The 53,412-nt window shown below is 48.2% G+C and overlaps 3 protein-coding genes and 2 long non-coding RNA genes across 8 annotated transcripts; 4 read left to right on the top strand and 1 right to left on the bottom strand.

Moving 5' to 3' along the window:
* Window positions 1–29,344: 29,344 nt before the first annotated feature.
* LOC149917318 (uncharacterized) lies at window positions 29,345–34,786 on the top strand. The gene is made up of 4 exons (XR_016468470.1): window positions 29,345–29,762; window positions 30,325–30,401; window positions 31,696–31,800; window positions 34,718–34,786. It is a non-coding gene; the product is annotated as an uncharacterized LOC149917318 (long non-coding RNA).
* Window positions 34,298–42,767, bottom strand: MREG (melanoregulin). The gene is made up of 5 exons (XM_031604570.2): window positions 42,269–42,767; window positions 39,117–39,276; window positions 36,506–36,596; window positions 35,594–35,757; window positions 34,298–35,451 (listed from the first exon to the last, which is right to left on the bottom strand). Exons 1-5 carry the CDS (start codon window positions 42,358–42,360, stop codon window positions 35,332–35,334), a joined length of 627 nt encoding a protein of 208 aa, XP_031460430.1. The 5' UTR covers window positions 42,361–42,767; the 3' UTR covers window positions 34,298–35,331.
* Window positions 35,716–36,586, top strand: LOC149917319 (uncharacterized). Its single transcript, XR_016468469.1, has 3 exons — window positions 35,716–35,804; window positions 35,974–36,050; window positions 36,334–36,586. It is a non-coding gene; the product is annotated as an uncharacterized LOC149917319 (long non-coding RNA).
* Window positions 42,768–43,975: 1,208 nt separating the features above from the next.
* On the top strand, window positions 43,976–46,570 carry LOC116236053 (putative methyltransferase DDB_G0268948). Of its 4 annotated transcripts, none has more exons than XM_031604565.2 (7): window positions 43,976–44,183; window positions 44,602–44,732; window positions 44,833–44,993; window positions 45,110–45,323; window positions 45,518–45,618; window positions 45,821–45,958; window positions 46,209–46,570. In XM_031604565.2, exons 2-7 carry the CDS (start codon window positions 44,622–44,624, stop codon window positions 46,297–46,299), a joined length of 816 nt encoding a protein of 271 aa, XP_031460425.1. In that variant the 5' UTR covers window positions 43,976–44,183; window positions 44,602–44,621; the 3' UTR covers window positions 46,300–46,570. The 4 variants fall into 4 exon arrangements, with proteins under 4 accessions (XP_031460425.1, XP_031460427.1, XP_031460426.1 ...); XM_031604567.2 differs by having other exon boundaries at window positions 43,977–44,133; XM_031604566.2 differs by having other exon boundaries at window positions 43,978–44,206.
* A 3,286-nt stretch (window positions 46,571–49,856) lies between these two features.
* Window positions 49,857–51,461, top strand: LOC116236055 (interferon lambda-3). Its single transcript, XM_031604571.2, has 5 exons — window positions 49,857–50,057; window positions 50,443–50,520; window positions 50,626–50,769; window positions 50,862–50,942; window positions 51,296–51,461. The coding sequence occupies exons 1-5, from the start codon at window positions 49,896–49,898 to the stop codon at window positions 51,389–51,391; spliced, it is 561 nt and encodes a 186-aa protein (XP_031460431.1). The 5' UTR covers window positions 49,857–49,895; the 3' UTR covers window positions 51,392–51,461.
* Window positions 51,462–53,412: the final 1,951 nt, after the last annotated feature.

A 53,412-nucleotide genomic window follows, 5' to 3' on the forward strand; every position in this document is an offset into this window, starting at 1 on the left:
AGGATTCATGGAAAACGCCTGTATTTAAAGAATTATTTGTGTATCCAGCATCTTCCCTAAGGATTTGGGTAAGCTACTTAGTGCCCTCACATGGATCAGCCTGCTGCTGGCCTCAGGACACCACTCAGTGCCACATCTCTCTGGGCCACCTACCCATAGAATCATGCTTGGGTTGGAAGGAACCTCAGAGAACCACTGCTCTGATATTTATGTGGACCTGCTGACAGTATGTTTTCAGAGCATCAGCTGATGCTATGGGATGAAGCGTTTAAGTGTGCTGGGCACTGGCTGTGTGCTATATCCAGGTGTATATCCACTTAGGGTCACTATTTAAAGTCAACAAGCCCAGTTGAGATTTCTCTTTCCTAGATGTTCCTTTGAGGACAGTGGTCCTTAAGAGGGAGTTTCCTCTCTTTGAGCCATACAGTTTCCCATCTCTTCTTGTTTGTGAGCCTATGGTGTTTCCAAAGCCTGCTCTTCAAACCAGTTCAGAGAAGACATCTATTCTGCAGTTGTTACAGCCCAAGCACTTGTATTTGTGGAGTGACAGTGAACATGTATGTAGGAGGTGGCATCTCTGCCCCTGCCTTTCCTGCCCCGACCACATAGATTTCTGAGAGCAGCCAATAGAGATGATGATAGTAGCTGTAGCCTGTGGCCGTGCAAATGTACATCCATGTTGTATCACACAGTCACTTCTTTTTCATGCAAATGGACTCCACCGAATTCTTGCAGTGTTAATTAAGCATCGTTCTGTTTGAACGGAAGCTCTTCGGGGTCAAAATCCTATTCCCGTGAAAGCGAATGAGAATTTTTCCTTTGGCTTTCGCAGAATCCAGACGTGGCGAGCCATAAATATACATCTGTCACATTTCTTTCTTCGTCAGGTTACTGCAGCCTTGTCCTGGGAATCAGCTTAGTGAATTCTCGTTTAACCCAACACATCCGCGAGGCACCTCAGTGAGACGGGAACATTTCCTGTGGCTATCGTATCCGCTTCAATATCCTTCAGAGCGAACATCACAGCCCTTAACTGTTCAAACAGGCTTTTCTTTCACGGCAGCAAACCCGCCTGGATAAGATGAGAGGGACACCATAAATATTACATAGGGTCTGAGGCATTTACTGTAAATTCAACGGGAACTTTTCCAGCTTCCCACTGGGAGAGATTTCTTGGGAATGGAGAGCTCTCTGGAGCCTGCAATAACTTCTTAAGCGATGGCAGGATTTTTGACATTCCGTGTTACACAACAGGAAGCAGAATCTTAATAGAAATACTGCACACAGTCGCCTTTAATAGGAAACAGCCTATGAAGCACTGGAGGAATATTTAAAATATCCTTTTATTTTTAAATGAATGCTTTTGAGAATGTTTTTAATGCGCTGAAGGCTCCGTGCTGCTAGATGCAAGGGAAAGCCTGTGGGGTGATGTGTGATAAGTGAACAAGAGCAACCTGCTGTGCCCTACATACTGGAACAGGTTGCCCAAGGAGGCTGTGGATGCCCCATCCCTGGAGGCATTCAAGGCCAGGCTGGATGTGGCTCTGGGCAGCCTGGTCTGCTGGTTGGCAACCCTGCATACAGCAGGGGGTTGGAACTGGATGAGCATTGTGGTCCTTTTTAACCCAGGCCATGCTATGATTCTATGATTCTCTAGGCAGAGTTGGGACTTGAGGCCCAGGAAAATGCTCTTTTTGATGAATGTCGGCCATCAGCCTTGTGCTTGCAGATGTGCACTTCTCATACAGCCACGGCTTTGAGCTGTATGTAAATCCAGGCGTTTTTGCCCCTCTATGAGGGGCTGCCTCCCCTCAGCCTCCTCTTCTCTGGGCTGAATAAAACCAGAGAGCCTCTGCCGCTCCTCAGATATGTTTTTCCCGACTTTCAACTGAGAGAAATTCCTTCCAACTGATGTTGCTTTTTTAATACAAACCACAGGGTAGATGGGCTGGAATCAAACCCAGCTTTAAGGTAATTTGTGGCTGCTTTTTGGGGTCTGAGTGAAGCACAGAGCTTGGACTTCTCCTTCCCCGCAAGCAAGCAGCTGGTGAGTAACGCTTGTGAGTAAACCTCATCAGATGTCTGTGCAAATCAACCTTTCCTCCGCCCCGTCTGAAAGCAGACAGCATGACCCACAGAAAGCAGAGAGCTCTGCAAAGCAGGGCAGCCCCAAGCAGCCCTTGGCACCACGCTCACCTCCGTGCACTGACCGGAATCCCCGCTCCTCGCCTCGCCCTTGTTCCACTTCCAGATTTAAATGGGGAATCGTGTTTCCAGCAAATGAAAGTCACCTCTGTGCCTGGCAAAGTACTGATTACGACTGGGGTTGCACTGGAAAGTGCACTCGTTTGCTGAAAAGGCAATTAAAAGGGGCCAGATGTGGACGGACAGAAATGTCGTCCTGGAAGGTTGCTCCTGTGGTCATCCCCAAAGTCTCTGGGACTCACTGCTTGGGCTTGCAGTCATTTCCAGGCAGAGCAGTTGGGGATAATAATTAAACTGAAACTGAAATATGGATGTGAGCTATTGAAAAAAAGCTTTATTTCCCCCTTTTTTTTTTTTTGGTGCTCTGTGTTCAGGTTCAGACAAACCTCACTCCCAAGATTGAAGGGACAGAGCTGCAGTGGAGGGAATCATAGAATCATAGCATGGCCTGGGTTGAAAAGGACCACAGTGCTCATCTATTTTCAACCCCCTGCTATGTGCAGGGTCACCAGCCTCCAGCCCAGGCTGCCCAGAGCCACATCCAGCCTGGCCTTGAATGCCTGCAGGGATGGGGCATCCACAGCCTCCTTGGGCAACCTGTTCCAGTGCCTCACCACCCTCTGTGTGAAAAACTTCTCCTAATATCCAACCTAAACCTCCCCTGTCTCAGTTTAAAACTATTCCCCCTTGTTCTATCACTATCTGTCCTTGTAAACAGCCGTTCCCCCTCCTATTTATATTCTCCCTTCAATGTATTAGACTGATTCCAGCTGAAAACATTGCTATGAAAATGATGCTATGCTATTTCCTACACGTCTAACCACATCTCTAGGATGCTCCTGGCCTTGGGGCCCGGCAGACACAGCTTTCATCCCCATTTCTGCTTCTGGCTTTGTGTATGGCTGTAAGAAGCCATTTCCCAGCTGTTTGCCTCAGTTTCCCCCATGTAATAAGTATTTCAGGCTTTGTTGCTTTGTGCCTATTTCTCACTCCTCACTTTGCATTGCAGACCCTCCAAGAGACCAAGCCAGCTGTAAAGCAGAGCACAGGAAATCCTATTCAACCTTAATAACACTTTGTGGCTTCTATTCTGAGGCATATTTAAAGGGTAGATTTTCATAAGGTGGGTAACAAGGTGAAAATGGTCTCCTATTACACTTTGTCAAGCCCAGCCCTCCCCACACAGTACCAGAAGGATCCCCCCCCTTTTAAATTTCAGCATTAAATTCAACTCGTTAAAAACTCTTGGTTAAGCTTCCTGCTTCAAGCCGTAATTTTAGACCCTCTGTGGGTATAAATAGACACAAACACACAATGCAGTTATGCTGACTGACACACATTGGGAATGGGGCCCAAACGTTTATTTCTTCTCTTCACCTCCACCGTCTGCCTTTGGAACACAGACAGGCTTGTACAGACCGAGACAAGCAGACGTTTGGGGAACTTAATCCCTTGCAAAACCTACAGGTTTCAAGGCTAATGTGGAAACTGATCTGCAGGTTTACTGCTTAAATCTAGATAGGAAATAAAACGCCCACAACAGAACTGTGTGCAGACCTTCAGCAGCATTAACAGAGTCTGCATATTAGTGTGGTGACCCACCAGAAACACTGCAAGTTTATCATTCCTTCTCCATGACTGTGTATACAGTGTTTGGAGGAGGAGAGCTTTTTTTTTTTTTTTTTTCCATTTTCTTTTCCTTTTTTAACTTTAAAAAGAAGAATAATTATAACCAGGCAGACTAAAGGGGAACTCATCTCCCCGTGGTCCATCTCGAATGACTCAGCTCTGCAGTGGGGATCTGAGAGCAGGGATGAGGACGTGAATGCATTTCTCAGCCATTTCTCCAGGGATGGCCCTGCTGCTCCTTGCTCCCAGCCCTCAGCCCTGCACCCCACACAGGGCTGAGCTGAGCTTCTTTTTCCCCTTGCCCCAATAAAAAAAGACTTTTAGACAAACTGCTCCCTGTGGAGAAACTTCCTTTTTCATGGATGTTCCTGCAGGAGGAAGGATGCCCCAAAAGCTGAACTGCCTGTGTTGGATGCAAACATCTGACAGTGCTTTAACAGTGGGGAAAACACCCAAACGCATCCATTTTCACTGGACTTGAGTACTTGAGCATGTTTTCTCACAGCAATAAGCTGTGATTAACTATAGGTGATTTCCACAACTGGTAAGGCTTTTCCTAAGGCTTGTCCTGAACTCACAGCATGAATTCTCAGCATAGTCATCCCCTTCCCAAGCCTTAAATCCCTCTCCAAGAAGTGTGTCCGAGGGAATCATCCCCACGAGGCAGCAGGAAAAAAAAAGGAGGGGGAATTTTCTCACATTCCTTTGAAATCTACGTTGGAACATTTCCATAGGAAAGAAAAGTGCTTACGCAGCGTTAGTGACTGTACATGTGCTTTGGATTGTGTGAAACCCTATCTGCTTTTTCTCAGCAGGGTCCTGATCCCCCACGAGGGAGGCAGACAGACCGACAGAGGCAGGCAGAGATGGTGATGTGCTGCAGAGCTCCTCCAACAGCCCTTTCCCAGGGCTCCCCTCAAGAGATGTCCCCACAGCCTGCATTTCAAGCGGGCAGGGGGAGGAGGTGATGCTCCTCCTCAGGCTCAGAGGACTTGTGAAAGCAAAGTGTTTGGGGTATAAAGTCTTTGTTGAGAAGATTGAAGTGGCTCCATGCTGCTCAGTCTGGTTTGGAACTTTGGATCTCCAGTCCTGCCCTGTCCTCCAGGAGCTAAATGCTCCTGGGTGCATGAATACCACTAAAACAATTGTTTATCATTACAGCCCAGCAGTGCTGCTGACAGCTGCTGCTTTTCAGGCTGGACCCTCACCCTAAGCTGATATCTCAAGCACCCCTGAACTCATTTTGGCTGAAAACTAGCCAGGGACTGGTAAAACAGCAACCTAGAGACAACTTCCAGTCTCTTAAATCAGCATTCTGAAGGCTAGACATGCTGACTTACTCGCCTTCCTTCTCCCAAGGTGTGTGTGTGTATACATACAGATGTAAAATGCACGCACAGATATGTGTTAGTACACACACCCGCCTCTATGAAATGTCAGCCAAAACATAACTCAGAGATTTCTCAGCCTGGTTCAAATGCTGCTAAGCTTCAGAAATTACAGCCCCCTCCAGGAGTGGGTAAGAGCTGACACAAAGCAGCAGTAACCCAAAATTTCCCAGCTGTTGTGTCTGGCCTTTTGAAAAGAGGAATTCCTTGCTCCAGAGCCTGAAACCTTACTCTTTCCACTCAGCATTGCCTGAGGGCGCTAGCATTAAAAGGATGTGTGAAAAAGGATTTATGGTGAGCAAGGTCCTTGTAGCAACATTATTTTTTCAGAGACTTGAGTAGGTGGATGCTAGGGAGAAGGGGAGTAACCATTACTACCTCTGTTTTTCTTCCCAAGGCTTGCAAAGAAACACCTTCTGCTCCAGAATCCACTGGCCCTATAATATTCACAGAGATGGCTCACAGCTCTTCCTGGGTTGGCTGCAGTCAGGCCTAAAAGGATGATGAAGGAGAACAGCATCATCACAGCAGAGCTCCATGGGATGACAAGGTGTTGGGCTTGGCCTGTTTCACCTGAGTTCCCAAAGGCTGGTGCCAACTGGGATGGGAAACACATATCACCAAAACTGGATCAAGAGTGGAAGCTATTCCTTCCTTACCTCCTTGTGCACAGGACCTAAGACAGGTAATGTCCTATGGGGAGCATCCCCAGCCAGGAGCACAGGAGGTGCTTAGCAGCATAAATTAGATACAAAACATTCCACTGAGCCCCACTCTGCCTTCCACACATCCTCAGTGAAGACTCTCTCTCAAGCTGTCTCCACAAACAGGACACGCTTGTAGGTTTTAGCATTGCACTTGATGAATACACATTTTTCCTTCATCATACTTGTAGCCCGATTGGAAATGCATGGTTTGAGGTGAAGCTTCAAGTAAAACACCAAAAAGCCCATGATACTGTTGCAAGGGTCGATTACATGTCATATCTCATCTGGGGGATATAGAAGCTGAGATCTTTTAAGACAGCATGAGTTTTCCTCTAGCTTATAACTCCACTGCAACTATTCCCAGGGCAGACCAAACCTGTGTAGTTTTTTGACCTAGAAGTATTCCCTTCATGGCTTGTGATATTGTCTGTAGCTCGGAAGGTTGTTTGCAATTTGCCTTTAGTTGCACAAAGGATGCTGCACAGATTTACACAAAAGCAAGTCTGCAGGAGCCTGGAGCTCCCCTCCTTTCAGTCTCTCCCACAGCCATCCACATCTTCCCTCCATCTGAGGAGGGAACATGCAGCTATTTTGATGTCATCCTCTATTGTTCACAGAGTGCTTTGATGGCAGAAATCAAACTATGTACTTGTAGTGCTTAACTGCTGGCAAATTCGAAATGCTGGTGCCTATTTTGGCTCTAAGAAACCAGTTAACAGTGCAACTTTAATCACTTGGCATAAGCTATTAGCAAGTCCATCAGGGTACCTGGAACCAAACCTTACGATCATCTCCATCACTTGCCATCATTTTCTTTTGACCATCAGTAATTCATATCTACAGCATGTGTACAATGCCCAGCACTCATTTCTTGTTTAACCACCCAGAGATTCATCATGAAGATAGGAAGAAAGATTGCCTAGTGTATCCTATACCAAGAGTCGTTTGGATTTTTCAGTTAATCATTATTTCTAGTAACTGGCAAGGCGGTGTAAGTGGAGACACAGCTGGCAATATTGTAATTATAGTTATATTCCATGCTGTTTAATTTAAATTAACTTCTTTTCTTTTCCAGCCTAAGTAACGTTGCCGTGTTATTTCTATGATGTAGCCCTGTGGTTTCTAAACTAAGACCCACAGAACCCCACAGGCTGGCTGTCCCAGAGCTTTAGCAGGCTGCATATTCATTCAAAGAGGCCCTTGCTAGCTGATGTGATGCTCTGGAACCCACTGCCACAGGGTTTGGCATGCTAGATGTGTACCCTGGTGTGATGGGTCTTGTTGCTGCACGGTAGTCCCACATACACAACAATTCAAAAATATTTTGGAGCTGCTTACCGACTTCATTCTTGCTCTCAGATGAGTAAGGCTTTGTCAGTAATGTACATAAAATTGACTCTAAGGCATGGCCCTGGAGAAATAAGTATTTAAATGGATTGGAAAGAGCTAAAACCTGCTCCCGTAGCAATCAAAGGTGATCTTGCCATTGTCTTATGACACTGGAAAAGATTCAGAGCATCCCATGATGGCTTCTCTGCATTGTGGGAGTTATAATTAGGGCTTCTATTGCTGTTCTTTGAGTCACAGCTTGCTCCAGGTGTGTAAAATTCAAGCACAAGTTCTCTCCAAACTTCTAATCCTTTGCCCATCACAATATGCTCGGGATGCCTTTTTAGGGGAAAGCAAGCCTAAGTTCTATGCCTACTGTTGAAAAAAGAAATCTGGCTGTGAAATTTTTCCTCTCTCTTTCCTCAAGCTGACAGTCATCACTGCTGCCATCCAGACCCACACAGAGGAAGGGACAAAAGATTGCCTTTGAGACCAGTTTGCCTGCCACATGGGAGCTTGTTAATCAGGCTGCAGATTAGCAATCTGGCATTTAAAAGCACTATCGTATCCTCCCTCCCCCCAGCTGGTAGTGGTAATGAAAGTCTGAAGCCCTGGCTTCAGTTCCTTTCTAATTTAAAGATTAGATACCAGCTGTACTGCAAACCTTTTCCTGTTTCCTCTGGCCAAATCTTGAGGAAAAACCCAGAGTCATGACCTAAAATGAATTCCCCCGCCCCTAACAAGTTGATGGCTTGTTCCTTTGCTTCAGGGAAACTGTTACACTGGTGATTTCCCAGGTTTTCTTGTAGGGCATCGTAATACTGATAATCAGAGGACCTGTCTTTAAGGATCTGTGCCATGGAAAGATTCATGATTTTCATAGGAAAAAAAATGCTATTTTAATTCAGGAGGGGTTCAGGCAGCTTGAGACATCACTGTTTCAGCCCTTAAAGTCACCTCTCCTTGCCTCCAGAGCTGCAAATGACACTTTTACAGCTAAAGCCCCAGCAGCAAGGGGCTCGTGGTTCAGGCCGAGTCATTTAACGCTTCTCAGGCTCTGTGCAAGCTGAGCCTTTTACTTCATTCAACACTTTAATGCCGCTGAAACCACCAGGTCTCTCTGCAATAGATTGCCTATCAAAACTATTTACTTTCCGGGATCTCTCTGTTCCCAAATATACACTCATTTAAAATTGCTGGAAGAAGTTTGGCTAGGTTTGCTCCGAGCTGGACCTTTGCTCTCTCACAAGGTTCATGAACCTTCACAACTCTCTAGGTGAACTCAGCCTGACTTTCCCATACAAAACCAAATCCCAGCCCAGGTCCGTCTCATTCGGTTTCGTGTTTCACTCCAGGCATTTTTTCACAGCTCTGGTTTTAAAGACCTGAGCACGGGACAGATACAGGGCTCCCATAAACACAGCAATGCTCGTGATGATCGTCGTGCCTCTCATTTGTTGTATCTGAGACGTATTTCCCTATAGCAAAATCTTAGAGTCCCTGGGATGTGAATTAGTAGCACGGCAGGAGTGTTTATGGTTCGTATGTTAAAATAATTCCTCCAAGATTTGATTTACTCCAAACCTCACACTCTTTCTGTTTGGTCTGAGGCATTGCAAGTTAGCAGAAGTACCCAAAAATGAAGAGGGAGGAAGCTCAGTTTGTTCTGCAATGACCACAAAAGGGCAAAGACTTTGGCTAGAAACGCACACTATAATGCATAGTGTCTGAAGTCTGCCAAAAAGTCTGAATTAGACGATTCTCTCATGCTATTTCCTTATAAGAGCCCAAAGAGGCGGTGCTTTATGTCAAGAAGCATGAGTCAATCCTCAGAGGAGGGCACTCAAATGGAAAACAGATCGAAGGAGGGCTCTGAAGGCCGTGCTGCTGCAGGTCCTGTCCCTTGAAGTGAAAAACAGAGGAAGGGAGGAAAAATGGGATCGGTAACAAATGATGTGATGGCAGAGTGTCAATCAGAGAGGAATTTCATCCTGGCCCTGTATTACAGCGGCGCTGGGAGTGCTTTGCAAGGTTGCGTCAGCACTTGGTTTAACTTCTATACATATTCACTATCTGCCCTTTGGGCTGAGGCTGATTTTTCTAGGAGTTAACCAGGCAACATTTCTCACGTATTCTCAGCTAGCGTGTAGCTTGCAAGTTGTTTAACCTCTCACCCCTGCAGCATCGGTCCCGGCTTATCCAACCTCAGCATGGCTCTCTTGGCGTGGCCAAGGATGTGAGCCTGAAATGCAGGCTCAGCAGCAAAGGTGAAGGTTTGCACAAAGCTATCCGTCCTCAGAAATCACCCGCATCCCATCCCCATCGCGTCCTCAGCCTGCAAGAACCAATGGGTCTCATGAGGGGGTTCCCAGCCCTTCTGACCTTGAGCATCATTTGGGCTAAGAGGAGTGGTGGGGCAGAGGTTCATGACTGCAAGCAGTGGAGTTGTCCTGGCTAATTAATTACTGCCTGCCTGAAAAGCTGGCATAAATGCATCTTCTTCATCCAATTCTACAGCGGAGTAAAACGTGATGGCTTAAAATCCCTGTCTTTGTAATGGGACATGAAAGCAGCCAGCATGCCTGGTGGGTGATGGCTCATAAAGCCATGATAACTTGATCAGACCATGCTGAGAGAACGAAGGGCAATAAATTGCTCGAATGAGATGCTGTTCTCCCAGGAGCTCTAACACTGCTCAACTACAAAACTATGGCAACACTTGCTGTGGTGTAAGGTCTCCTGCTTACAGCAGTCTCTGTGCCTAACATTTGGAGGGTGGTAAACGTGCCCCCAGTTCTGAAAACTGTTTCCTGGGACCCATATAGAGGGGAGGGAAGGATTTGTCATCAATTACAAACTTGTGATAATAACCAACAAAGCTCAAGACTAAATGTTCAGCTTTTTACAGAGCAGGCCCTGGGTGTATAGCAGGGAAAGTGATAATGCTTGCTAAAAATACATCATTATTTGGAACCTAAAGCCGACTGCAAAGAGATGCAGGAGGATCTCCTGGCACTCGGGGGATACTTAAGATGACAGCAGAAGATATTTGATTTTATCAAATGCGGAGTGAAGCACAAAGGAGAAAGCAGCCCAGGCACAAACACACAAAGTTATCACTGCTCTGGGAAGTTGGTTGGATCTGACTTGTGCAAACACCGGCTTAGTACTCAATAGAGAGCAAAAGGCAGGACTTACTGCAAGCAAACAGCACAGAAAACATTCTGATTGTAAATCCCTGCCGTAGGGGTTTTATGTGCAGACCCACTCATTCATCTTTCCTCATGAAGGATGCAGTAAAAAGGAAGACATGGAGGAGGAAAACACATAAAGGAATAAGCACCTTGAAGGGATGGGAGAGAGAAAAGAATATTTGATCACGGGGGAGAGATAGGAAGAGAAATAGAAATGTAATGCAGTACCAGAGGAGGGGGCTATCTTTCTGCTATCCAGAGGATTCAAGCTACTTTTGCACTGCATCACCTACACCAGTGTTCAGAACAACTCAGCTGTGTCCCAGAAGTCAGGTGCTGGAGGGCTGCAATGGAAGGACACCCAAATTATGAGCTAAGCCTGGGTGCTGAAGTTGCATGGAGGAAGGGATCCAGTGATTGCTGCAAAATAGCTGGTCTCGATCCCTGCCCAGGATGACTGCATGTTGAATTACTGCTCTTCCCAGATATCCAAGTCAGTGGTCAGAATCAATTAGGAACGATCACATCACCCCATGGAAAGCACATACACTGTCAGCCATTGAGTAAGAGCGCTGCCTGTTAGCTTATTGAGGATGTAACGGGGATAGCAATGGGTGAAGAGTTCGTGACAGATTATTTATGCATCAGACTTCCTCCCATTCCATCTGTTTGCAAATTGACCTTGACTTTCCCTGCTACACTCCTGATTTGGAACGACTTGGTGACTAATTGCAGCGGCACAGCTCGTTTGAGGCAGCCTCCTGCCATTGATGTCCCCTCGCTCTGACATCCCAGCCTGCTGCCCTACACACAAGTGATGAGGTCACACGTTCGGGCTCACAGGTCTGAAAGCAGTGAGCTCAAAGCACATTTCAGTCAGGGGAAAGAGAGGAGGGAAGCATTTGGCCCTGCTCAGAGGCAAGGGGGAGGAGAGGATGAGCTGGGCAGGAGCCCACATGTGTTCGAATGAGAGTGTCTGATGCTTCCCAGACGCTGCTCTGCAGCTCTCACTTCAGAATAAAAGCCCAGCTCTCCCCAAAATCCACATGCTTGGCATAGAAGAAACAAGCTGCTTCTCTGCATTAGCAAGTCCTGAGTGTGGGAACACTCTTGCCTAGTCTGGGCAGCAGGATCTGTGGCCCCGAGGAGCACTGAGCTCCTTCCTAGCGCTGGAGAGAAGCCAACTCAGAGATGCTCTTGGCAGCTTCTGCTGTTGCTCCAGGGGAAACAAGCAACCAAACGGGGCAACATCCGTGTTATCAGGAGTGTCACAACTTGGAGTCACTGTGGTGAAAGCCTGGTTGCATGCAAGGAGCTGTAATTATCCCTCCCAGCAAAGAGAAGAAGGCTGCCAGCAGCACGTAGGGAGCTCAGGGTCACTCTGACCCCACGTATGAGTCAGGCTGCCCAAAAAGGGCCTGTCTGCAGGCAAGCTTGTGACTGCCCTGGGCCACCCCAACAGCAAGTGGGGGCTGTGGCATTCCTGGAGAGGCAGATAGCTCCAAAGCAGTGCCTCTGAGGCACAGTTTGGGCTGACAGCACCTGTCCTGATGGCTAAATTGCAGTTGATGCAGCTGTGTTAAGTCTTGCTCTGCCCCACACTCCTCCACCACCAATTAAACAGCTCGTCTGGGGAGGAGAGCAGGTCTCTAGACTCGGATGCTGCCTGTTCCCAGGAACAGAATGAGGAAATCACTGTCCCCAGCAATATGGCCATTAATCATTACAGAGGTACCGTAGGAGCTGCAATTTGTAACAGATATTTATCATTTTACAGTTGTTTTCTTTGTGCTGGGGCTCAGTGGCTGCTGTGCAGGTATCATTCCTGCTTTTGTGCTGCCCTTCTTGCAGGGGGTTGCTTGCTGCTCTTTGGCCTGATGGGGAGCTGTTGGTAAAAGAGTGGCAAATACCTTCATCAGGCAGCTGGGTGGTGTGAGGAGGATGCTCAGGGGGTCGTGTGATGGAAGTTAATGCATAGTAATGCACAATATATTTATATATGTCTATTTCTGGTAGGTTGCACGAGGGCACAGAGGGAGATACTGAAGGGTCTTGGAGCACCTGGGTATCTCTGGTCTGATCCCATGAAGGTTTCAGCTGTGGAATCCTGGGGGTGTACAGATGTATTTGACTGCTTTTGTATTTTTTTTTTTTTCTTCTCAGTTTGTGTCACTTTGGGTCTGTACAGTGACAGTGTGTGACTTCATGTGACTCAGCTTTCCCATATTCTTCATGCAAAGGTGTGTCAGTGCCAATAAGGTAGATAAAGACCCCAGCAAAAAGCATGTGTGGGGGGGGGTGTTAGCAATAACCAGCCAGTAGGAGAGGGGAATATCTTCTGGAAGAGGAAGTTTTCAGCAGGATTTAAGAGCAAATAAAAGGAGCCCTCGAGAACTCCTAGATCATACGAAGCTGTAAGCCTGGTAGGAGAGAGAAACGAGCTCACAGATACAGAGGTGATGAATCAGATTAAGGAGATGGAAAAAGTTGCTTGGAGTGGCAAGCCCTTCAAGAGCATGTAGGTTGCCTGAGCTCTCTTTAAAAAAAAAAAATAAAATAAATAACACAAAGTATATTTAGGAATAGAAAAAAAAAAAAAAAAAGCATCACAGCTGCTTTTTGCAGGGAGTTCCTATGTCAGGAAGTAATGAGACCTTGCTGCCTGATTGATAAAACACACACAGGGTTGGAGTAAAGAGGTTTCTTCTGTTGGAGTCTTCAGGGCATTGCTGTACTCTGTAATATATATATGTATATATATAAAACCCACTCTGCTGACTCATGCTATGCTCTCTGGAAAGTGCAGCCTTCTTGGCAGCCCCTTTCCTTCCCACCCTCTGCCCCTGGCATTTTTGCCTCTGACAGCATTTTTCCAATTCTACCCCCCCCTTCCTTCCTCATCCACTCACACTGCATCCCAAAGAATACAGCTTGTTGAAGGCAGCGTTTTGTCTCCACTGATACTATTGGGAACAGATGGAAGATTACAGAAAAGCATGCCAGCAAGGCTGGAAAAAATGTTAAAATATCTATAGCTGACCATGCATGGTTGTCTTGCACACATCTATCCATATGCAATGCAGACCTGGCTGCTATTTCCCAAATTACTCCTGGAAGACAAACCTGCAAAAAGAGTTAGGTGGAGAACTGTGGATGTTGCAGACTTTAATTTCAAAGCTTAACGATGCAACTTAAAACATATGGTTGTACATTTCCTAAACAATACTATTATTTTCTTTTTCCTATTGAACTCGTTATGTCCCATCCCTGGAGGTGTTCAAGGCCAGGTTGGATGGGGCTCTGGGCAGCCTGGTCTAGTATTAGATATAGAGGTTGGCATCCCTGCATGCAGCAGGGGGGTTGGAGCTTCGTGATCCTTGGGGTCCCTTCCAACCCAAGCCATTGTATGACCCATGTTTTTACTTGGGATGTGTTTGTAAGGCAAAGGCTAACCCGTTCTAAGGTTGACAAGTCAAGACCTCTGAGAGTTTTCCACTCTGAAAGCTTGTTGGTTTGTTTTGGTGTTGCATCCTTGAAACGTCATTCTCTCGGGGTAGGCAAGAATATCAGAACCAAGTTGCGTTTCCTCCTATCCATCATCTTGTCTAGTCCAGGCTTCATTGTCTATTCCAGGTTCTGACTGCTGTTTCCAAAATAGCAAGCCCCTCAGCAGGCAGGAATTCCCAGTGCAGCTCAGTGGCCTCAAACGTTTCTGCTGGTAAGCAATGGGGTGGATTAGTGGCTAGGGGGACCCTTAAATATGTATTATTATTAACGCTGGGCTTTGCTTAAAAAAATTAAAACGAAAGAAGCCAGAGTAACACTTCCCTTTCTAATTTTACCATGCATTCTTCAGACTTTTTAATGATATATTGTTCCTGCTCGTAACTCATAGCATCCAGTATTTACGCTTCAGATTGCTATATAAACTTGTGCCTTTAGAGCCTGACCTTTCCTTGAGAAGGAAGAGCAATAGGGCTGCATGATCACTGTCTCTTGCTCCCAAACTTGGGTGCACCAGGGCACATAGGACTGCTTGATGTGCTGCCATCACAGCCCCCAGGCCGTCCCTATTTCTGTGTGCCCCCCTCAAGCATCTGTCCCCTCATGCTTGGATGCAAGTGTTGAGGCCAGGCACCATTTTGTTTTGCTCTGCTTCATACAATGCTTGGCAAAAGGAAAGAGAAAGGGCGTCTTGGCTCCCCACCAGGCCTCCGAAGTGCTAAAATAATACAAAACTCATAATAAATCTCAAATTTTTATTATTGTCTGACACTCCGCAGCTTATTTTGGCTCTGGGCACCTGCAAATTTGGACAAAAAAGTGAAAACTTGTCAATGTGGAGCAAATGAAAGCACCCAACTTCAGTCTGTTTAGCAAGAATGAAGGACTATGAATCACTGCGCCTTGGGAGAGGAGCACAGGATTTCCTGGAAACGAGTCCAGGAGCTGTTTGATCTTCAATTGATGTTTTGTTTTTGTTTTCTAAGCAGCACTAACATCATTTTAAGATATAAACAGACCATTTTTGCCTCGTCCTTGAAGTGAGTCGTTAATTGCTTTTGACATGAACTAATTACTGCTTGTGCATAGTTACAGGGCTGTGCCATCTCTGCTTTACCTACCACGTTCTTTCTAGTCGTGCATTTGTGTTACCAGTCTCTTGATAATGGGATGTACAAATGGATGCAATGGAACACAACCATCAAGTTTCTACAGGGGTGAGAAATGCAAAATAATTACTCTTGTATGACAAAGAGAAGCCCCAAGGGCTGGCTTCACAAAAGGGTGCCTTGTTTTTCTTGAAGGCTGGATCCCTGCCTGCTCTATTCACCATAAGCCATGCTGTGATCTCAGGATAGGCTGAGTTTATGCCCTAACCCTTAAGACAGTCGCTTTGTTGTAGCTGATGGCGAAATAAATGGCCTGTCCACTTGATTACTGAGAAGATCTCACTGATGGAGCTGTGGGTGGTTTAATCTGAAAAGTCTGTGAGTATTTCAGGTTGCTACAACATCCCACATCTTGTCCCCAAATTGAATAGACCCTGCTCTTTGACTGGAGGTGCTTCTGCTGTATCAGATGCCACGTTCTGGTCCATACACAGCCATGTTGGTGTGGTTGGCTGTGTAGGACTGGAGAGAGCTGCTTTGCTGTGTGTGGGTTGTGTGTAGGGCAGTGAAGGAGAGAGTGGGCAGTGAGGAAGGGGGAACCTGGCTCCCATCTGGAACCTGTTTTAGAGCCTTGCTTCAAGCCACCTACTTGGCTCCTTTAGTCTGTCCCAGACCCTCATGGCCCCTTATCACATTGTTGTGCTTAATGATGTGTGCATTTGTGGGATTATTATTTTTCCCCCCTCACTGCATGACCAAGTACAGCCTGATTCTAGCGCTGGGTGATGAGCTGAGCTTGTTACCAAACTGTGCTTGTTACACCCAGCTGTGCTGCACATCAGACAAACTGCTGTGAATAGTAAAATCCCTCTTCCATTCTACTCCTTGCACATTTCCTTTGGCCCTTTACATCCACAGTTCTTTCGATGCTTTCTCTTGATGCCTTGATAAATGTGGTGAGTGCCCCACACCGACATATGGCTGAACCGAGCTCTTTGCTTGCACAGACACCCATGGATCTTTTTTTGGTTTGGGTTTGTTGGTTTTTGGTTTTTTTAATATGATCTGAAACTGATGTGCAGAAAGAAGCAAGGCATGACTGGTTGTCACTGAGGGTGATTTGTGTGATCCTCCATGGGACTGCAGGGAGCTCCAGGAGAGAAGTGCAGCTTGTGCTTGTGCAAGCCATGGGGCTTGGGGCTTGGCCAGTGCTATCAATACAAGCCTTGCTGATCAGTGCCTATCAGCCCATCCTCCTTGCTGCCTCCAGAGAGAGCTGACTTCAGCTTGCCCTTTAGGCAAGAGGATTACACAGCATCAGCTGATGTCATGATCTCATTCCCAAATGCTTTTCCACATGCTTGAGATGTGTTTAGCAGGTAAGGGAGAGCTGGCAACTGTGACAGTTTGCACAACAAAAAGACGCCTCTGCTCTGTTGAGCTGCTTCTGGCTCCTTTGACTCAGAGCTCCCATGGGCTTAGCGAGTGCTGCTGATATTTCTGCATCCTCCTCCTGGCTTTAAACCCACCGTGTGGATTATTAACACCAGCTTCTCTACCTGAGCGTGGGATAAAGCTAGCCAGAAGGCTCACAGCACTGAAAGCATTGCAGAATTTCACAGCCCCCGAGGTCCAAAGGCTGCTAACTCTCCTCCGTGTGTGGGATGGAAGAGTATCTGAAGGAGTCAAAGAGCTGTGTGTTTGGGTTTGTTCCTGCTGCTGTCTCACAGGTCTCTTGGCAGAGGGCCTGAGCCTCTCTAATAGAGGCTGTGACCCAGCTGTCCTCCACAAGAGGTGTGCACCTTGCCAGCAGTCAGTGCAAAGTCGACCTCTGGTTATGAGCCCTCGAATGCAGAAGTTCCTGGGAGCTGCATAGCAGATAGCAGTGGCCTTTTTGTGCTGTCCTTTCCTCCTCTCCATCACTCTTTTTTTGCTCTGCAGAATCCAGCCTCGGGCCATGGACCAGCTGTGAGTATTAACACAGCAATGGGAGTCTTGGCCAAGCACTGAGGTGGTCCCTGCATGGCACTGGGGTCTGCTGCCCAGTTTAGGATGTTATCCTCATATCTAACCCGACCTCCCAGTAGCACCTACACGTGAGGAGTCTCTTGGAGCATCCCAAGTAGCATTCAGCACTTCTTGCTGCTGTCCCAGGTGGGCAGCACTAATCCAGCCAGCTGCAGTCCTCCCAGGCTGTGCGTGATTACGGGGCTGGGGGTCAGTCCAGTGTTTGCCTGGGAAGAACCTCTCCCATTCATCATTCTGGAAAAAATGCAGTTTGCTTCCTGAAGCAGCATTTCACTGCTCTCTAGGGATGGCTGAGCATGAAGGACTGTCGACAAGTAGGAATGCTGTTATGATCCTCCTCTTCCTCTTGGGGAAAAACGTGGCCGTGGGCAAGGGCTTGGCTTTGGGTGAGGGCGTTCTGCTGAGCTGGCTCTGTGTGTGTGGTTGGGGAGGGATGGGATGATCCCACCATGTCCAGCTGCCAAACTTTATGGCCTCGGCCTACCTTCATGAGCAACGCCGTGCTTCCCTGGAGCTGCACAGAGCTCTGCTCTTAGCCCAGCACAGCTGGAGGCACGTGAGCAACCACTGGGCTGATCCCACAGCTGTTCCTAATAACGTCCTCTTAGAGAGCCCACTTTTAAGTGACCCTTGTCCAAGCGTGCATGCTAAGCTCAGGCTACAGCTGCTCTGGAGATGCTGGCTGTGCTCGCTGCTGCCTTCCCTGTAGATGCAGAGGCACTGGAGACGAAAGGCTTTGCAATTCAGCCTGCAGAAGTTGATAGGTAAGGCTTTGCATTTCCTCATGTGCTACTGCAACGTGTAAAATCAGATGAAGAAACAGCTTATGAAACCCTTGTTAATCATTTATTTGACTGTAAACTCCTTTCTAGGTACCTGGCCCCTCTGCAGCATTTCTAGGCATGACCATTGGTTTAGGAGCAGCAGAAAGTGGGGCTATCATGTTGTATTTTGCTTCGTGGCAGAAGAATTAACCTGCTCAATTATCCTTCCCCTACAAAATAGAAAGAGTAATAAAAGCTTTGTACTGCTTCAGAGGCTGTTAGGGTCTGTGCCAGTAGATGCTACTGGGAATGACAGGCTGTGTGAGTGCCTGCAATGGCCATCAGCTGCTGCGTGCAGGTCCATAAAAGGACCTTATTCCAGTCCTGACACATTGGAACCAATCAGTCCTGATGAGAGTGTCATCAAAGATTATAACGTGAATCAATAAGCTTGTTAATATCCATTTAATATTGACTGATAAGGCTTCAGTGAGACAGGAAATGCAAATGAAGGTACCATGTAAATCACAGGAGGTCAGGCTTGAAGCATTGCAGAACAGTATTTCTGTTGTGAGTGCAACCAAGAAACAGCAAGGAACTCATCTCTTGACAAATAGCTGCCTGGGTGTTCTTGTTTCTATACACAAATTTCCATATGCAAGAGATGTGGGCAGTTCCCACTTCATCTGTCTTTGCAATTGAGTTCATGTACAAACAAACAATCTAAATTCCGGATCTGTTATTGCGTGGTGATAAAACGAGTGGGATTCTGTAATGCATTAGGATCCTTGAAACTAAGATAAGCAATCCTTAAACTTTGAGGAGCCCGTTCTGTGCTGATGGAAATGGAAATTAACATCATTTCTCCTGACTCTTGCTTTCTGCATCCTGATTTATCTACAGCAATTTCAATAGAGCTGTGCCTGCTTCTAGTATATCTCACTGCCCCCTTCTTTTTCTTTCAGTTTCTTTGAAGAAAGTGAATGTCCTGAATATCAATAAGAAAACGTTGAGAAACACCTCCAGTTCATAGAGAATCACCATGTTACAGCATCCTTTCCAATAGTATGGAGGGGGAAAAGCATACACACAAAAAAAGCCAGAGGACAGGCTCTGAATCATGTTCTCTGCATCTAATGATGTCATTTAGCCCTGTGAGATATTTAAGGGCATGCCTGAAGGGGGCAAGCTGGAAGAACATCCATTCTTCTGGAAGAAATGGTGTAACAACCCACGCCTTGCCAGCACACCCACGGACCCCTTGGGATAAGGGTGGATGGCAGTGTGTGTTTTGAGTCACAAAAACTCACGTTGGTGGGTTTCAGTCTTGAGAATACTGGGAGCTTTCTATGGGACACGTCCACCTAGAGCCAAGCTTCTACGTGTTCTTTGTGAAACTAAGGATGTTGGTGGGAGGGAAACAATACGAGCCATGCTTTTCATACATTTGGGCAAGATGCTCAAAGTGAGAAACGTTATTGTTGCTCTTGGCCGATTCTCCTGTTCTGTTTCCAGCGTGTCATTCTTGCTTTATATTTTTCTTCTCTATCTATGCTCTGCAGATGACGTTATTTCAGATTAAATGAGAATACAAGGAAAAAATTAGTCAGCTTAGTAGGAAATCGTACATCTCCCCCTTAGTGGGCTTTTGGGTCAAATTCCTTCACGGTCATCAAGGTTGAAACTGGCTTTCAACAATACGAACTCTTAATGTTATTCCAAAGATGTTTAGGTTGTGCTGTTGTTAATACTAGGAAGAGATGCAGTGGGAAAACTGGCTGAAGAGCATCATTTTAGACGTTGTGTTGAGGGACGTGGTTTAGTGAGAGCTGTTGGTGATAGGTGGAAGGTTGGACTGGGTGATCTTGTAGGTCTTTTCCAATCTTGGTGATTCTATGACTCATCAGTGGTTGCTCAGAAGCTAAAAGCATCTCCCTATTAAGCCACCTAGGCACATCAGTTGGATATCCTCATCCTCAGCAAAAGAAAAAAGAACAAAAAGAGATGTGATGTGAGCTTCTGTGTTCAGGGAATCTTCTCCAAAGCACGTGGAACAGGTAAGGAGGAAAGGGAGGGCCATGGAAAGGAGATTTGGTGTCCCCTTTCTGTTCAGTGTCCATGCCCAAGAGCAATATCGAACAATTTAAAGGGGAGAATTAGGTTACCATTAATCTGCCTTCAAACTGAACAGAGGTGTCCTGCTAGGTAGCTCAGCAAGGAGTGCTGGTCCTCCTCCTGTGGCAAAGACTAAAAAAAACCCAAATTGCAGGAGTGAGAAACTTTTCCCCTACTTTCAAAACTAAAATTAAGCCAAGTGATGCATTTTTTTCCATTGTGTTCTTTTTTTTTTTTTTTTAGCTGATCTTTCTCATAGCACTGTTTCCTGAAGCAATTCCATGTCTTGAGGTCATCCTAAGGGTGCAGATCCTTGTGCTATCGCTCCTCCAGTGGCCTCCCTGGCCTGGTGGGCCTGCATCTGAAAACTGTTAGGAAGAGCAAGAAGCAGGGATTGCTTGTCCCTGTGCCAAGCTGTGCTTTTCTCATCATTGCCAGCATCTCCAGCTGTGCTTTGGAGCTTGCATACTCGCATCGTGCTGCTGAAGACGGAGGCTTTGGAGGCTTGACCTCATAAGTCAGGCTCCAGAATTTAATTCTGAGAGACTTAATATAATATCTCAGGGATTTCGGAGCACCTGACAAGATGGCATTCATGCCTTGATTGAAGGTTTTTCCCACTGGAAGCTGAGTTCATAGTTTCTCAGCTAGGCTAGGAGGTGGAATTGCCTCTTACAAGTGCCAGCCTCCGTGTGGAGTGCCAGACAGTGGCAGGACTGCCTTGAAGGGCTGTAGTTTATGTTGATCCTTTGCCATAGAGAGAGACCAGTGTTTGGGATGGATCATTTCATTTTACACAGATGCTTGGCCGGCTGTGTATAATGCTCATTTTTGTTCCTGACTGACCCTCGTCTCACTTGTGTTCTCCTTTGTTCTCTAAATCAAGCGAGTCCAAAACAAAGACTGAAAAACAAGGATTGCAGCAGGGAGGAAAACTGAGAGCCTGGGTCTGGTTGGAATGGAAGAAATCAATCGCCCTTTGTACCCTCAAGATAAATAGAACAAGGGGATAAGAGTTCATGGGTACTACATGCGGGAAGTTTGTAAGTTCACACGTGTTATCTGCTCTGAGGAAAAGCAAATGTTTGATCAATCAGACTGAATGGAAACTTTGAGAGGGGGGAAAACTTGTGTGCAGGCTTGAATGCATGCTGTCATCGTTCAGACGTGGTCAGCAGTGTCTCTTTGGCTTGAAGTGATGTAAGAAGGGTCCAGGATGTGAAATCTGTCTTACACAAAAGAGGTTCAGCATCAAAAAAGAAAACCCCTTGCTTTTCCCAAAGGAGAAGCTCAGAGATTCTACTTCCACAGTGGTCTTCTGATGTAGGGAGTCACAGGAGCGTAGTTTTGTTGGCAGGAGAAGGATGGAAGATAGGGAAGTTCATAGGGTTAAGTTTTGCTTCCTGCTGCACTTCCATGGGCTGGGAAATGCTCACGGTTAGTCTCAAGGACTAACAAGGAGATTTTGAAAGGTGCACAGAACTGCAGAACAAGTGAATTTTAGCCCAGCCTAACCGCTTAAATTTACTAATTGTACAGACATCTCAACTGGGGTAAAGCAGATTTTCATCTTTCCGAGCATCCTTCCTCACAAGTGGCTCATGTAGGTTATGGAAGGGAAGAATGCAGAATGGTGGAACGTCCATGCATTGCCCACCCAGCATCTGCCAGTCCAGACTGGGAACCAATGGCTCCCAAAGGCTGTGTCTGCATAGTTAGGTTGGTTTGCTCTCTTGTTTATTCTGAGATGGCTGCCAGATACACTCAAGTGTATTCCTCTTTTACATTACAGAATTTTGCATACAGGAAATTCTTTCAGCAGTCCCCATGTGTAAGGCTAAATATATATTTTAGACATTAATAACACTGAGATGAATTCGTTGTCCCTTTATTTTCTCCAGAAGTTACTGGTATGAAATGCATAGTTGTTTTATTACAGATCTTAAAGGCCAGATTGCTCATGGCTTTGAATCCAGGTATTTCCAGGCAGAACTGAGTTGTTCCTTGCTCTTCCAACAACATACCAGCTGAGATTCAGCTCAGTGAAACACATGTGAATATAAACCCAGGTAGAATAAAACCAACTCCTCACTTCTTTGTGATTACCCGCCTTCCTTCAGCCTCCAATGAAAAGCACAATACCAGCAAATTCTCTCACAAATGGGAACTGGGAACAGGGCTCTACAGGCACTCCTGAAGCCCAGTGATTCCTGCAAATATATATTGGAAACGGTGAAAGGAGCAAAGCTGGGAGAAGGTTTCCATCAAGATTTTTCCTTGGTATATTTTCCATGCCAAAACTCTTTAGTGCCAGACTTGGTCTCCTGTGTGTCTCTTTTCCCACTTCTCCCATTCATTGTAGACTCTCCAAGCTTACCATCAATAGGTGGCCTGGGTTGTCCCAGGGCTGATGGGCCACATGCTTTGGCTGACTTGGCCAAAGATTTTTGTCCCAATGAGCTTGACGTATCAGATATCTGCACACAAGTAGTCACAGGCTGGTTTCCTTCTTCAGTATTTGCAATGAGCTTGTATTCAAGGGAGATCTTCTGCTGGCTGTGAGCTGCCTTCTTGTTGAAGCAGAGCCAGATTGGAGTTCTCAACCTAAGGTTTGAGCAAAATAAGGCTATTTGTCCATTAGTTTTTGTCTTGGTCCAGGCGTTAGGCTGCTGTGTAGCATTTCACACTGCAGGACACCAGGAGTTAGGCTGTTACTCTGATTAAAACCTAACCAGGAGAAACACACACACACAAAAAAAGAATTCTGCTATACCTGAACTCCTGGATAGGTATGATGGCAGGAGGCACTGCATTGTGCAGCCCTTCAGTGTTCATCCAGCCTGGTGTCTGCCTTACGTTTCGAATTATTTGCACTAAGTACAAACATGTGCAGTGCATTTCATGACTCTTTATTGCAGTATTTGAGTTACTGGTTGGTTGGTTTTTTTTTTTCCTTTAATAGATTTTCTCCTCCTTTCCCTTCTCTGCCATCCTGGGAATCAGGCCCTTTTTGGCATGGCTGTGCTTTTTAGGACTTTCTTTGCTTTACTGAAGTCTGCTGTAGGCCCACTCTTGCAGAGTGGTTTCATCTCTGCTACAAGCAGAAGCAAGAGTTTTCTTACAAAAGAATAGCAGGTGCTTTGCTTCTTTGAGCGCACGTCCCTTTGCAATTACAAGAGCAGAATGCAAAATTTTCCCTTTGGCAGCATCTCCATCTCTTGCAGATCTTCTGTTATATTGTGCTTGAGTCAAAACTGAAGAAAATCTAATAAAATGTTAGCTATTGCAGTTGTAGATTCAAAGCCTGGAAGTATTTCCCTACCCTCTGACAAGCTGAGATGAAAGGAACCCAAATGTTGCCAATAGTTAAGACACTTGTCTTGCTTCTCCAAGCTTGCTCTGTGAGTACTTGTCGTGCTGTGCAGTTGGCAGATGGCGTTCAGTAAAACAGCAGGTCCTGTTGTGCATCCTTCAGGTGCACAGTCCAACAACTATCAGCCTTGGGGTGAGGGTGAGCCATCCTGAAAACTGAACGTGTGAGTGACAGAAGTGATGTCCGGAGATGCAGCAGTGCCTGCATGTGGCTGTGCTTGTGCAGAGGCTGTTGTGGGGATGTGTTATTTTTTGTTTTATTCAAATAAACAGTGTGGTCCTGTTTTTTGATGGGCTGAAGGACGTGGGAGCCTCTTTTTCCCAGACACTTTTTCTGGGAATCTGTGTTCTCTTTCTAAAACGCAGAATAAACAAACTAGAAATTTTGGGTTTTTTAAATCAAAATAATTAACTATTGTTCTGCCTTCCCTTCTGTGGCCTCCTTCTCTTCCCACCAACTCCCAGGCAGCCTTCCCTCAACCCGAGCATCCCTGGGGACCTCCTCCATCCCTACCACACCATCTGTCCTGAGGTATCACAGAATCACAGAATGTCCTGGGTTGAAAAGGACCACAGTGCTCATCCAGTTCCAACCCCCTGCTATGTGCAGGGTCACCAACCAGCAGACCAGGCCCAGAGCCACATCCAGCCTGGCCTTGAATTCCTCCAGGGATGGGGCATCCACAGCCTCCTTGGGCAACCTGTTCCAGTGCCTCACCACCCTCTGAGTGAAAAATACTGCATCCCATAATATCCCATCCCACCACCTTGGATCGCTGGCTGCTCCCTCTTCTACGTGTCTGGGGCTCCAAAAACCAAAATTATCTGCATTGAAGAAACCAGAAGGTAATTCATAGAGCTGATGCCTTGAGTTGGTCCATTTTTGAATATTTCCACTGTTTCAGTCTCGGAGAGAGTGAGGTGTCCCTAAACTGGCCTTAAGATGCTGTGAGGATAATGGGTTTTAGCTGTTAATGTGCTTCAGGGCTCCAAGCAGACTCTCCAGGGGATGCTGGGGGAGAATGGTCATTCAAATCCTCAGTTATGCACTTACACAGCATCCCACGAGCTCACCCTGTGAAAGCTTTCTCCTCCCAGCGTGCTGCATCAGGAGCTATTTTTATGGTCTCAGCTTTCTCAGGTCCAGGGCAAGATTTGTATTCCTGAACTGCTGTGAACCAGTGTCAAAAGTGGGAGGAGTGGAAAACGAAGGGGAAAAGCTTCTTTGCAAAAAAAAAAAAAAAAGGAAAAACAATCTTAAACCACGACACTGAGCCCTGCCTGCTGGGAGAGGAGGAAGAAGGAGCAGCAGGCTCTTCTGGTTTCTAGGTAATGCTAGTGTTGCATTCCAGAGCATTGCAACCTGTTTGTAGATGCAATGATAGATACCAAAGACATCAATCAGGTACTGGTGGTTGATTTAACCTGCTGGTGGTTGATTTAACCTGCTGGTAAACCTAAGGCACCTGATGGCAGCTGGAACAATTTGCTGCAAGCACGTGCCAATGCTGGGTTGAATTACAACTGCTAATTAGCTTCATTCCGTGAGCTGTGAGATAGGTGGAGATGGGACATTCTCACCGAGCTCCTTTTATCCCAAATTAAACAGCTGCTGGAGCGTGCCTCAACCCATGGCCTGTGACAGCAAAGGATGCTGTGCGTGATGAAGCAGAGCTGGGAAATAAGTGGTTTCCTTTCATTACTGTGGGCGTGAGGGTTGTACAGAGCAGGATAGGTTAGTGAGTGAGAGCTGCACTAGTTCTATCAAAAAAAAATTATAAAAATGAGACCGTTGACCCCCACACAAGATGCAAATCAACATAAATTTATTCTTTGTGTCACGTCTTAAAATAAAAAAATACACAAATAAAGATCCAGGGATGAAGAATCCGTAGGCAAACTTGAAGAGAAGACATAGGAAAGCGTTGCTTAATGTGTAACCAAAATAATCCCTGATGCATTTTAAGCCCATTGCAACTCCGACTGTCGGCTGAGAAAGGATTAATCCATTCTTTTTTGTCCTGTATGTAAGCTGAAGGTCAGAATCATCCATCTTCTAGACTAAACAACCTTCATTCTTTTGCTCTTTCCTCATAAATTATGTCTTCTGGCCCTTCTTAATGTTCCCTTTTGGACTTTCTCCAGTTAATTCACATCTTTGAGAGCTCTGCACCCAGGACCAGTTGCTACTTTCCAGCAACAGCCTTCCCAGCTTTGTGACTGAATGGCAGTCTGTGTTTGTCAATCTGCCTGGCAAAATGGAAGGTCTGTGGTTGCAACAGGTTCCTTGTTGCTCAACCTGGAAGGAGGTTGTGGTAAGGTGGGAGTTGGCCTCTTTTCACAGGTAATAGCGATAGGACTGGAGGTAATGGCTTTAAGTTGCACCATAGGAGGCTCAGGTTAAATATTAGGAAAAATTTCTTCTCCAGAAGAGTGGTTGGGTGCTGGAATGGGCTGCCCAGGGAGATAGTGGAGTCACCATCCCTGTGAACTGGAAACAGGGTAGATGTGGTCCTAAGGAACGTGGTTTAGTGGGTAATACTGGTGGTAGGTAGATGGTTGGACTGGATGATCTTAGAGGTCTTTTCCAATTTTCATCACTCTGTGATTCTATCCTTTATTTATTAACACAATTTCTGCTTAATAAGAGCTTGCACCCAATGTGGATCACCTTTTGAAATCCAGAACTGTTTTATTTCAGGGGCACGGCCAAAAAAAACTGGCATTGTTTCGTCCTGGTCTTCAGTGGCATTTTCTTTCTTTCTTTCTCCTTCCAATTTTACTAGCCCAACAAGCTTTGAGATGTGTCTGCATTAAAATCTACATATTTTTTTTGTTTGATCTTTCAGTGATCTCTCGTCTTAATGATCTAAAATTTGTCTCACAAGCACTTCAGCCCAAACTTGATGGATTCCTGCTAAGAGTCTGGCTTCAGCAAGACCAGCAACACAAGGGACTAAAACTTTACAAGCCCAGGAGCTTCAGGGACATAAGTTAGAGCACTTGGGGTTTTGTATTCCACCGGAGCCATTTTCCTTATCCCAGCACTGGGCTCTTCTTGCTGCAGCATCCTCCTGGTGTGGACAAAGCCCAGATGTCGTTTAGGTCAGGCAAAGTGCAGATGGGCTGTATTTTCTTTGTGTTGGACATCTTTACCTGGTAGCTACGTGAATTCCCCGAAGAGCAACTAGAGGAGAGCATTGGGAATGGCTGGAATCAAAGTGGGATGACCACACGGCATGCTGAATGCTTTGCATAGCTGCACTGTCAGCACGCAGTGAGCCAGAGGGCAGGGAACCAGCCGCATGCATGGCTTCTCCCTTAGTTCTTATTTACCTTCCCATTTGTTATCTTGGACATAAAGAGGTCTGTAAGCCAGGGATTTGGGCAGTTAACCTCAAATAAACCCTAAAAGACCTACTTCAGTGAAGTGTAACAGCGGCTGTTGAATTTAATGGAGCTGGGCTCGCTCTCACCAAGGGTGATTTGGACTCTGAAAGCTTCTTGTTTCCTGGAAGCTGCTGGCGTTTGTTGGTCGTCTCTCTTGCTTTGTGTGCAACTTTGATTTAAGGTTGGCTTTATGCATGTCTCCTCTGCAAAACTGTGTATGTGTGAGAGAGAGGAGCCTGCAGTGGAGGGATGCACTGCTGTAAAGGCAGGCGTTTGTTTCTGCTGTGAAATATCCTTTCTATACTCAGACAGACAGCAAATATTTGACAAGGAGCAAGAAAATCAGGTATGCAGCTTGACAAAGCGGTGTCGTGACTCACCAGCACATCATTTCACAGCTTCACCCAGCCCCAAACACTGTTCGGGATCAAAGCATCTTGCAACCAGCCAGGTTTGTTTCCTTAAGCAAAACCAAATCATCTTTCATAAGGTCAGCAAGCTCCCAAAGGGTCAATTACAGGAATACAGCTGCAGATGGGTAGATGTGGCATGAAATGAAACCGCTCAGTGAGGGGAGTGAAGGAGCTCTTCGTTCTCCCTTTTACAGGTTGGTGATTCACTGATGTGTAAAGGAAATTCAGCAATTGGAGGTCCTGGTCTCGATTCATGGCATGCAGGTTGGCATAGAGATCTTCCAGCTCTGCCTGTTGACTTCTCAAGGTGCAGGCTGGAAAATAAACCCTATTGTGAATGGTTGAAAAAGAGCCAGGAATTTAAAACCAGGCTTTGACCAAACAAAATGTATCTGTTCTTTTGCTCTGTGCTATGGCTAACAATTGAGAGATCATGGAAATAAAACACTACCAAGGACTCCTCATCTGGAGGGAGACCACTCTGTTCTCCATCTGGGCACTGAGCCATTGACCACCACTCTCTGGGTACAATCTCACAACCAGTTCCTCATCCACTGAACAATCCACCCATCGAACCCATATCTTTCCAATTTGGGGAGAGGGATGTTATGGGAATCCAGATAAATGACATCAGTGGTCTTCCCCTGTCCATTGATGCAGTTACGCCATCACAGAGGCCACTAGGTTGGTCAGGCAGAGCTTGTCCTTGGTGAAGCCATGCTGGTTATACCATATCATCTCCTTCTCTTCCATGTGCTTTAGGAGGATCAGCTACATGATCTTCCTCGGCACTGAGGCTGACAGGTCAGTAGTTCCCTGTCTAGCCTTCTAAAAATGAGTGCAATGTTGCCTCTTTTCACCTTTCAAATAGTAATCCCACTCTGTTTTCTCGATGATATGTTATGCTAGGTCCCGAACCCCAGAAAAACCTCAGCAGTGCCTGAGGATGAGGTGCGTGCAATAGCTGTCCTTCTTCCCCCCATCCCATCTATTTTGAGCCTCTGCTGCCCTGCAGGGAGGAGCTCTGGGTGCCCTCGGTTCAGACAGAGCATATGGGGTGGTGGTTTCTCCCTGCTGAGGCTGGCAGGATGTTTACGTGCTGCTCATCTCAAGGTACCCGCAGCCTGAAAGCCTCTTACTCAGTTCTGCCTGGTAATTGGGATGTCTCATTGGCATGCCCAATATCAGCGGATCCAGCTGAAGCCTGATGTTCCCAAACAAACCCTGCCTTCAAAGCCCAGCTTGCAACATCCTCTTGGAGGTTTCTTGCTTGACGTCATCCTGCTCAGAGCTGCTTTCAAACAGTCCCTTGTTAGCCCGGGAACAGGGTACACTGCCTTCACCCTCCACCAGCATACAGGAGCCAAACAGCAAAGGGATTTATGAGACAGGGTCAGGAAAACACTGAGTAATGGGAGAAGCGGCCTCGAGGAGCCAGGCAGCTGTTTATCTCGTCCCCTGCCTCCCCAGGGAGGCAGCTGCACCGTGTCACATCACTGCCCAGAGCTCTGCCCTGCCCCATTCATAAAATCCCACACCATCTTTGTGTTTGCAGAGGGAGCCCTGGTGTTGGGGAGCAGCAAAGCTCTAATTCACCCGGCTGTGATAAAGAGGCAGGGCTGCGTGGTTATCTCTTGGTGTGTGTTTTATTTAATGCCATCACCCAGAGGCTGGTGGGGCATCCCTGTCCTGGAGAGCAGCACGCTCACAATGGGGATAGGAAGCCTGCTAGCCACCTGGCTGCCTTGCTAACAGAATTACCCCTCTCAGGCAGCTGCCTCTTTATGGCTGCAGTCTGGTTTTCCAACATAATTCTTCCTTTCCCCTGTCTCAGACTCTCTGTTGAGTCTGGCCCCTCGCTCTCTGTAATTGAAACATAAGCATTGCTGTGCATCAGACAGGCAGGGGCTTTCTGTGTTGGTTGGTTGTTTTTTTCCTTTCTTTCTTTCTTTTTTTTTTTCTTTTTCCCTAATTTCTTTCATGGAAACCCATGGGAATATGGCTGTAACTTTAAATACCTTCCAGCACCACCAACTGAAATGAGGTTGGGGAACGGAGAGAATTAAAACATGTTTCAAAGAAACACGCGGGAGGAATACAAATAGGGAAAGATCGCCTGAATTCAATCTTTTGTAGGGTCTTTCAAGGAGAATAAAATAATCTCGGGAGAGGAGTGTGCCTGTAAGGGTAGCAGCTGTGTACTTTCTCCTTCCCAGAGACCTACATGGAGGTGTAGTTCTCAGTTTCCTTCAGCTCCTCCACCCAACAGTGTTGTCTAAAACTCCTTCTTGATCTCACCGAAGAGGGAAGGAGTCCAATGGGATGCAATCCTGGAAAGTCAACTGCATGAGGGGTTGGGCATTCCTGCACCCTGCTGCTGCACAGAGCTGAGGATGCTGGGTCTGCCCAGGGGCTGCATCCCAGGTGCTGAACCATCATCCTTTATGGCTCAGAAAGGAATCTGAGTGCAAAACAACGCTGGGCATGCCGAAAGGAAGAGATAAACTGCTGCAGCCAGGTGTGTGTTTACAGCTCAGTCACAGCCAGTTGTGCTGACCTCTGCTTTACCCACAGCTCGCTGTCGCCTGCGTGTAAAAACCCCCTTCCTATGGAAGGTTGTAAGGCAACTGGATGTGATACGTCATGGATGGGGTGATGGATGGGATGATGGAGGGGTGTGGTAGGGATGCAGGAGAGGACATGGTGGAGGCGGTGGGGATGGAGAGGATGGAGGGCATGTGGTGGGGATGGGGATGATGGAAAGGACTCGGATGATTGGATGGTTGGAACTCGATGATCCTTCCAACCCAAGCCATTCTATGATTCTGTGTCGCTGTGTCTGCAGGAGATGAGCCTGTGGGGCTGGTTCTCCTCGCTGCAGCTTAGCAAGGGAAGAAATAGTGAAGGATTTAAAGAGAAATTAATGTTAGAAAGTGGTATTTGTGGATATAGAAGAAGAAACCACCCTGAGCAGCAAAACCCTGCTGGTTGGCTGTCTGTCTGTCTGTCTGCAGGATTCGTGCTGGCTTACAAGCAAGGGGCTGGATGTGTGCTGTTGGTCTTATTGCCCTGTAGCCTTTCATATTGGGTTTTGTGGTGTCACTCCTGCATGAGGAGTGGCAAATAGTGGGAGGGTGCTGCATTTGTGACCATATTTGATCTTTAATGTGTGTCCAGGCTGGATGATGCTCATGGGAGGTCCAGTGGCCGGAGCAGAGGTGGCATGAGTCTTGCTTTCTCCTGGTTTATCACAGGTATGTAGGAGTGCTTGTTTCATCAGTGATACCCTGGTGGAGACCAGGCTGCACTGTGTGCAGCTGGCATATTTGTCAGGAAGCCACCCAGCTTGGGAATGGTGGTGAGCAGATCCCATGCAACCTCAGCCAGCTGAGCAAGGGGCAGAACTCTGTATTTGTTGGGCTTCCTGCAATGCTCATTGCTCCCAGTGTATTTTTAGAGCTTCCTTGGGAAGCTCCATCCCTTCTGGAAAGCAGAACTGGGGCATAAGCCAGTGCACTTCTCTTCTGATACCAACTGTGTGATTACCCAAACTTGGTCATTTCTGTGGTGCATCCAAGGAGGTAAAAAGGAAAAGTGAAAACACTTTCCATGCAATTGGGCAAGCAAAAGCCAAATAACACCATCAGATCCAGTCTGATTAGCTCAGGACTGGTGGCTACGTTAAATGTTGAGCAGATCCACCAGTTCACAAAAGATGATGGAAGCACGGGGCTGCCTTTGATGAGGACAGATGTCATCAAACCAGATTTCTCAGCATGCCAGCACACGTCTTGTGCAGGGCTGAGAGCTGAGGGGTTAAAAGGTGCCCTTCTCTTCTGTTTGGAATGTTTTCACTGGATAAATAATCAGAACACCACTAGCTGCCATGCAGCACGCTTTGTCTGTGGGGCTCACAACCAAGGGTTAAAGCCCTGAACAAAACTGAACGTATCAATTCTGTCTGGCAAAGCTGATTTATCAGAACTGAAACTATCCGCATTGCCCCCAGATTAAAAAGAAAATGTTTTGGCACTGCTGTGACCTAAATCTGAAGTTTTAGTTTCTGGGTAGAAACAATGCTTTATCCGGCTTGTACCAAAAAGCTGGAGAGCATTACAAAAAAAAAGTCAAAATGGAAGGAAAACATCTTGAAATTATTATAGCAGAGTGTTTTGGATAATAGGCTTGTGAACGGTTTTGATGTACAAAGTTTTGCTTGAAGACAGATGCGGGAATAGCAAGATCTCATTGCCATCAGCCCCTGGAGGCCCCACCTCCCCATCCCAAACCTGGATGGGCAGATGGAGATGGGCAGCTCTGGGAATGGAAACCGAGTTTCCAAACCCCTGGCCATCTCCCCATCACCAAATAATGCCGTTTCCTTCCTTCCCTCCCATTCACGTTCTCCATACAAACTGTTCACAGCATTCTCAAAAGGGCAGATATTGCTTTACAGAAGGACGTTGAGCAAGATAACCTCCTCAGGTCCCTCCAACCTGTGATCCCTACAGCATGAGGAATACTTTGGGCTTTGTTTTCTTCCCGCAGGCACACAGAGAGCCTCTCCCCACTCATGGAAATCTCTTCAGGAGCCATGGCTGTTATTTCTGAGACTTTGATGCAGAAGAGCCATGGATGGGCAATTGGCAGGAGGTTTGTTTTTGACTTGGGAAGCGTCTGGGCTTGCCCTGTGTTTATGTCTCTGCAGTCTGACTCAAGCCCTGCTAAGCCAACAGGAAGAATCTCAGCAGCTCAACAGATATAAAGCTGCCACTCTCAAAGGGATGATCTTTTGGTAGCACATCCTTTCCCAAAACGTTTCTTCTTTCTGATCTGCCGGCGAGAACTCGCACCAAACAGCTTTTCTTTTCATGTTGATAATTCAGGCGTACACAAACACATCTCATCCTGCTGGCATTGCCCAGCTAACGCTGCACTCCGCAGCATCACCACTGCATATTTTGGCACCAGTGCTGTACCCATTGCACACAGCCTTCTCCACCTGCCAAAATGCCTTTCCTTGGGCTGTGCCTTTTTTTTTTTTTTTTTGCCTCTGTTTGTTGCCTTGCTTTGATATGGCTGCCTTTATCTGTTTATTTTATGGCAGCTGGGATCCTACCGTGTCAGCCTCCGTGATGTCTCCCTCCACTCATCCAAATAAGATAAAATAGTCACCTGAATGTATCACCACTTTGAGAAGATGACTTTTCTCCTGACAAGATGAGGATAAAGCTTATAGGGAGAGGTAATACTTTTCATGAGTCAACTGATAGTAAAACCAGTAAGCTTTTGGCCATGCAAGGCTTTGCCCGGGGCATTAAGCAGAGCCCAGGGGTTAGATTTTTCCGTGGATTCCTCGTGCAAAGGCACTACCAGTGCATCCATGACGTTTGCAGTCTGGAGGACAAGGAAATGCTTTCAGTAAGCCTTAACTTGCAGAACAAGGACTCCCCATGCAAAAGTGGTTGCTTGTCTCCAAAGGAATACTACTGGAGAGCTGTTTTGTGGCAAGTCAATCATCGTTACTGATCCTCATTAGATTAGAAAAATACAGGTTTTTCCTCCAGGAAAGGTTTGTAAGTGCTGGTATTTCTAACGTTAGAAATGATTGAAACGGAATGGTTTGAAACAGCGATTTTTCCTACAGCTGGAATTTAGTAGATGATGGTTTTCTCTCTCATGTCCATTGCCATTAGTTAACAGAGATCACGGTGTGATTTACACCACTCCCTTCCATCTCCTTTGCTCGCTGCTGCTCAGCCTTTACCAAACACCTGCACTGCCACCTTCTGCCTGGATTGCAGCTCACAGCCCGATTTCCAGCTTTCTTCTTAGCCTGCCGAACTCAAGGCGCGTCCCAGGAAAGTTCAGAGTGCAAAGAAGAAACATTGAGCACGGTCACAATGGTCCATCCGTTGAGTTTGCTTATAGCTGCTCTCTCTTAGGGCTGTGACTGTAATTCCTAGCTTTGGTGTAAAGGATGGGAACCCTACGGTGCTGCTCCTTGCGAGCCACAGAGCTGAAATACTTTGCTCAGCCACTGTGAAGCCAACATTGGCCAACAATTAGCCACAAGCACTCGCCCGGGTTTGCTTGATGGCTTGATCGATGCAGGCAGTGTCTGAAATAAGCAAGGGGAAGGATTCAAAGCTTATGCTTAATTATTTCTTATCATTAAGTCAGGATCTCACTTCCAAGAAGCTGCCCTGATTTGTCCCCCGTCGGCTGTTTGTTTCTTGTTATCGTACGAACTGGTTGGTTCTCAGAGAGCTGGGAGATTAGAGATGATGTGCACGCATGAAAGGGCTGGCAATGTTTCACTGCCTTCTGAAGATGATTCCTCACAGCATGGCTAAGGGAAGAGTGGCCTCTGGTGCTCACCGAGATGCCTTACAGCTGCACTCCCATCTGGGTGCTCACTGGCATGGGCAGGAGGATCTGGTGGCTTTGCTCCATCTGTCTCGATGGAGAGGGATTTGCTGCTTAACAACGTGTCCTGGACCACTTTGTGAAGCAGCTTGTCTACCTCAAAGCCTTTGTTAAAAACCTAAATTAAAGCCTAAATATGCCCTTGAACACCTCAGGCAGGCCTGTGTTGCAATCAATACATTATTAGAAGCACGAGCCCTCAGCCTGGTTATTCCTCCCTGCCCCACAGAAGCGATTTAGGAACCCATCGATTTAGGAACCCATCAGGCAGCTTTGCATAACGTGAAGTGTAAGGTGATGATATCCCAAGGGCTGGCTTTTGTGGGGCCGTGTGTGCTTTGGCACTGTGTCCCTGGGACCGCCAGACAACTTGTTCAAACCAAACCCTCGAGCACACGAGTTGCCTCACACTAAGGTTTATTTATTTTCTCTAAAAGCATGGCAGCCTTTCCAAAGTGCAGCTGAACTGCAGCTAAAAAAAAAAAAAAAGTCAATGGGAAATGGGTACCAAACTCCAAATCCCGTTGAAATTCAATTCAGTCCCCATCACCTTGTATGAAGGCTTTGGTCTTAGGCTGGAAAATGACCTTTACCTGCAAGTCAACCAGCAAGCTGTGTAAAGGTATGGAGAACAGCTTGCAGAAGCACATGATCTGGAAGTAGCTCAGCCCTTTTGCTATCAGCAGATGAAATAAATGTAGTTGCCCCAGTGGGGTCACAGAGAGTAAGAAGCCTTGGTTTCAAGCTAGGTTTTGTTTATTGAATTCAGGTTTCACCAATGTCCAGAGCTGACAAAAAATATTTCCCAGGAAGACAGACAAACAGAAACATTTCATAAATATATATATATATATCAAACTCTGTAGATATAAACAGATAAAAGCTCTATTTTGCTCTTTTGGGAGGTCCTTTGTAACCAGCATTTTCAACTGATCCATTAGCAGCAAACGTGTTAACCAGTGATGAACTTCCACTTGTTGTCAAATGAGCAAATCCAGTGTTTTCAAATTATTGCTCGCTATCAGACACAGACACACACACATACAAAAACAGATACAAAGGGTGTTCATTAAAAATCTTCATTAACAGCACTGACCATATACACGGATCACCAACTTTGTGGTGCTTTTTATTATTGCAGTTAAGACTTGGACGTTTGGAAATGGAGGAAGACGTTGGTGTGATCAATCCGAGGGCATTACAGGAGGAATATTTCTCAGCAGGTCCAACCACGGAGCCTTGCTGAAATGCACCTTTGTTCACAGTGCTGGACTGAGCATCCCTTGACATGAGTTCCTCCAGATGCCCATCGCTGGGGACCCGGCACCCAACAAAGCCAGGATGCTGATGTCAGTCCTGTCCTGGGAGCTGCTGGGCCAACCAACTGGGGACAAAGAATGGGACTGTTGCACAGAGAAATGTCATGTGGTTGCAGGTGAGCGAGGTATTTTTCCTTCCTGGCTGCGAGGGCTGAGGGAGGCGAAGGTCCCATGGGAGGTGACAAGGTGGACGTCCTCGCAGTGCTGTCATTAGGGACATCGTTTGCAGCTACTGGTGCAGGGTTTCCCTGTGCCTATTTGCATACCCTACACAACATACCCTACACTGTGATGGACTGAATTCCCATGCCTTCCCTGTGGGGCATCGCCAGCCCACTCCTGGGCAGGGAAACAGGGAACAGCACTACCCATGCTGCAGCCCCTTGGCACAGGAGCCTGGTCCCAAGGGAAGTTAAACCCACTGTCCCCATGCTCCTCAAGGCGTCGTGGCAGGGGTGTGCTTCTCATCCACTCTTTCCATACTGGCTCTTTTTGGGTAGACCACACTGGCCAGCTTGAAGAATTCATCCGCAGCATCCAGAGCGATCAGCCGGTCCTGCCAAAGCAATGGGATTGTACAATCACTGCCATCACATCTTTGAGCATCCTCTGGTGCAGGTCACCTCCTTGCTCCCTGAGTTTGAGCTCACTTGCAGAGTCAGAGCAAGAAGGAGGGATGCACACTAGGAGCTACTCACCACCACAAAGAGGTAACGCTCAGACAGCTCCCAGCTGGTTGGGAAGATGTTTGTCTCTTCAGAAAGCTTTAGCAGGATGTCCCGGGCTTTGCTCATGTTCTGAGAGTCGCTGACAATGCTGAGTTTGGTCACTGACAAGAGGGAGTCGGCTTCCTTCTGGAAACCTGGGGAGAAGATGTGTTAGAGAGAGGAGCCAAACATGCAGAGAGCAGTGAGTGTCCCTTTGCAGCAATAAATGCATGTGCAAGTGTTGATATAGCAGTCACCATCTCTTACAGCAAGGGTGCCAAGGGAAAGAAAAGGGGAGGAAAATGAATTAGTGTGGTGATCAGGAGATCTTTAATTGTAATTGCCACCACTGACTCTGCACTTATCACTAGGGAGCTGGCAGTGATGCACGAGCTGAATGAATGAATGAATTCCCAGCGTTCCTCCCATCCAGGTGCCAGAACAGCAGGTAGGGCAGGAGTGGCTGATTTCCCCACCCCTTTTGCTCCCAGTGACAATGCCCTGGAGCAGCTCCAAGCCCTCCTCTCATTAACCACCAGCCACCTGGAGTAGGAGGGCTGCTGTTGAGCAATTTTATTTGCTGAAAGAACATTTCGAATACGCTTTGGAGCAAATAGAGTGGGTGATTTGGCTCCAATCAGATGATAGGAGAAGGGGAGGAAAACTAGGTGTGTCTGTCTTCTCATCTGGGAGGAATATTCATTTCTCCATGCTTGTTTGCAAAAACACAGGGTGAAGTATTCTTGCAAAAGGAAACCCCAGATGGAAGACTGCGTGCCCAAGTTGCTGTGGATTTGAAGGGCTCTCCTGGACCCTCACCACCAGCCCTCCTGCTGCTGGTGGCTCCCGGGCTTCTTCTCATTCAGCACCATAGAAAAGACATTGTTTTGTCCTTCATCTTACCTAAATCCTCCAAAATGTGCTTCCACCTGCTTCTCACTTCTTTCCGTGTTTGCCGTAAGGTATAAATATCGTAGTTGAGCTTCTGCCATTCCTGCAAAGCAAAGGGGTATCATGGTTATTTGCACATGAGGAGGCCTATATTGCTTTTCTGGGCATTTCAACATCTATAAACGGAGCCAGAGCTCATAATTACATTCCATGGATTATGGCAACACCTTATTTGCATAGCCTTGTGGTTAAACTGGCATTGCACCTCTTCTAATAGGTGATCATAGCCCATAGAAAGGTAAAAGTTGCTGCTGTACAAAGGTGACACACACAGTATCTTCTCCAAACTGATCTGGCACGTATGTCTTCAAAAGCACTTGGGAACAATAAAACTAGACTATTTTAGGGGTTGGGGTAGCATTTTCTAAATCATAGACTCACCAAGGTTGGTGAAGACCTCCAAGATCATCCAGTCCAATACCTACACCAGTATTTCCCCACTAGACCACATCCCTCAGTACACAGCAAGGAAGAGGGGTGCACGTGGATGCTAGATGGCCAAACTGGAACCATTTGAAATAATCACTATCCTTAGTAACTGCCAGGTCATGAAATTAATGCTTTAACGTAATATAGCTCAAATCCACAGACTTGACCTCAACCTCTGTATCTGCATAATGGGACGCTGCATGAAGGGGAAGGGCTTGAGGTTATTGTTACACTTGTACCAGTGCCATTAAAGATGCTTGTTTGTAGAAAAAGACATTTCTGCACTGGAACACAACCAGGAGTATTTCTACTACATCAATTTAACACACGTACACGCCAAGAAGGATGCATCGACAGAAGCATCCGCACAGCAGGTTGTAGCATCACTCAGATCATTTCCTCTCACTAACAGCCTCGATTAATCCCATTGCTGAGCAGCAGGCGACACAGATGTACTCCTGCAGAATGAACGGGTGCTCATCTGTGCCTCCCCCCCTGGGATCCTGCTCCCTGGGTTCGTGATGCTGATGAATACCCATAGAGACAGGCTAAGACTGCCAGCAAAAGGAGGCTGAACATGATTTCAGCCCTTGGCAAAGGAAATGGAGGAGGAAGGAGCAGGAAGGCATGTGCTGGGTGGGAGAGGCCTGGTCCTGCCCTCCCTGAAAGTCACTAATCTGAGTGGCCAGCACGCAGGGAAGCTGCTCCTGCTGCTCTCTGGATTAAGAGCAGTGTGATTTCCCATCTATTTTTGTTTTGAGGGAATCTAGGTTACAGCTTTCTCATCCATCCTGCTTACTGAGTTGTCGCTCCAAGGAGGCGAATCCAGTCCCAGAGGACCTCTAACATTGTGCTGTCCAGGAAGAATTCGGGGAGTGTGTGAAGGAACAGCCTCAGTGCAGAAAGTGATGCTTTACAGGGGTGGACAAGCAGTGTGGGAGCAGCACGTTGCCCATCTCCTGTTATTGTCACCTCACTGTGCTGTGGGGTTTTATGTTACACCACAACAGGTTTGATGATGCTGCAGGGCAGGAGCCATCCTGCAGGAAAAGAATCTTGCTCCATCTTTGCAATGTTGACCCAAGTGTTGATAAGCTTGGATGGCAGGTTTGATCTCAAGGGTAATATTAGTGTTACCAGCCCCTTACCAGTATAAAGGAGGAAAAGGCTTGGTGCCCATAATTTTACGCTATTGGCACCACTGTCAGAAAGGCTCATGATTCAGAAAATAGAAGCAGGTCAGGGAAAATGAGATGCTGGTTTAATGGCCGTGGTGGTGCCACATGGAGACGTGGGGTGAGAGCGCTTTGAGTCCTTCCAGCATCCTAAATCCCCATGGTGAAGGTGGGGAAGGATGCAGTGAGCACACAGACGTGCAGGGGGCAGCTCTCCTTTTTGCTCCTATTTTAACTGAGATGTACAAAAAAAGATGCTATGTCTGTGTCGTGTTTGCTGCTGACCATTCCCTGCCCTGTGGCACTGGCCCTCTCCCAGGGCCAGCAACAGCTCCCAAAGCAGATTATCCCCTTGGCACTGTTCTTCAATTAGACTTTTCTCCCTCCCTCATTAGGGGCAGCGGGCAATGCAAGCTGGCCTAGTTTTCCAATGCTCACTGGAGGACAGAGAGATTTGGGGCCGAGGGCAGGAATGTTGGCTCTCCAGGCCAAATTCCTCCTACTGCCACCCAGAAAGGGCACAGCTGGAGGCTGCAGCAGCTTGTGTGCCCTCAGCAATTCTCTCTGCACAAATAACGGGGCCTGGTGGGACACAGGAGAGCTGGGAGCACCCCAGAGCAGCATGAGTGCCTCCAATTCCCCAGCTGTAACAGCAGTGGGGCTGAGCATGAATGAAGCGGTCCTAATCAGGCTGCTGAAATCTTCTGTGCACAGAACAGTTTGGAGAAAGAAATCAGGGCTGCAAAACAGTGCTTATGTAAGAGGGATGATTTTTTTTCTCATCTGTGCCAGTTCCTCAATAATCACCATACGACCCATTAGGGGAGCACTTAATGCTGCGCTGGAGCTGCAGTACTCAGGATGCAGTGGGCATCCCCATCACAGAAACCCCCAAATACCGTCCCAAACTGAGAAATAAATGGAACTGGTGATCTTAGAGCACATCCTGATCTCCTCACCTCGGAGTCCTTGTCCAGCTGGCTCCGGCCCACAATCATGTTGTACAGCACTCGGTCGTCATCTGCCTCTGTGTGGGTCACGTCGTGTGGGGTGCTCCACAGGTTCTGCTCCTCATCCCGTGCCAGCGTGGCCCCAAAGGAAGCATACGGGTTGTTGTTGCTGCAGAGAAGGGGACATGAGGCTGTGTTAACACCCAGTGTCACCTTGGCCTTCCCAAAAGACCCTTTCTGCCAGCTGAAATCTGGCACGGCCATGGGATAAAGCAGATAAAGCACACAGTGATGCTGGGGATGGGTAAGCCTGGAAGTGGGGTGGCTGGGAACAATCACAGCCATGTGATGGACCCAAATAGCTGGCCCCATCCATCTGGCATGGGAGGGAGCAGATGGAGCCAGCACTTCCCCAGTGCTGCCCCATGATGGGGTGGAAACTGAAATGCAGGAAACTGAATCTAAGAAAGAAGTGTGCTACAGAAGGTTGAACGTTGTCATGGGTTATTCAGAGAGGTTGCGGGGTCTCCTACCATGGAGGTGCTCAAAATCCAATGGAACCTGTCCTGGGCACCCTGCTCCTGGTCTGACTATGCATCAGATGGGAACACCTGGATGGGAACACTTGGAGACCTTAAGGAAAGCCTGGGTTTGTCCTCTCAGTATCTAAAGAGGGGCTTCAGCATCTAAAGGGGGGCTATAAGAAAGAAGGACACAGTCTCTTTAGCAGGGTCTGCTGTGATAGAACAAGGGGAAATGGTTTCAAAGTAAAGGAGGGGAGATTTAGGTTGGATATAAGTTTTTTATAATATGGGTGGTGAGGCACTGGCACAGGTTGCCCAGAGAGGTGGTGGATGCCCCATCCTGGAAACACCCAAGGTCAGGCTGGATGGGGCTCTGAGCACCTGATGGAGCTGTAGGTGTCCCTGTTCAGTGCAGGGGAGTTGGACCAGGTGGCCTCTAAGGGTCCCTTCCAACTCAAATGATTCTATGAATGGGGAGCAGGCAAAGCATCACCTCCTGAGCATCATCCCCTCCTGTGGTGGTGAGGAGCTCTTCTGTGCCTTGTGCTTATGGCTGGGTGCTGCGAGTGGGAAGTGCAAAGCTTTTATGGGGTTGTTTCCTCCTGCAGGGAGAACTTCTGGCAGAGTACTTCCATCAGGCCCCCACGTTTCTAACCAAGACGTTGAAGAAAAACATCACAAATGGGGAAAAATTTTACCCCTCACACAGTGGTACCAGCAGATGTCCTTGGGATTTCACAGAACCACAGATTTGTAGGGGCTGGAAGGGACCTCTAGAGATCGAGTCCAACCTCCCTTTCTGCTCACTTTGCTAGAACAACCCCTGCTGATTCAATTTGCTATCCAAACCCCATTCCTTCCTCTAGGAATCCATCCATCCAACCTTGGTCACACTGCAGTGCTTTATCCCCGATGTCATGGCATTACAAAGGGTGCTAAGGGGAGCTCCAGCATGTGGATAAACCCCTAAAAGTGGCTCCCTAATTAGACTTCCAGCAACCCAAAAACCTGAGCGACAGGTAACGAGGGGAAGATAATCTCTCTCCCAATCTCTCATTAAAGCCAAGGGAACAGGCAGGTTGCAGGACACAGATGACACTGCACAGCTCTCCCAACACATCTCCAGGTGTCCCAAGCAAGTGGGGAACTCCTGGGACACCAGAGACCCCCGTACTAAGGGGTTCTCTGTGGGGTTCTCACCTTGCACAGCCTATGGGGAGTTGTTCCATGTGAGCTCATCACCATCCTCCTGCTTCCTCCCACTCACTGACCCACCCTGCTCACTGTAAGATCTTCTGGCAGTAACACTAACACACCTTGGCTTTGCGAGCCACTCCCTTGTGTCTTGCAAGGTGATTCCCAAGGAAGGGGAACAGCAAACCCCAACAAACATGGGGAGCGACAGCGGGAAGCGTGTCAGCCCAGAGTTGACAGCAGGGCTGAGCATCACTAAAATGAGGGAATATGGGGAAAAAGCAGCACAGGAAGGGCCACCTGCCCATCTCATGTCACTTGCAGCAGTTTCCATGAGACCAGAGGGATCTTGGACCAGCTTCAATTTGCTCTTTATCCAAAAGCATCAACACTTCATGAACAAATTTCTGCTCTGGGCTGCTTTTAGCCCAGTTTAATAAATCCCAAGACTCAGAGCCCAAATTCTCAGTTTATTTGCATCATTCCTTTTAAACAAGGCTGCTGCAAGACCTCCACTTTGCAATATAAAACCACAAAAACTTCTCATCCAGGGACAAGCCAGCAATTAGGTCATCAGATTAACTATGCTGCCACACTTGCACAACAGCAGGTATCTCTGCTTTCCTGATTATGGCATTAATTGGATCGGTGCACGTTGCTAAAGAAAGGTGCACAGCAGCACCTGCACCTCTCTGCCCGTGTGTGGGGCTCTCAGGAGGTTAATGCGAATTTCCTGGCCCGCCAGCCCCATGCTCAGGATTATCTGGTTATTATTTAGGGAGCTGCTTTTAATGGCACCAAATCAGGGTGCTGCAATCCCTGCCGCCGGTCCCCGCTAACTAAATAGGTCACCACATGTCTCAGGAATGTTGCAGTGCTGTGGGAGGGTTTGGGTGCTGCTGCAGACCCCCTCCCATGCAGGCTGCCTTAGAGATCTGTCATCTTTCAACCTTATGCTGCATTCAGACAAAGGCTCAATGCGGTGCCCCGTGCTGCAGACCTCCAGCTCCCCTTCCTGGGCATCACCAGCAGCCCCAGTGGGACCCCATCCATTGCTTCTTGCTCCAGCCTCCCCGATGAAAGCCCTGAACCCTTGCAGTGGAAAGACAAAAGCCGGGTGGTTTCTATGGTGAAAGACATGTTTTGCTCTCCAAAACTTCATTTGGTTGTCGGAAAATTGAGAGCAGCGCTCCGGCATGCATTGTGCCATGGGGAGTGAGACCCAAACAAGGCAGAAAGCGAGCTGGGAGAAAATCCCTCTGGGAGCTCAGAATCTCCGAGCAGCGGCTGCGGAATGACAGCTGGGAAAACGGGCAAAGCTTAAGGTGGGAGAGGGATGCGGGCAAAGCGGGGCCACGCTTGGAGCATCGCTCCAGTGCGAGCAGATCGGGGAGGGGATGGAGATGGGATCACCCGGAGCAGGGATGGGATGGGGGCACTCACCTGAGCAGCGGCTCCTTCTCAGGGGCTGCTGCCTCCCCGCTGCAGCAGCCGCAGCAGCCGCCAAGCGAGCGCAGCCAGGCCCCCAGCCCCATGGGCGCAGCAGCGCTGGGCTCTGCCCGTCCCCGTGCCCCTCCCTGGCTCCCCCCTGGATCCCCCGTGCCTTCAGCCGCCGCAGGGCATCACGCTCGCCCTCCGGGGCCCCGCACAGCGCGAGCACGCAGGGCACGGGCAGAGGAAGGCAGGGCACGCTCATATTTCTCCCCCTCTTCTTCGTTCCGGGGCGACGCTGATTCATTACCATCCCCTTCCGGGGAATTATGGCCACTCGGATGCTCGAGAGCGAAGCTGTGCGTCTGCACGGCACAACAGCAGTGCCATACCCCTGTTGGGACATATTCGGGTTGGGGGCCCGTGCCCAGCCCTGGAGGGCCCCATGGCTATTTCCCACGGGGATCGGGGACAGAAGGGATTATCCAGAGTCTGGTTTCCTGCACTGGGAGCTCGTCGTGCTCAGGGACCGATGGCTTTTTGCTGCTACTGTGCACGTCTCCACCATCCCACTCAGCCTCAGCTGAGGTGATTTCCCCCATCCCGTACAATTATGAGCACTCAGAAATCAGCAGCAGGCAACGGCCCTCCCCTCGGATCTGCTGGGCTGCTGCCTTGTTTACACATTGGCAGCATTCAGGGGGAGTCACAAGCAGCAGCAGCCCAGGATGCGAGCAGCTCCCACCAGCTCACCTGTGGCCTTCTCCCTTCCCTGCCTGGAGCCTTCATTCCACACATTGCTGCAGCAAATAGTCATTCAGCCCATGAGCCCTGTGGGTTCAGAAGGAGCCTTGCAGAAACCCTGAGCATTTTCACATCCCTTTATTCCTTGCTGGGATGATAAATGTTGTTCCCTTTCCATCAGAGCACTGGCACAGCTGCCCAGGGAGTGCTGGGGTCACCATCCTTGCAGGTGTTCTATAACTGTGAGAATGTGGCACTGAGGGCTGTGGGCACAGTGGGGTGAGCTGAGGTTGGATTGGGGATCTTTGCTGTCTTTTTTAACCTGAATGATCCTGTGACATAAACAAAGGAAAGTCTCCCAAGAGCCAAAGCCTCTCTGGGGTCTTAAAAGCAAATTACTGCTTCTAAAAAGTAAGTGCAGTATTACCAGCTTCTGCACAGTGCTGCAAATACCCCCTGGCACAGATGGGGCTCCAGACCCTGTTTTGCCCATTCCCTGCGGTCCCATCACTAACAGAGATAGAAGCAGGGGGCTCAGCTATGTGCAATAAGCATTACTGCCCTGAATGCATGCAAAATGGCAACAGGCTGCCTTGGCACAGGTGTGGGGCTTTGCTCCTAACGCTGGAAGTAGGGTTATAAAAGCACCCTGTGTGCCTTTCTTCTTTTGCAGGGTACAAGGAGATGAATTCAGTACAGGCAGGCTGCAAGTAAAGGGTTGAGGTTCCTACAGGGTTTGGTTTTTGCTCTCCTTTGGTATCTGCTGCTTGAGTTGTTGACGCTGCTAATCATCCCCTTATTTGTGTGCATTCTGTGCTTAATTACCACAGCCCCCATACCAAGGGGAAGCCCAGCTCTCGGGCTCCAGCATGCTGCATTAAGGCTGTAGGGACCTCACAACAGAGGTCTTAGGATGCTGTACTTGCAGCTCAGCTGCACGGCGCTGCAGCTCTAGAGGGAGCAGTCGGCCCTGCAGTGCTGCCAGGCCCGCTGCTGCTCTTTCACCCCAGCTACGTAAGGAGGGCTGGGAATGTTTTCCTGGAAAGCGAGGCCCCACCCGTGGTGTTTGCATGCAATGAACCCTGCAGGGCCCCATTCTGCCCCAAAGCTAGCCTGTCCCTGCTGGCTGTAGGGTGAGTGGCCTTGTCCCTTCGTCCTGACGCTGCAGGAAGGCCTGGGAGCAGTGAGCTGGGTGCTGCTGGTAGCGTGAGTAGCTGGGGGAGCTGGGGCAGCGGCAGGGAGCAGATGGAAGCATTCCAGTGTGAGCAGCCGGGTTTGATGCTCCCTGCTGAAAGCAGCCGGAACAGAGAGCGGCGGCTCTTCCTGCATTGCAAGCTGTAACCCTTCCCTGCCTGGCGTGCCCAAACAGCACGGGCTGTGCTGTTCTCCTGAGCTCTTTGCACGCAATTGCTGCCCTTGTGGGAGCTGCACGTCCCCGTCACGCTCCCTAGGTCCGTCTCTTGCGCGGTGCCTGCCACAAACGGGTCATGGCTGCTGAGGCTTCCGGCTTCTGAGCACGGCCCCATGATGGGGGACGCTGAGGGAGGGGCCTGGGCAAAGTCCTGGTGCTGGGTGCAGGCTGAGCACTGCTGTCCCAGCAGGACAGCCCTGAGCTCCCAGCATGGCCGCACAGATGTTTGAGGGCACGCAGCACGCGGCCGTCTACCTGAAGTATCGCTTTGCCCCCGGCAAGGAGCTGAAGGACACCATCCTCACCTACGTGCAGGAGAAGGTGAGTGGGGCACAGCTGCGCTCTGTTTATATCCTTACCCCTGTGAGCAGGGCTAGGAGTCGGGGTGCTGCTGCTGTGATGTGCCCCCTTGTCCCTGCAGGCTCCCAGCTGCACGCAGCTGGCTGTGGATGTGGGCTGCGGGTCGGGGCAAGGCACAGCCTTCCTGGCGGAGCGCTTCGCAAAGGTGGTGGGCACCGACATCAGCCACGCACAGATCCAGGAGGCCAGGGCTGCCTCCTCTCCTCCCAACATCTCCTATCTGTGAGTGCTGCGGGCAAAACCCAGCTCCTTGCGTGCCCTTTAGCTTCGTGCCTTACTCTGCTATTTCCAGCATGATATGCTGTTATATTTTATTTTTTTTTTCCCCCTGTGCGCAGGGTGTGCCCAGCAGAAGAGCTGCCCTTTGAGGATGCCTCGGTTGATCTCCTGGCCTCGTTCACGGCCGCGCACTGGTTTGATATTGGGAAGTTCATGAACGAGGCGAAGCGCGTGCTGCGGCCGGGCGGCTGCGTGGCCATCAGCACCTACACCACTGATATGAGCCTGCATTATGGGGACTGCTCCGAAAAGCTGACCCAAATCTTCCGGGAGGTGAGGGAGGGCACCGAACCTTCCCCCCTGGGGCATTGGGAAATGTGGGTGCGTGATGGGGTGAGGAGCTGAGGGGCTGCAGGATGGGCTGCTGTGGGGAGAGTGTCATAGAAGTGTATATGCCTCAGGCCTAGGACCAAGCTCTGTGGAAATGAAGAGCTCAACGTGGTTGTGTTTATCTGCTGTCATTACAGGCCTGGGACCAGCTCTTAAAATACTCGCATAGTAGAGTAAAACACGTCCTGGAAGACTACAAGGAGATCTTTGAGGCTTTGCCATTTCCAGACAAGAAGAGGTGAGCAGGAGCTCCTTGGTGCATGACTGTGAGTGAGAACGCTGCTCCTGACCCATCAGCTGCCATAACGAGATGCTTTTCTCTCTTGGACCTTGGGTGAAGTCACGAGTTTTATTCATCACTACATCACTCTGCAGTCACCCTTGTTCCATTGCCTGTGTTTAATGTGCCAGTGCTCCTTTCTTCCCCATTGCCTTTCTAGAATCACCAATATCTACGATAAAATTCCCATGACGGTTGCTGGGGTGGTTGGTTACTTAGAATCTGCCTCTCCATACCAAGTCTTCATGAAGAGTGATCCTGAGGCTGCAAAAACCCTCCTCCCAGGGATGGAAAAGAGGTAATAAAAGGAAAAAAAGGCTTTTATGAAAATGAATAGGGCATGGAGAATGTCCCCTTATAGGGTGAATCAGGAGTGGGGTTGAGGGGAAAGAGGGGTGTGCTGCTTTGTGAAAGGGTTCCTGCCAATTGGTAATCCAAGCTTTGAAGTGCTTTGGAGGAAGAATCTCATCCCTGGTTGTGGTCATCTCCCTGCACCTGGTGCTACTTGGCTGGATGGGAGTGGAAAACCCTTACTCTGCTTCTTGCAGGCTGCTGGAGACGATGGGAGCACCCTCACGTGACACCCCGCTGGAGTTCTGGGTGAGGTATGTCTGCATCCTGGGGCACAAGGAAGCATGAGGCAAGCCTCCTCCTGACCTCGTGCTGAGAGAAGCAGGACTCCAAGCACCCTGCTCTTCCTTGGGGAGATTGGTGGTGATTTCAGTGATCGAAGCCTTAATCTTAGTAAGCAGACACGGGCTTAATGCAGGGCCGTGTCTGTGCCACGCTCCCAGTCTGCCCAGCAACCTCCTGTTGGAGGGACCAGGGTGGTTGTGATTCTTGTCCCACATCCAATCCTGTAACAGCTGAATTTCTTTAACAATAAAAAGAAAAACGTTGCAAAGTGGAATTGTGTTTGGCTTTTCTAATAGAGGCTTGGTTGGCCTGGCTGCTCTGGTCCCTGAGGAATTTCTTGGCACAGAGCTCTTGCAGCTTGAGCCTCCCTGGGCTTGTTCCTGCAGAGAATTGTTTGCGTACCCCTTGGATCCAGCCTCAGTTCTTTATCTGCTCTGTGCACCGAAGATAACTGTGTGCTACTCCCTGAAATGCAGAGGCGAAGTGATTCAAAGCTGGGTCTCAGCAGGTGCTGGTCGCCTCCTGTTTGCTTTCTGGAGGCATTGAGGTTCCATGGGGATATCTCCAGTTTCCCAGGCAGGAAAGGTGCCCTAAAGCTGTGGTCTGTAAGGAATAGGGGTCCCCTTTCCCATAAAAAGGGATGCTATCAGTCCCATGGGGTTTTTCTCCCATGGAAGCACTGTGGGGGAGGATCTGGCCAGCCCATCCCTGTGGGGTACTGCAGGTGAGGCAACATCCCCAGGCTATCCTCTGTGTTAAACCTAAAAGGGTTGGAGATGCTATGTCCCTACAGCACTGGCACAAGAGCTTTCAAAAAAAAGGTGTGTTTGTATTCACAGCAGCTTATTAGAACAGCTCTCCTCATGTCAGCCTCTGAGGGATGATGCAAGTGAGCAGGGGTGATGTAACATGAATTGCATCACTGCAGCTGGGTGCTGGTAGTGACACCAGCAGGCAGAATGGCTGCAGTGACAGCTGCTGAGCAGTGGCCACCTGTTGGATTTGGGGCATTACTTTGTCTTGCTTCACCTCTTTCCCCCCAAGTCTTTGTACAACCAGCTCTAAGAGGGTGGGGAAGAAACTCCTGGCCCCTCTGTACTTCCTTACTGCACAGCGTGGCTGGTGGCCAATGCTGCCTGTCCCAGCCTCCTGGTGAGTCACAGGGCGATGGCCTCACCTGGCACTGGTGACTGGTTGGCACAGCCATGCCTGTTTTGCTTTCCTTTCCACACCTGGGAATCTCCTGCAGTTGGGGATTTCTTGCTCTGGAAAAGCAGAATGAACCTCCCCAGTGCTTTTCTTCCACTTTGTAGCATCGGGGGACCTGTAATTGTTTGTGTCACTCAGCACAGTCAATAGACGTGGAATGTAATTAACAATTTCTTAATGTAGCGAGGCCAGATAGCTGCTCATTTTCTTGTGGGCAGAAATCATCACTGCCTATGCCTCCCTGCTGGGCTGGCCGTGGTGTCCCCAGCCTGTGTGGCTTTAGGGGATCTGCCGTGGTGGGTGACAGCTGCTGTAGTGGCAGAGCCAGTAGAAGCGTGGTTCAAAGGAGCTGTGCCAAATGCAGCCAGACTGGGTTGAGGTACAATCTATTGGTGTGAAAGCATCTCTTGCAGCTCCTTGTGCAGGACTCTGGGTTTTCCTGCCAGCTGCTCTCCGTGCCCACGATGGAGCCGTGCAGTGTGTCATGCTCTAGTGCTGTGCTTACAGCTCTGGCTTCCCTGCTCTGCTTTCACTTTACCTTTGGCACCTTGGGATTTCCTGCTTGCCTGTGTAAAGTAATGACGTCTCATTACGCTTTGCCAACCAGAAATGATGCCTGGGGAAATAAATGCTGCAGTGACAGAAGAGACAAGCTAAAGGAGCCAAGTCCCACAGCAATGTGATGCTACTATGACACCCAATGGGCCAACCCAAAGCATCTCTATGGCTGTTCTGAGTGCAGCCAGCAGCAATGGGTGCAGGTTTTGGGGTAAATCCCCTGGATTATGGTGTAGATGGGACTGCAAGAGCTAGCACTGTTGCCAGCTTCTCACCCAGGAGGACATGCTGCTCCAGCTGCACTGAGGACGTTGTGCCCAGCTTTAACACCTCATGGGATTTTTCTGTTATGGATGTTCTATGCCTTGCTTGGATAGCTTCTGTGGAGTTACTTTCACTGCTTTTGGCTTCTATTTCATCGTTGTACTAAGTATGAACAAGTTGCATTCAATAAAATGCATTTTTCTCAATGTGTTTGTTTCTTTAAGTGGACAGAAAGGAAAGAGGAGCTTTTCAATCTTGGGGCACACGAGGTAATGAAGAACCAAGCCTTGGCTGAGGCTCAGGCTTTTAATTATTGACCTTAGCTGTATTAATGAGTCACATAGCCCAGTGCTGGTGGGATCCTGGTGGATCCTGGTCCTGCATTGCTGTCCACGACTTGCCATGAGCAAGAATCCCATGTCTCGAGTGCTTTCAGGCTTTACATCTGCATCTGGCTGTCCTGGCTCTGCTCCAAGCTCTAACTCCATCCAGTCTGAGCAAAGTGAGCACTGCTGCTGGCCTAGCTGCACTGCTCCTCGTCCTGGCTGTGGTGCCTGGTGATGAGATGGGAGGCAATGAACACGAGTCAAAGCACATCTGAGCACAGCAAAGCCTTACTGAGGGGACAGTCATGCTGGCACAGGGTGCTCAGTTTGTGGGGTCTCCACCCTTGGTGATAGGCAAAACAAGGCACGGTCCTGAGGAGTGCCTGCTTAGGGCAGTGAAGCAGTGGAACAGACTGCCCAGAGAGGTGATGGATGCCCATTCCTGGAGACACTCAAGGACAATGCACTGAGCACCTGATCAACTGTTTATGTCCCTGTTCATCGGAGGGGAGTTGAACCTGATGGCCTTTAAAGTCCCTTCCAACTCAAATGTTTCTATGATAACCTGCTCCAGCTGCACCTGCTTTTTATACACGCAGGATTATATTTTTCTATATTTAATGATTGATTAATGCACAAAACAAAATGCAGATGTAGTTTCACAGCTCAGGTTACCTCGAGGAAAGAGCAGAATTTGGATGCACAGCGCTGTGGCTGCCTTACTCAGTGCTACACTACTGCACAGTGGCTCTTTACACACATGGGTATATTTTGCTATACTTCATGATTGATTAGTGCATGACATTCAAAGTGCAGTTATAGTTCCATGGCTCAGGTTACCTTAGGGAAAGGGCAGGTTTCTTGCAGCGCGGGTGTGTTTTTACAGCTGCCAAGGCAGCTCTGTGAAGATGCTGTATTTGCATTTTCCACGAATGCTGCTGAACAGGGAGGAAAAGCCATGCACAGTGCTGTGGGGTCCCACCATGTTGCCCCATCCCGGTTGTCATATCCCCACAGCGCCCTCACCTGTGGCCACACCTGTGGCCTCGGGGTTTCCTCTCCACTGCTTTCGCTTTCCTGTCGCAGTGCTGCCTTGCCGTGGATTTTCCTGTCAAGCTGAAAGTGCAATCCTGCCCGCTGCTTAAAAGCCAGAGAGATGGGGCAGAGCTGCAGAAGTGACTTGAGAAGCTCCATCTCACCTGATTCTATTTCTTCTTATACTTATTTAATTTTGCTTCAAAGATGGTAGGCTACGGGGTCACAGTGATATTGGTGGGGATTCTGGGGGCACTCGTGGTGGATGCTTTCCCCCGGGTCACTCCAAAGAAGAGCTGCAGCCTCTCCAAGTACCAGTTCCCTGCACCTTCGGAGTTGAAGGCAGTGCGGAGGATGAAGGAGCAGTTTGTGAGTATCTAGGGCAGTGAGCCCTGGGCTGGGGGGCATCGGCTGGCGGGGAGCGAGGCAGAGAGGCAGCTGAATTTCAGGCCCTGAGCAGCAAAATGGATGTTTTCTGGGGTGTTTTTGGACAAGATGGGTGTTTTCTGAGGTGTTTGGGGGCAAGCTGGATGTGTTCCAGGCAGTTTGGGGACAGCAGTCCCCAGCACAGTGAGCAGCAGCACTTACCTGCCCTTGGATGATGCTTGCATCCTACCCATACCAATAGGGTATGGCTATGATGAATTTTGTGCTGGTTTCACATTTCTTGAGAGTGAAGCAGGTTGTGCAACAAACCCTAAAATCCAAGAGCAGCTTTTCAGTCTGTCCCCATTCTCCCATGTTTCACCTCCAGGAAGAGATCATGCTGCTAACAAACCGAAAATGCAACACCAGACTCTTTCATCGGAAGTGGAACACGGCCGAGCTGTCGGTAAGGACGATACTATGGAAGGGGAACCCCTCCTCCAGGCAGGATCCCCTTCTCCTGCACCCTGAGGCAGCTTCTGATCTGTAACAATGATGCTCTCGCCTGCAGGTAGCTGACCGGATCACCCTGGTGGAGGCTGAGCTGGACCTTACCATCACCATGCTCACAAACCCCACAACCCAGAGGATGGCTGAGACGTGTCAACAGCCCCTGGCCTTCCTTAACCAAGTCCGGGAGGATCTGCGAGACTGCGTGAGTGTCCCCCCAACCCTCCAGCCCCAGCTCTGTTGCATTGGTGTTAGCACCGTGGGCATCGCTGGTGCTTACAATCACTCTCCTTGCAGTTGGCCCTCGAGGTGCCTTCACATCAGCCTTCTGGGAAACTGAGGCACTGGCTGCAGAAGCTGGAGACAGCCAAGAAGAAGGTAAGTTGGGATGCTGGGCAGGAAGGCTGGTCTGGTTCCAGGGCCTCTTTAGCAGACAGCTCATCGCTTTGTATTCAAAAGCTCTAAATTCTACTTCAGAGTATGCAAATCAAGGGCAAGCTAGAGCCTTTTTTGCATCCCTCCATTAAGAAGCAGCCAAAAAGGCATTCCTCAGCACCTCCAAACATGGCTAGAGTTTTGACCACTCATATAAAGCAACCTGACTTCCCAAACAATGCATGGAAGCCATTGCAACCTGCAGTGCTCAGCAGGGAGAGGCCAAGGACCCATTATACCCCCAGGTCCTGTTCATGCTCCATCCCCCGTGCTCACCTCTCCTTCTCCCATTTCAGGAGACCCCTGGCTGCCTGGAGGCCTCGGCCATCCTCCACATCTTCCAAATACTGAACGACCTGCGGTGTGCAGCCCAGCGTGAGGATTGCACTTAGCCCCAGTGCCCTGCATCTACCCGGGAGCAGCGGGTGCTCTCACACTGCTTTATGGAAGCTTGGCTGTATTTTCCTATTTAAGCATTTGTCTTATTGATGTGAGCTCAGGGAGCAATTTTGTAAGAGTCTTTTAAGTTATTGTGGGTTTTGTGGGGGTTTTTTGTACCACGTATTTATAAATATTTAAGGAAGATGTAAAGAAATGCGCTTCTTGAAAGGTACTGCTCAATGAGGATGAGCATATTTATTGTATATCTTTGTTTTGCTGGTTTTCAAAACACTGTTTTTAAGGAGATCTATTTTCTGTACTCACTATTTATTACACACTGTTACATATATTTACTTGTATAGATAATTTATAATTTATTTTTACATGCTATTTAACATGAAAAAGGAAATAAATACCTTAAACTGACAAACTACCATCACGTTTCCACATGATGTCTTGCTATAGTATCATCCCTTCAGAATCGTTTGGGGAGGATATCAATATGGATGTTGGGCATTTGAAGTCAGCAGAACCTCACCCCTGTGCTGATGCCATCTAAAGGTGCATCCTGACACCTTTCCTGGGGCTCACTTTTGGGATGAATGGATGCTACAGTGGCTGGGGATGTCCTTGCTTGCTGGGTAGCACCAAATATGGGAAGTCTGAAGCCTAAAGCATCCCAATCCTGAGTGGGAAAGGCTCCAGACTTGGCCATCCCAGAAGCTCTCAGAAGATCCCTGTTATGATTTAATTATCAACCACAAGGATAGGACAAATGAGGAGTGCTGGGGAAGGAAGGCACTCTGCAGGGAGAGGAGAAAAGGGATGGATGAGCAGTGCTGAACATCATTCAGTTTGTATTCCTTTGGGCCCAGATGCTTCTTTGGAAACTGATCACCAGAGGAGGGGAGCTGGTGAAGCTGTGAAGGTCACACATCGTGTCACCAGGGACAAGAAGTCTCCCCAACCACAGCAAGGGGATCCAAAGCACGCAGATGAGATTTTCTGCAACTTAAGAAAGTCAACAGTTGAGCTTCATCACTGGATCACCTTATAAACTTCTTCTGCCCCCAAATCTCCCATCAGAACCCAGGTTCACGTTACCCACAGACTGTGCACTGTTGGTGGTGCAAAGGCAATACTTCCTTCAGTAATCTCCAGCTTGAGAACTGATTTGTAGCACTGCACCAAGCAGACAGACCTCAAAGCTGCTGGCTGCCAGGGCTTGACATACCCTAGAGAATTATGCACAACTGTAAGCAATCTGCTGATTCATCTGATACTGTTACAAGAAAGGGTGATTAAAAGGCTGCTGTGACAGAAGAGGTTCTGCCAGAAGGTGGGTTTCTATTGAAATTAAAACAAAATAATAGTAATGTGTAGGGCTGTACTGATTTTTAGGGTATTTTTCATGGAGAATAGCCAAAATGAAACTTTTTATTATTTTTATTTTTCCTGAGGACATAAGGCCTTCAAATCAGAAGAAACCCAATGAGCATCCAGCCAAACTCCAGAGTCAGGGCAAGCTGTGCAGGGACACACCCAGGTGAGTCTTGGATGGTTCCAGGAAGAGAGATTTCACAACATGGGTAACGCTTTCTGTTGGGTGATTTTGTGAAGCAGCTCTGTGCCAGAGCCAACTGCAGGGTGATGGAACACGCTGGAGAGGGCAGAGGATGACAAACAGGGGCTGTGACAGGGACAACGCTTTCCTAGCCCTCTGCAAAATCCTTGAATGCTTAGGATCAGGGGCCCAATGCCCACTTACATCAAGGACGCTCTGTGACTAATAGGAAAGGTTTTGAAGCCTCCAGTTCTCCATCCCTGCTCTGAAGCAAAGGCTTCAAGCAAAGGCTGCCCTTATCTTACTGATGTACAGCGTGGACATTTCTCTTCTTTCTGGTCCTGATTTGTTAAGGTGACTGACTTAAAAGTCAGCAGACAAATGGCACAGCTTCTTGTACCTCCTTCCACTCTCACTGGATGTGACTTTTATTTCAGTTCTTTTTGTTCCTAAAAGCGATGGAAAATT

This window comes from Phasianus colchicus, chromosome 7 (genome assembly GCF_987193195.1).
Source record: "Phasianus colchicus chromosome 7, bPhaCol1.hap1.1, whole genome shotgun sequence".
Taxonomy (NCBI): Eukaryota; Metazoa; Chordata; class Aves; order Galliformes; family Phasianidae; genus Phasianus; species Phasianus colchicus.

Excerpts from the sequence above, each read along its gene's own strand:
- LOC116236053 (XM_031604565.2), top strand. The coding sequence starts at position 44,622 with ATGGCCGCACAGATGTTTGAGGGCACGCAGCACGCGGCCGTCTACCTG. Across the intron at positions 44,994-45,109 it reads CCTCCCAACATCTCCTATCT|GGTGTGCCCAGCAGAAGAGC; the intron begins GTGAGTGCTGCG and ends CCCTGTGCGCAG. Across the intron at positions 45,959-46,208 it reads CTCCCAGGGATGGAAAAGAG|GCTGCTGGAGACGATGGGAG; the intron begins GTAATAAAAGGA and ends TGCTTCTTGCAG.
- LOC116236055 (XM_031604571.2), top strand. The coding sequence starts at position 49,896 with ATGGTAGGCTACGGGGTCACAGTGATATTGGTGGGGATTCTGGGGGCA. Across the intron at positions 50,058-50,442 it reads GGAGGATGAAGGAGCAGTTT|GAAGAGATCATGCTGCTAAC; the intron begins GTGAGTATCTAG and ends TTTCACCTCCAG. Across the intron at positions 50,521-50,625 it reads GGAACACGGCCGAGCTGTCG|GTAGCTGACCGGATCACCCT; the intron begins GTAAGGACGATA and ends TCTCGCCTGCAG.
- MREG (XM_031604570.2), bottom strand. The coding sequence starts at position 42,360 with ATGGGGCTGGGGGCCTGGCTGCGCTCGCTTGGCGGCTGCTGCGGCTGC. Across the intron at positions 39,277-42,268 it reads GAGAAGGAGCCGCTGCTCAG|CAACAACAACCCGTATGCTT; the intron begins GTGAGTGCCCCC and ends CCTTCTCTGCAG. Across the intron at positions 35,758-36,505 it reads GCACATTTTGGAGGATTTAG|GTTTCCAGAAGGAAGCCGAC; the intron begins GTAAGATGAAGG and ends TCTTCTCCCCAG.